The sequence below is a fragment of the Talpa occidentalis genome, unplaced genomic scaffold (genome assembly GCF_014898055.3).
Source record: "Talpa occidentalis isolate TD23 unplaced genomic scaffold, MPIMG_talOcc4v2.1 talOcc4.11, whole genome shotgun sequence".
In the NCBI taxonomy this organism is placed as follows: Eukaryota; Metazoa; Chordata; class Mammalia; order Eulipotyphla; family Talpidae; genus Talpa; species Talpa occidentalis.
Genome location: NW_023601104.1, coordinates 85,184,502 through 85,256,590, shown reverse-complemented (window position 1 = coordinate 85,256,590; position 72,089 = coordinate 85,184,502).

Genomic DNA, 72,089 nt, shown 5'->3' with positions numbered 1-72,089 from the left:
CTATCCTTACTGTTGTAAGGTGATATCTCAATGTAGTTTTAATTTGCATTTCCTTGATTAAAAGGGATGTTGAACATTTTTTCATATGCCTGTTGGCCATTTGCATTTCCTCTTTGGAGAAATATCTTTTAAGTTCTTCTGCCCATTTCTTGACTGGGTTGTTTACTTTGTTTTCGTTGAGTTGTGTGAGTTCTTTGTATATCTTTGTGATCAGTTCCTTATGAGTTGACTGGAGTGCAAAGTTTTTTTCCCAATCAGTGGGGTGTCTCTCTGTTTTGGTTAATGTCTCTTTTGCTGTCCAGGAGCTTTTCAGTTTGTAATCCCAGGTGTTTATCTTTTCCTTGACTTTCTTTGCTTTGGGTGATGAGTCTTTAAAGATGTTATTGCGATGTATGTCTTGTAGTGTTTTACCTATATTTTCTTCTATGTATTTTATGGTTTCAGGTCTTATGTGCAGTTCTTTTATCCATTTTGAGTTGATTTTTGTGCATGGTGAAAGATAGTGGTCTAGTTCCTTTTTTTTTGCATGTGGTGGTCCAGTTTTCCCAGCACCATTTATTAAACAAACTGTCCATACTCCACTGCATATTCTTTGCTCCTTTGCCAAATATCTGAGGGATTGCAGAACAACTCAATGGAAGGATTCTCGGTCCCTGAGTGTCTGCATAGAACAGATCCACCCAATTCCCCAACCAGCTTTGGATTGTAATGTACATGAGAAATAAGCCATCTGTGTTAAACTACTGAGTTGTCTGAATGATTTGTAAGAGCATTTGGTATATTCTAAATACAGCATTTTCATTTATTAAATCATTTAACTGTCATAGCAAGACATTGAGAGTGGAATTAGATTTAAGAAAAATGGAATTCCGGAAGGGACTTTAGTATGCTAATGTTAACTGGAAGCAAATGAAGCTTTCACATTGTAGAGAGACTAATTTCTATTTCCGCATTTCTATATTATGCCACTTATGTCATAACATCAATGCACACAAAAGGCTCAACAAAAACATGTTGAGTGCATGAAGTAGTTCTGTAGAAAGACAAAGTTCCAGGTTTGGTACCACACAGACCTCAGTTTAAACATTGACTCTATTCCTTCTCTGTAGGATGACTTTTTGAAAGCTACTTTGTCTCAGACTTATTTCCCTCACTTGTAACTATAACAATTTTGACCCATAAGACTCTAATATTGAAATATACATATGAAAAAATGTCTAAAAATGCCTGCCATATGGCAACAACCAACAAATGATCATAATTCATGATGGGTGTTAAGATAATTTTGGGTGAAAACACTGGCTAAATATGATGAATTGGGGATTAGTCCCTGCATTCCTTTTGACAGATTTACTGATATATGTTACATTATATCCTGCCCCTATTCACATACTGAAGTCCTAACCCCATTACCACTGACTATGACTTTATTGGAGACAGAATTTTTACAGAAGTAATGATATTAAATTGAAATAAGTAACATGAATCATAATGAAATATGATTAGCATCTATATCAAAAGGAGAAATGTGGAGACAGACACGTATAAAAAGAATGGCGCATGAGCATAAAGATGGCTTCTTCATGACAGAGAACTGAAACACATCCTTCTCCTACAACCTCCTGAAGTACCCAAGCCTGTCTGTGCCTCAATTTCAAATGTCAGGCTTCTGAACTACAAAACAATAAATTTCTCTTGGGTTCACCACCCAGTGTGTGGTACTCAGCTGCAGTAACCTTATAAAAATGCACATTCACTATTTTAATGACTCTGAGAAGCAGCAGCAAAACAGAACTTTTCTCAAAGCAGTTGGGAAGTGAGTTTCTCATGGAACAAACCACCTCTGCCATTACCAGCACCTGTGAAAGACTGAGACTCTGAAGGGCATCATAGGCAGAGGCAGAAGGTCTCTGTGTATCATAAACCTTGGATTTTCTGAGGGGAGGAGGCTACAGATAAAGACAGGTGTCACTGACCTCATGTGCCTTTCTGAGGATAACATCCGAACTATGAAACAGCCCCTATTCCCTCGAGCTTCACTATGGCAGAAAACTTGATATCCTAGAGGCAAATAAGGCATCAAAAATAAAGACATCCTGTTAAGTTCATTTCACTTGATGAGCACATAAGTTCATCCAAGTTTATCATTTGTGGAATTAGGGACAAAGGTTTGAACAGCAGTGCTTAACAAGCTTGAAAAGTTAAAATATTCAAGGGGGCTGTCATTGGCTGTGCTTAATATTCCTGTGTATGGCATTAACACTGAGAAAGTCATGGGCAAATTGCAATTGTATTCTGCATTGGCCAGAGTGGTGGCTTTCTGTGGCTACTGCCACAAAGAGACCATATCGACCATGCTGAAAGACTTCCTTTCCAGATTAACATCCTTTACACTGATTAAAATGATCCTATTTATAGTAAATTGATTTTTTTTAAAGATTTATTTATTTATTTATGCAAGAACCGGGGTACAGGCCAGATGCGTGGGAGGGTGAGAGGATTCACCAGAGACAGAATGGGGAGCAGAACAGGCAGACTGACCGAAATACACTGCTGAGGGGAGCAGCAGGCACGACAAGAGAGGTCTGCTGTGCCATGTGGGACTCTCGGCGACCGGGATCAAACTGGTCTGCAGAGGCTGTGGACAGCTTCACAGTGCTGTGCTCAACCACCTGAGCCACCAGGGGGGGCCCTATAGTAAACTGACTTTTCCTCAAATGAATACCTGTTGAAACAAAATAATATTTAGCATATTTTATTTATTTAACAAACCTAATACTACTTTTGAATGTATGTTACCAAATATATAGTACCATACTGTTGTATAGACCCCAAATTCATATATATTGTGGGTTGTTCTCCAAAGTGTTCATTTGACCCTTCAGTTATCAAATTGTCTTACATTTTTGAACAAGTATATATTAATCAGGGTTTCCAGAGATAGAAAACCAAGCACACACATGCACACACAAACATGCACACATGCACGCACACACGCAGCATTAACACTGGTAAAGCAATGGTAGGGAATGATTTTTTTTAAAGATTTATTTATACATACAAGAGCTGGGGCACATGCCAGAGATGCAGGGGGTGAGAGGATTCACCAGAGACAGAGTGGGGAACAGAACAGGCAGATGGACCAAAAACACCTCTGAGGGGAATAGCAGGAGAGACAGGAGAGGTCTGCTGCACCATGTGAGTTGCTCCCTGGCCGGCCAGGGATTGAACTCATGCTGCAAATGCTGCAGAGGCTTTGGATTGCTTCATAGTGCAGTGCTTAACCCCTTGCACCACCAGGGAGGCCCTTGGCCCAGGGAGGCCTTTATAAATATATAAGGAGCTGGTTCATATAATTATGGAGACTGATGGTCCACGCCTGCAGTGTGGGGCTCCTATAGCCTTGAGACCCAGGAGAGCAGATGGTGAAGATGAAGCCTGAAAGCTGACTGCTAGAGGATTCCTCTTGCTCAGGGAGCTTGGCCTTTAACTGATTACAGGGACCAATCGCATTATGGGGGTCATTCTTCTTACTCAAAATTTACTGACTTAAATGTTAATCTCATTCAAAATCACCCTCCAAGATGACACATAAATGTAACCATCGCAAAGCACTATGGGATTTTCTAATGGAGCAGCTCAGAGATAGTCTAGTTCCCAAATTCTTTAGTCTTTCTTCCTAAAGTTTGAACTTTGTGCTGTAGTTTCAGGAGATTTGTATTCCTCTTAATTTCCAGGATGAAGGGCAGGAGCAGCTTGCACCCACTTAGAAGAACCCCACCATCTCTGCTGAGAGAGTCTGGGGAAGATACCCTAAATCACATATTGGCATTCTATTTTCACATCTTTTTCTGAAAGTCCCTCTCTTCATTGTGACTGGCAGTGGAGTCTGGTTCCAGTGTCTAACCCTTTCACTAAATTTCTCTGTTTGAATTTGCTGAATGTCCCAGTAGGCTCCTGAGGATTAAGATTTTAGTGAGTGTTCATCCATACAAATAATGCCATAGCCTTTAGCTTAGCTCAGCGAAAATATCCCACAGACCCAATACCAGGCATGTCATATAAAAACTTTCTTCTTGTTTTCAAAAATTGTCAATACTTTTCTAAAGCTACACTACTGGGGAGGAAATAGTCTAACCCTTGGTAAGGCATGTAAAATGTTTAGTTACACTGTGTCAGTGAGCACCTGTAATGCTTTTAGCCCTAAGAATCATACACAGACTACAGTGCATAGGTCCATAGTAAATCAAACAAGCTGCCCTATCCTGCTCATATTACTCAAAAAGAAAATATCTGAAAATATGGCAACTCTGTCCTAACAGTTCAGGCTTAATCTGTGGCATTTTCCTGGCCTTCTTTCCTTTTCTTACACCCATACTCCATCAATCATCAAGTCTTCTTGGTTGCACCATCCATGTTCATAAAGAATGAGAATACTTTTCTCATCTCCACTTTTAAAAACAAGTTTAACTAGAAAGTCATAAAACTTGAGCTTCATGGCCCCTTACTTAAATAGGCCCTTTATAGTCCTCTGGGTGTCATAGGGCAGGATGAGGGATACCCAAGAACCCCCAAATCAACCCATTCTAGGTATATTGTGCCATCAGACACATCAAGGCAAAACATACTCTTGTGCATAAGCCCTTTTATGGAAAAGAGCTTTGGGACTCCCTGGTGGTGCAAGGGGTTAAGAGTCAGGACCACAAAGCTATCAGCATCACTACAGCAGGAGTTCGATCCCCAATAGGGAGCTGACCCACATGGCGCAACAGACCTCTCCTGTCTTGCCCGCTGCTCCCCTCAGCAGTGTATTTCAGTGGATCCACCTTTCCTGCTCCCTACTCTGTCTCTGGTGAATCCTCTCACCCTCCCATACCTCTGACCTACACCCACCCAGCTCTTGTATGCATAAATGAAATAAATCTTAAAAAAAAAGAAAAAAAATACTTTAACACAATTAGTGTACAACAAAGAAAAGAAAAAAAATAGTTTCCAAATCCAGAACCTGAAGTTACCCATCTCCTGTGGGTAAATGCCCAGCCAGACATTGCTAACCCAAAGCAGGGCCTTCTTCCTTCCTTCCTCCATTCTCCACTCTGGCTTTTTCCTCTCCCTGCTCAGCTCCACCCTTCTTGGATGAGGCAGGGAACCTGGAACCTCCCTTTTCCTGGGAATCACCCTGTTATATGAAAATTCAGGAAAAAAAAAATAGTCTAATCATAGGCTAGAACACAGAGTGAAATCTGTGCATGCCACAGGTGAACCTCAGGTTGGGAGCAAGGGGCACATGTTGGCAGCAATACCTCTACAACCACCAAGTCTAAAGCATCACTTGTTCCTGGTTGACCTTGACCAGTAACTTATCACTCACACCAAAGTAAGGGTCTGAAGGCATCAATGTTCTTCTATCCACTGGATGAGCATTACACAGGCCTATTCAGTCCCTGAGGACTGGCCCAGTGACATCAATCGTGGGTAAGAGTGGGCAACCCCAGAAAACAAAGATCAGTCCTATTTGCACCAGCTTTGAGAGCAGTGCCTTTCTCTGGGTTTCAAGAAGGAGTGAGAAGTGATCAAAGTTCTGGAACTTCAGAGGTCTTCCCTACAATAAGCACAACCTGGACAAGAACTAAAGACGAAGTCATGAAACTGAAAATTACTTTTCTATACTCTCAAAAATAAAAGACAAATTTTGTTCAAACATGCTTACACCAAAGAACAAGTTTTGATTTTTTTCAATGAATTATCTTTCTATTCTCTCTACAATAAAATTGCTATATAAAGAGGTAATCCAGGAAAATTCTTTATAGATTCTAAGAATTTTATGATGTCCATGTAGCCAGTTTTTTAACATTTATACTGTCTTTACCTTTTCTAAATAAATATTTGTTTCTGTACTTGACTTTATAGCATTCATTTTGAAATTTTGGAATGTCACACAAATATCACATCTATTCCTGTGTGTTGCCGTTATTCCAGTTGTCCATCAATCTCTAGCCTGGATTAACTCAGGAGCTTCTGAGCTTCCCTGGTTTGCCCTGGCCTTTTTCCAGTCAATTCACAAAAGAATAGTCAGAGTGATTATTTTAAACTATAATCCAGGTTGTGATCCTTTTTCTGCTTGAAACCTGCCAGTCACATCCTGTCTCACTTACAGTCAAGACCAAGGTCTTCACACTGGCCCCGTTTAACCCTCTGGCCTTACATGCATGCTCTCCCTTTGCTCACTCAGCTTCAGACGTCTGGTCTTTGTTGCTCTAGAAATGTGATAGACAGACTTCTGCATTGAGAACTTCTAACATGAGTCCCTCTTCCTGGAAGATGTTCCCCAGATCCATCTTGTCTTCCTGACCTCCTTAGACTGCTTAAAGATGTCTGTGTCTCCGTGAGAACTCTGTGGGACATCCTTTCCTTGTCTGCATTATTTTCTGCATACCATTATCATTTTCTAAACACTATAAAGTCAACTTGTTTACTTGGTCATTGCATGTCTCCCCTCATTGCTCTATGAAGTCAGAGATTTTAATCTGATATGCCCACTTACTGTCCCTTCTTCTAATATCTAAACCTAGTCTGGCACATACTTGGCCCTCAATAAATGTTTTATGCATTCATGAATGAATAAATGATTGAGTCAATAATTTATGCAGTGCTCTTACAGCTCTGAATCGAGAGACAGAAATATCATTGTTGTTTTGGTCCTGTGTAAGGAAAAGTTGTTGAAGTTTTGTAACTGGTCGAGTAACATCACGAGCATGTTGTTTACGGAAGGTAGTTATGAAAACATTACTGAAAATGGCATGTTTGGGTAAGAGTACAGATAAGAAAGCCAATTAGATCTAAATCTTGTATTGGTGGGATAACGTGCCTTTAGGCAGTTTTCTTTTTCCAGCAATGAACAGTTAAATGCAAGCATGCCTACATGCTCATTTGTTGCCAACACTTTAACCTTTAAAGAATACTGTGGGGAATACCACCTTAGCAATCACAATAAAGATACAGCTATCCATTCCATCTAGCTAAAAAACAACTCAGCATCTTATTATAAGGAATAGAAAAGAGGATGGTGGAGGCAATAGGTACTTGTTCATCCTAGATATCTAAAGTTTGTGGGTACCCTCTCCCCAAACTAATGATAATAAATTGAACTTCACATACCAAAACATACATGAGCCAGAGAAAAGGGAGAAGGAGGTAGGGGGAAGAAATGGAAAGTCAGTAGGCTGACACCTGTTTTTCCACACAATGATCGTTAAAGCTATCACGTTATGCCAGAAGCTTTATTGTAAATACCTTTTCTGCTACCTTCTGGGTTATAGAAACAGTTTTGAATATGCATCTCATTCAAATTGTTTTCCATCACAGTCGGTGATTATAGTTAGTGTTAATGAGTAGCTTTGATTCGTTCCAGAAAAATAATGAAGAAATACAGGAAATGTTCTCCCTATCTTTTTCATCCATTATTTCTACATATAAACTAATTATATCTGATACCTCAATAAATACTCCCTGATAGGACCAACTATTAGTATTCAAAAACAACAAACACACACACACACTGCAAAGATAATCTAATTAATAAAAGTTTAGGGTAGAAAATAATTTAATAGCTTACAACTAGTCCCAAAAGAATTGTTCACCATGATGCTAGGGATTAATCTTCAAATGGAAATTTCTGGATATCTAAATCATAGCAATTCAATTTCATTTCTTATTTATAAAACGTTAGTGTGTTGTGCTGATTCATTTATTTCTAGGAATACATATCAGTGCTGACAATCGCAAAGGTTCATCTATATGGTAGCCAGGATTCTTTTGAAAATGGTCTTTATTGATCAGTAAAATTCATTGCCTCACTGTTGTTAGCATAACAATTATATGACTCTAATAATTGTTGCTGAGGACAAGTTGGAATCTATTTTCTCTTGATATTTGTACATTTGTTAAAACAAACATATTGATAATTTAGAAATGTGAAGTCTTACTGTGCTAACACTGTGCTTCTAAACTGAGTACTATGTTGATATAATTAGTAACCATACCATTTATTATATCACTTAGTGCCACTGTTCTTTTTTAGTATATAGATAAATATACATTTAATTTAAAATGTATATTCACAGATTAAAAAATGAACAATGTTCTGCAGTGGCTGCAGTGAGCTTCATAGGTTGTGTCTTAACCCCTTGCGCCACCAGGGAGGCCCCAGCCAGCGAGGTGACCCTCATGGTGCAGCAGACCTCTCCTGCCTTGCCCACTGCTCCCCTCAGCAGTGTATTTCAGAAGATCTGCCTGTTTTGCTCCCCACTCTGTCTCTGGTGAATCCTCTCACCCCCCAAAAAACTCTGGCCTGTATCCCAGTTCTTGTATGTATAAATAAATAAATCTTTTTTTTTTTTTAAAGATTTTATTTATTTATTTATACAAGCACTGGGCACCGTCAAAAGCACGGGAGGATGAGAGAATTCACCAGAGCCAGAGCAGGGAACAGAACAGGCAGATCAGCAAAATATACTGCTGAGGGGAGCAGCGGGCACAGCAGGAGAGGTCTGCAGCATGTGGGACCCTCCCCAGAGGCTGGGACCGGGGACCGAACCGGTGCTGCAGAGGCTACTGGCAGCTTCGCAGCCCTGTGCTCAACCGCTGTGCCACCAGGGGAGGCCCAAATAAATAAATCTTTAAAAAAAAAAAAAAACCTTTTAAAAAATGAACAATGTTGCGGGCCTCCCCGGTGGCGCAGCAGTAGAGCGCTGGGTTGCTAGGCTGCCTGCGGCCTCTGCAGCGCTGGTTCGATCCCCGGCTGCTCCCCGGCCACCGGAGGAGGGTCCCACGTGGCGCGCAGACCTCTCCTGCCACCGGCTGCTTCCCTCAGCAGTGTGCTTCGGTTCTTCTGCCTGCTCTGCTCCCCGCTCTGGCTCTGGTGAGTTCTCTCGCCCTCCCGCGCTTCTGACTATACCCAGTGCTTGTATAAATAAACAAATAAATCTTAAAAAAAAAAGCTTAATAAATTAAAAAAAAAAAGAACAATGTTGTATGAAAATATGACCATGCTATTAAGAGATGGAATCAGCTTCACTGCAATTTTATGTACAAATGAACTGAATTGACTTAATGACACTAAAAAAACAAAAACAGTGTCCTCAAATACAAGATGAAAATGTCTTGCATTACATAATTATATGCTATTTGACTGCCCCCCTCAAAAAAGTTTAAAAAATTGAACAAAACATATACAAAACAGCTTTGAGTACTGAAAAGTAGTGTGCTTTTTGTTTGTTTGCTTTGCTTATTTGTTTTTGAACCATGGATGGTGATCTGTAGCAGGGAGACTCTGGTGGGGAATATAAGCACTGTAAGAAGTGTCTTAACAGAATTCCTACTCCAAAGACTGTAGTCTGGTATCAAGATAATTAACGTGATAGTAGCAGAATATGTGTTGCTGGTTGGACAATAAATCCAGCATTTTGAACTAGGAAATCAAAAAAGTTAATTCAGGAAAGTTATGTCCACAGAAGGGAATGGAAAGTTCCTAGAAATGAAAGAACCAAGAGAGGTGATCACACATTCTATCATTGACCCCTGAACTTTGTATACAGGGCCGTAGACTCGGAGCAGCTGAACTAGGCACAAAAGATTGAGTCTGAGATGGGCTTCCATGCAACAAACAGAATTTACATTTCAAGTCTATCTAAGTTAATTGTCTATTAAAGCAGGAGAAGCAACACTAATCAGAAGAAATAACAGATTCTGTACAGACTGCAAATAAAATTTGCCCAATATAAAAGAAGAATCATGAAAGCAGGACACATTTTAAGAGAAAACTGAAACTGAAATGACCTACATGTTAAAATAGCGAAGATTTTTAAGTACTATTATACTTCTCCTCAAATAACTACAGCAAAATATGCTTGAATGGACTTGGAAATATAGGACATTTCAGCAAAGAATTACAGATCTTCCACAATTTACAATAAGATTACCTGCTGATAATCCCATCATAATTTGAAAATAACATTCTAAGTAGAAAATGCGTTTAATAACCTATACTACCAAACCCTAGAGCTTAACCAAGATTACCTTAAACATGCTCACAACACTTAGGTTAGTTTCCACTTGGGAAAATAATCTAATACAGAATCATCACGGCAGAGAATACTGAGGTTAGTCAGAGCCAAAAAAAAAGGGGAAACGGTGGGTGAATTCTTTATTGTGGCTTTCTGAGAAGGAATGACAATAGGCTCAGCAAGCTAAGAGTTTGATTAAATTCAGTAGGTTTAGGGGATTAGGGATTGTCCCTATTTTTTTGATATTAGACACTGAATGATTAGAACAGAGAATAACCTAGGATGAAAGAGTTTTTCAAAGAATATTTTACAAAAGCACTCTGGATTGGTTTGTTTGCATATGAAAGGTGTGCTCACTGACAAGTCTGCTATCTCTAGATTGGCTAACCCTGGTAGAGACAGTCTAATTCTACACATCAAAGCATCAAATGCAGAAACTAGATAGCATAGTTAATGCATCATGTTATATAAAATCCTAAGGCTCCTAATAAAATCCTACAAGGGTTAATGTATGTACTTAAGATTACAGAATCTAAGATTATAGATCACAACTGCAAAATACAAGAATTAATTGTGTGTTGTGTTTAAACAATGAACAATTAGATCATTAAGATAAAATAGCACTACCATTTTAAATGGAATAAAAAAATATTTCTTAAATAAATTATGTGCAAGATACTGAATGTATAATATATTGCAAAGGAAAATTAAAGAAGATGTAAGTAAATGGAGAAATATACAATGTTTGCAAATCACTATTACCATGTTGTTAATATGGTGATTATCCTCAAATTAATGTATAGATTCAAAGCAATCTAAATCATAACGCAGAAGTTTTTCCCCAAGAAATTCACAAGTTAATTTTCTAAAGTTTTTATGTAAGAATATAAGTCTGTAAAGCCAAAACAATGTTTTAAAAGGAAAAGATTAGAAAACACACTACCTAAATTCAAGGTTTATTATGAAGTTATAGTAATTAAGATAGTGTATTAGCACATAGATAAACATATAGCTGAATGGAACAGAATTTTTTACTTGTAAAAAATCAATTGATTTTCAACTAAATGCCAAAGCAATTCAATAGGGCAGTTATGATTTTTTTCAAAAAAATGGTCCTAGGGCAACTGAAAATCAATAAAAATAAAAAACAAATAGAATAAGACAAAGAAGCTCTGTCCTTATCATCACACGTAAAATAGCAACTACTAAAGTATACTCACTAATCAGCAATTACTTGGGAATAGAAGATTAACTACAAAAGAGCTCAAGGAAAGTTTTTAGAGTGAGTGAAGTATTCCATATTTTGATTATGGTAATGTTACTCAATTGTATAAAATTATCACACTTATCACTTTTGCATTTAACATGGGTGAATATTATTACATGAGAATTATATCTCCATAAAGACAGATACAAAATAATTAAGTCTGTCTGAAATTTAAATTAAATAATGCAAACAAAAGTGCTTAAATTAGAAATGTTTTGTAAGTTTTTGATATTATAACCATAATCAACACATTGAGTCTTTTATTAGGAAGAATATGTCATCCATATAAATCGAATGCATCCTATGTCTTGTAGTCGACATATATTATCATATTTACTCTAAATGTCCATTTATTATTATACTATTCCTACTAAAAAAACAAATTTGCAGTGAGTAAGTGATGACAACATGGATAGTAAACTGCAGAACTAAGGTGGAAACATGAGTTGTTTTACTCTAAAGCTTTCTATTTAGTCATGTGCCTTTTGTGTGACAGCTTACAAGTCAGGCTTAAATGACAGACACTTATATAAGTCCAAATATTTCATAAACATTTGGTCATGAAAGGTTTTGCTCAAGCTTAAACTTATGCCATAATCATTTAAAGATAATTTGATGAAGGTTTGTTTCCATATCTTTTGCAATTTTTCATGATTTATATATGATTTATTCAATAATACTTATATAACATTATGCAAAACAAATTTGCCTTCTTGAATTTAGTTCAGAAATAGACTTGATGAGAAAAATCAGTGTGTCTTATTTTAATCTAAAAGCTAAACAATGTTTATGGGGAACATTTTGTCATTTAAAATCGTAACAGATAATATATATTATGTGACTTTAATCAATTTTAAATGTTTTTGTGGTCATTTTATTCCATGTGCTTTACTATTTTTAATTTAGCTGCAGGAAGTTTATAACATATATTAACATTCAGTTTTAATAACTACTTGGTCTCAATTTAATGACACATATGTCCATGTCACCTAATTTTATAGTCATTTAGTATTGTCTGATATATCATCTAATATATTATGCCAATACTTTTGAGGCAAGGAATGTATAAACAAACAGCAATAAAAATTAGTAAAAATAGTCTTTAAAAATGCTTTGTTTGCTTTATTTACTTTTTTTAATTTTTGCATAGCACTGGGGTGTAAGCCAGAGGTGCAGGGGTGAGTGGGGGTGAGTGAATTCACCAGAGACAGAGTGGGGAGCAGAACAGGTGGATCTGTTGAAATACACTGCTAAGGGGAGCAGGGGGCAAGACAGGAGAGGACTGCTGCACCATGTGGGTTAGCTCTTTGGCAGGGGATCAAACTCAGGCATAGTGGTGATAGCACTGACACTTAACCCCTCAGCCACCAGGGAAGCCTTGCTTGTTTGCTTTTAATTATTGTTTTGTTTTTAAAAATCAGTATTCATATTTTAGGTCACTAATCCAAGGTCTCAACTCATAAGGCCTACTATAAATTATAATGGCTATTAGGACTAAAAATGAACATTGGTAAGTTGTTTTGATATTGTACACTAAAATACATACTACAGGGTCTCCCTTGTGGTGCAAGGGATTAAGATCCCGCACTATGAAGCTATCCACAGACACTGCAGCACAAGTTCGATCCCCAGCCAGGGAGGTGACCCACATGGCACAGGAGACCTCTCCTGTCTTTCCCGCTGCTCCCCTCAGCAGTATATTTCAGAACATCTGCCTGTTCTGCTCCCTATTCTGTTTCTAGTGAATCCTCTCACCCCCCACACACCTCTGGCCTGTACCCCAGTTCTTATATACATAAATAAAGAAATTAATCTTTTAAAAAATAATAAAATAAAATACATACTACACAATACACACATAGATAAATAAAATAAATAAATAAAATACATACTACACACATACACACACACAGATAAGCACAAAATGCATACTTTAACAAGGAGAATCTTAGAAACTGAATAAGATACTTGTAAATTTAGATAATACACACTCATTTTAAGTAGTTATTTCTGTTATATATCATTCATATATAAGCAATACATGCATCCGATCTCATTCATAAAGTGTAAAAGGAACAAGAAAACAGCTACTTGATGTGGTCATGCTTGACCTAGTGATACTAGTTTCTGACTAAAACATTCAGAAAAATGCATGACATACTCTTGAAATAAAGGTATAAGTGCCAGGCATTAGGATATAGAATAATTTTATGAGTGGAGAATTAATATATATATATATATATATATATATGATGGTATACAAATATTATTTTAAATTTAATTGATATACATGATTCATTTTCCAAAAGAATTGGCCAGGGCATATTCATTTGTATGGCACTGGTCAATTCATAGAGTAGATACACTGATGAAGAGTGAACACATATACATAAGCAGCTTACTAGGGTAGAATGAAGTAATTCTTGATTCTTTTGCATCTTATATGTATTATTGAGATATTTAATTTAAATATTCTCATGTCATACTTATGGGACTAATAAATATTCAATAAATATTCAATAAATATTTTTTCAGATTTTGAAGCAAGCACTTTAAGAACAAATATGTATACTTTTCTCTAGACATGCACTGAACAGAATTCCACTGGTTTTACCTAGTTTTCCATACATGAACCATCACCATTAATACTTGGTACTCCTGTGAAAAATGACCAGTTTTTACCTCTACACGATAGAAAAATAAATATCGGTACTGACCATATCTAAATGTTCTTCAGGTTAAGTTCACAGAGTTCTTAGGTAGCAGGTAATAGTGAAGTTGTAGTGCATTCTTGTGTAGATAGTCAATGTGTTCTTGAGCCTCTTTGGAGAGATTTCAGGTGAATGAGTTATTTGATCTCTTTTGAGGTTCATCACAGTATATTCCTGACCTGCTCTAAAAAATCTGTTCTCACTACAGAAGCTAATAGTTCATTCCATTATATACATTCTGATGTTTCCAAGATAATCCACAGTTGGTGAATCTTTTCTTGAGAGTTCCCATGGAAGATACACAGCTTTGAATTTGGAATATTGTTGCTGTGGTGTAGATGTTGAGTCAAATGTTGAGATTTTAACACCTAAAAGCAAAGTTATTAGGAAGTAGGGCCTTTGGGAGGTGATTAAGTCATGAGTGTAGAGGCCACGTGAATGGGATTAGTGCCTTTATAAAAGAGACCCTAGAGAAATCCTTTCCCCTTCCACCATGTGAGGACACAAGGAAAAGTCCACGACCTGGAAGCAGTTCCTCACTTAGCCACATTGGCACTGCCATCTTGGACTTCCGGCCTCCAGAATGGTGAGAAATAAATTCTTGTCGTTTATAAGTCACCCAATCTGAGGTACTTTTTATAGTAGCCCAAATGGACAGAAACAGTTGTTATACTCACCCAATTTGAATAGATAGTGGTTGAGAGGTAAACTCTTTATGTTGGAAACTTCTAACACATTGGAGTATTTAAAAAAAAAAAAAAGAAAGAAAATTACCTTGCTATCTCCAGGGTTTGGGCCTAAGGGGCAACAGAAGAATAAAATGCTTTGCTAAAACTCATCCAGAAATTAGCCCTTATTTATTTATTTATTTCCCCAAATCAAAAGGTGTAAGACTGAGAAAGGCCAGGTCTCCTGGACAAATATCCTAATCCTACCCCTGTGCTGGCATCATTACAAGAGATCTGCTGTTAGAGTTCCAGTGAGGCCCGGAAAGGGTGCTGCTGCTATGCACTGCACTCTTAGGAAGCCCAGTAAGACCATGGGAAAACAAAACCATTTCCAAAGATCACAGGCTTTGAATTAAGGGAACCCAAAGAAAAACAGAGTGGTGTGAAAGTTATGAACTGAGGTGGCTCCAAGGGCTTCTTCTGGGTAGTGTGAGCTGGCCTGACTGGCGCATTCCAAACACCTCAGCCCCCATTAACAAGTCCAGTCATTGGGCTTCTAACACAGATGCCTTTTCCAGTTACGTGTTAACCAGTCTTTAACTAGCAAAGTAGGAGGGCAGAGAGAAACATTGAGGGTGAGAAATTCTCAGAAGATGTTAACTTTTAAAACACAATTAATGACACTAATTTTAAGTCAAACTGGTTTTTAATTATTGATGTTGCTATGGGCCTGGCCCTACAGATTTTAGTCATTCTGTAAACACATTCCTCTAGATCTGGCCTCGGAATCCCTGTGGGCTAGAAGCTGCTAGATGGAATTTCTAATTAAAAAAATAGAAAGGGCTCCTAGCAATTTAACTCCAAGTCCCTCGTCAAACATTTAGCCTCACACTCCCCTTATAAGTGCCCCTGTAGTCTCTTATTCATATTGACAGCTTGTACTTGACAGCACCCATGAAAGAATTGACAGCTTTCTTCCAAAAGCAACACCCTCCATACTGCAGTTGCTTCAACACCTTCAAATTTACCTTTCAGACTGAAAGGTTTCATACATGGTGATTAGTACAATTCACAAAGGATCTATTTATAAAAGGATTCCTTGTGCACTTGGGTGATAGTTGTTAAAGTAATTTTCTTTTGCTTTGGGTCAAGGCTGCAGAGAATTTTGACTTCATAGGACCCTCAGGTATTTACACAGGTGTGGAGCCTGTACATATTTTATACACATTTCTTTTCCTTTCTGTGGTTTCTCTTCATCTCTTCTCCCTTTTAGTCTGTCTCTGTCTGCATCTCTCTCTTTTGCTCTAATTCTCCCTTCATTAAAAAAAAATAATTTATTTTAATGCTGCTGGAAGTGCAGGGAAGCACACCCTGGAATCCACACTACAATCTTGAGTACATTTTCTGATTCCAGATTTCTCTTGCCAAAGTGACTAACATTAAAATGACTCAATTATTATTGAAAAGCTGGTCCATCAAGGTTTTCTTTCTGTTTAGAATACCCTACACATTTTGTCTGGAATGTTGATAGCTAATTAAAGAACATTAAAGTGACATCTTCTGATGCCCTCTACAGTCTGTTGAACAATGCAGAGAAATATTTAAGATGAACTCACAACTCTCTACATTGTAGGGTCCTCTTCTTTTTTGATCCTCTGATTTTCTGGTAATGAAAATATTTGTTACATACTTAAGAGAATAACTGTAGGCTACTTGGAGAACTGCCTAAGAAGTGTTTTGATATTTTGATATGTACATTGCATTTGAATTCACTCTAAGACTTTCTGTCACTGACCATCTTGTGATACACAGCCTAATGAATTTTTATTCCTTTTCTATTACCTTATAATATAAAACTTGCTTCAATGAATCAAAACTCATGACAAAAATAAAACACCAACACCTTTTGTTCTTCACCAAGATATTTCCTTCAAATCTAAGGCCAAAGAAAGTGTCCTTTCTGGGGCATGCTTATTAGCTGATGTGATAAAGATAGGGTGGTAAAAAGCTATGTAGTGCCATCGTATGTGCAGGCTTTAAAAATAAGTTAAAAGCTCTGTAATCATTCCTGAGGATTAGTGAAACTTTAAGAAGAGATATTACAGTCATAAAACTAAGGAAGGCCTAACTTTATACTAATAGTTCACTCTTTAAATGGGTCTGATTTTTCCTTAGTTTCTTTTTACTGCTATTAAAATGATTCCTATTACCACCTGTTCTTTCAGCCACAGGTCTTTTAGACATTGAACATATAAAGAAGACTATGCCAATTTGGGGTTGTAGTTCATAGGTTATCTTTTTAATAAAAACTCCCAATTAAAATGAGGATTTTTAGTCCGTTTAACTATTAGTGCAAATTACATTAATGAGGACTGATTCTTTGCAAATTTCAGGTTTGAACTAAGCATTGATTTTGCTCAATAAGCTCATAAATTGCTTAGCTTGACTTAGACTAAGAGGGGAATATAAAGCATAGTCACAAATCAAGAGTGACTTATGCCTGAATAGTATTTAGTCATTGGTAAAAAGGTTCTCAAATGGAAGGTTGGAGTCATGTTTTTTTCATTATCTTTGGAAACAGGTTAGATATGTGGTGTTGCTGATTACCAATGATAAAATGACCTTGATTTCTTTTTAAGTGCAGCTTATGATTTAATGTCTGAAACAAAGTAGAAATGTTTGCTATGTTCCATGTATGTAGTCAAATAAAATTACCTTGCCTTTAAGGGGTATCTAATTTATGGATTAAACCCCTGTATCTATTCTAGATACAGCACCTTCTAACTTTTGTGTTTGTCATTTTCTGTATTTCTGGATTGATTTGAACGGGTTTTAACTTTATGCTTCTCTCATACAAATCTCCTTTCCCAGAATAATCAAAACAGGGAATAGTTTGTTGCTACCTTATGTGACCCTGGCTTTTTCTCACCTGTAGAAGCTAAGAGGTAAAGCAGTTAGCTCCCTACTAGAATTTAATTATTCTGTGGATATTTTGAGGTGCAATTAATAAGCATAAGAAGTTGTTGTGTGAGAGGGGACTTATTTTTTATTAGTCTACTAGTAGCAATATATCTTACTATAACCTATTTCCATATCATTTTCATTATTTGGCAATATGAATAATGTCACTTGATTCTATATTTTTTATTATTAGTTTTAATAATCTCTGCCACCTAGTGTGCTAGAAACAAATTTTAAAATGACATAATATTGAGAGATTGACATTGTAATTGATAATGAACGTTGTGATTATATTGGGAAAACCTGTATTTGCAAGGTTACCTATACTCTGGAGATACACACACTTCAAGCAAGGACTTTGGAGTTTTGGTGAAAACCAACCTATTTGTCCTTGAAAAATTTATTTAAGGACAATTAACACAACCTCACAGGTTCAATATGTAGAAATTTCCCAAATCCAAGAAAGAGGTTTGGCCAAAGTTATAAACCCACTAAACTAATGTACAATTAAAATAGTTCCAAATATTAAATACAAAGGCATAGCCTGGCTTTGAATCAACAGACATATGTTTGGATTCTGGCCCTTGCTCATAATCTTTTTTAAGTCACATTTTTCTTCATGCATAAAATGAGGATAATTGTAACCACCCCATAAAATTGAAGTGAGGAGTAAGTGATATGATGTTTTGAAGCATTTTTAGAATGCCAGACAATTGACACCACTCACATGTACTCACAATGCTAACACACTTTCCTTCTTCATAAATAAAATTTTGAGAAACTACTATGTACATAACTCTTTCTTAAATATATAAAAATACATAAACTAATCATTAAATATGAAATGGAGAATATGAAAAATATGAATTGTAGTTTGTGTTCAGAGAGTGGGGATTTCTCCAATTGGGATTCTACGTAGTGTGAATATATGGAAATAGTAGAATATAGATCAAGACTGATAGCTCACAGACAGTCTTGAATGCTAGATTAAAGAATTTTGATGATATTTTTGTAAGGCGATGGGGAACCATTAAATACCTCTGAGCAAAGGGAAAGACACAGACAAAAGCTATTTCAATGGGCTTCATTGTATGCTCTTGTATGGAGAAAAGCAGATGACATAGAGGCCCTGAACTTATAAAATAGGGGAGGATAAAAAAAGGGTGCAAAAATGAGAACAAGTTCAAAAGTAGAGTCCATTGGGAAATGATGGAGTTCCGAGCTACTCTGAATTGGTCAAATACATGGAAGTGGTAGATAAGCCTGGCTTTGCAAGTAGATTAGGAATTCTGATTCTGACATTATGAAAGGGGAGTCCTACTGTAATATTGAAATGGAAGTTTTCAGTTGTCAATGAGAAGAGCAACATGAGCTAGAAACTAAGTTTGAAAATAGAACTAGAAAAGTGAGTGTTATCAGACTATGAAGTAAATTGCATTATATAATCATGAAGTGGCTACTCATTGACAATAGGCTTGACTCCACAATGGAGTAATGTGTCATTTCTGTGATGCACTTTGAAAAGCATTGGCTACTTGCTTGCAGCATTTTATGCTCCTCCACATTATGTAGCAATATTCCCCTGGGAGAGGTCTGACTCCTGGGCAGTGGATACTAATACTGAAGAGAGTTTATTCCCATTCTCTGCACCCCAGGCCCATGGCCCAGTGGCCCCATGACTCTTACTAGGAAGGGTCTGTGAGGGAAATGAGCATTTGTTGTTATGGACCACTATGGTCTATGTTTTGGGGTTTTTTCCATGTTATTTCCATAGAATAATTTGGTATATTTTGATTGATACAAATAGAAGTGACCAAGAAGCATTTCAGATGAATATATCTCCTCTCTGGAGACAGGCAGGATTTACATTAGAAAAAAAGATACAACTGGGCCTCCCCAGTGGCGCAGCGGTTGAGCGCTGGGTTGCCAAGCTGCCCGCAGCCTCTGCAGCGCCAGTTCGATCCCCAGCCACCAGAGGAGGGTCCCACATGGTGCGCAGACCTCTCCTGCCACCCACTGCTCCCCTCAGCAGTATACTTCGGTCCTTCTGCCTGTTCTGCTCCCTGCTCTGGCTCTGGTGAATTCTCTCACCCTCCCGCGCTTCTAACTATACCCAGTGCTTGTATAAATAAATAAATAAATCTTAAAAAAAAAAGATACAACTGTAGAGCATCACACAATGAAGTCTTAGAGATAATTTAACATAACATAACCCCTTGATTAATAGATATGGAAATTAAGCTATAGAATGGAAGTTTTTGGCAACAGTACTTGAGAGTCTAAAGGTAAGATCACTTCAGAACTAAGTTCAGTTACTTTTCCTTTAAATTGCTGTTACTTTCCCCACTACAGGTCAGCATTGATTACAAATTACACAAAAATGCAGCATCATGGTGCAATGAGTAACACAGATATTATCTTTACCAGCCAGTTCATTATTTTCAACACATCCATTGGCCAACATCAGGCATTTTATAAAGGCTGCCTCCATCGAGTTCTCTGAGAGCTCAGCAAGCTAAGTCTGCCTCTTTCTACTTTATGCCTGAGGAAACTGAAGCAGAGATTTCAAGTAGGATTGGTGTCAGGGAAGACATGAGATTGAAATCTAGATGACCTGTTTCCAGATCAGGGTTGTAACCAAGTTTAACAAAAGCAGTCACACTAAACAAACAGAAGTTGTTCTTATTTCCCTGTCTGTGAAAGAGCATTTACTCTATGTGAGGTTGTAAGTGGGAGAGCTGGAAAGAACATAACAGGAAGAAAATGAAAGGACAAACTACAAAGGTATACCCTGGTAATTATTGGTGATTGGTGGGAAACATTTGACAGTCATCAATTACTTATCAGCTAGTACTTGCAGTGGATCTTCTCCAACTTCTCTGAAATGTAGGTATTTATCCCCATTGCAGATATCTGAAAATGGAAGTTTTCAATTCAATTCAGTTTCTTAGTCCACTATGAAATCTGAGGCTTTTGGCCCACAGAACACACATTAAAATTTGGTTGCACTTCAAAAGGCAAGCATAGAGAAAGGCAATCTGGATTTCAGGTGGAGGTATGTAGAGAAACAACAAAGAAGAGTGGTAAATTGAATCCTTGTGATGAAAAGCTTCCAGTGGTACAGAATGGGGTTTATTCTTAATTTGTAAGGCATGAGGGAAGCTTGGAAGATTTTAGAACTCTATCAATATTAGGCATAAAGAAGATTTATATTGCAGTGATAGACCTCTAATGTATTGAACAAAGAGGAACTACACATAGGAGAATAATCTGATGGTTTTTCTAATATATTAAGCAATAATAATAATATTCAATTTGAAGTACTGGGAGCAAAGGAAGTAGATAAATTTTGCACCTAAAACCTTATTTGAACTACAGCATAGCTAAATCTGGGCCATCATTATGTGAGTTTTATTTATTTATTTTTTTTTTGTTTTTGTTTTTGGTTTTTTTTTGTATCCAATGGTTGAATACAGTCTCTCTGTATTAATAAGGGCAGTGTTCATGAGCTTCCTGTAATCGCATAACTGTGATGTGTAATGGTATGCCAAACACATGGGTACTTAAGTTATTCTTTGCCAGAACCTGCCAAGCACATGGGAAAAGTTGCAAAACACATTTGGCAATGCCATGTGAATGCTTTTGGAACTCTGTGTACATTTCTTAACAAGGCAATAGCTAGCTGCTAGCTGCAGAAGTCAAATCCATGTGTGCTGAAAAGTTTGGTCACCTGTCTCAGATTCCCTTCCACATGAGTTGTTTTTAATGAAGAGCAAGCTTTGCCTAAACGTTCCTTTTCTGTTTATCTACACAGCAACTAGAAGATTATGTGCCCCGCCTTCTTGTGCACTGGTAATAGCTGCACTATTTGTGATTTGGGAAATTTAAGGGTTGGGGGAAAGATAAAATATTCATGAGATTAAAAAAAAAATGTGTCTGAAGGTGACCAGAAACCAATTTTCTACAGTTATACGCTAAGCCTTCCTCTTCTTTCCTAGCATGTTACTGCTTCTTCAATAGAGATTAAATAAATGTCTTTCCCTTATCTTTTTGCATTCAACTAACACGCTTTATATTTGCTACTTCTGTCTGCTTTAAAGCCACACTTTGCTGGAACTCTGTACCTGTCTCAATGGACTGCCCTGCATGCACATGCGGTGGCTACCCCTCTGTACAATAATTTCATTCCCCTTTTAATCATGGAGTTGAAAGGCAAGCAACGGCTGTTGGGGTTTTATTAAGCCAATGCCAAGATGTTTAAATAACAGACCACGTGGAAAGCAGGGAGTGCAGAAAAGACATGTTTGAAGAGAGGGGCATAGATATTTCTTGACTTCAAAGACAAAAGGAAAGAATAAATTAGTCACTCTGTAGCCATCAACTACATATATTTATTACCTTTTAAAAAATGGCAGTGTACAGAAATATAAATGGAAGAGACTGAAAGTCTGACGCTTTCCCTCTCTTTCTGAACTGTGCAAAACTGCATTTACTTTGAGAACACAGTGTACACTGTTTAATCTTTTAGTGTTGGTTAAATTAAACAAGAAAAACATGCTTGCTTTAACAAATTCAAACAATATATAAGTGTATATAGTAAAGAGTGTCTTTCTATGCCTTCTTTGGCCTTACTAGTTCTGTGTTTATTATCCTTCGAGAATTTTTCTGTGCCTATAAATACATATTGTACATGTTCAGCTAAAATTTTGTTTTGGTCTTTTATACAAATTGGGATCAGAGTCTCCATTTTGGTCTGTTGCTTGCTATTTTATTTCACAAGATTCAGTGGATATTTTTGTAAGTCAGAATCTAACTCAATTATTTTAAAGGCCACACAGTTTTCCATTTATGGATATTATGTTCTCTGTCTATCTCTCTGTCTCTCTCCCCCTGTCCTCTGTGCCCCCCCCCAAACTACAATTGCTGTGGCTCACTTGTACATATATTTGTATATGTGCTTATTTGTATACATAGGCAAAAAAATGCCAAGAATTTTATTAGAAAATAGAGTCCTATATAATGTTCAATACTTTAAATATATTTTTACTCCTCATATAACGAACAGTACACTCATTTACACAAACCCACAAGCACATAAATATGCACATGCATATATTTTACCTGTGTTTCCATAATCTCTGTAGATCAAAGAAGATACTTTAGGCACGTAATTGAAAATTTTATAACTAGAGTGCTAAACATTAAGTATAATTGTCACTAATTTAACATCTTTATATGCTCTCTCACTGTCATCCTCTTAGCTCTGAATAGTCACTGAAATATTCAGGTATTCTCTTCTCATTTTATATCTCCACATACAAACATGTTTGTTTTGTGGTCCAGTATCTGCCTCTGTTTGACATTCATCAACATTCTGGTGATGCTATTTTGTTTTTCTCTTTTCTTCTAGCAATTTTTAGTATCAGCCTGTCTCTGCAGTAAAGAACAAAGCTACAGTGGAAATGACAGCTTCCCTAGAAGCCATCTAAGTACCTTCCTACGCTCCAGGTTTGTTTGTTCTTTTTAGAAGATCAGAGAACACAAAACATGGGCTCCATCTGACAAAATGCTGGGTTGAACTCATTTTTAGACAATGCCATGCTGTGCATGACAGTTTTGCTGCCAGAATTGTGATTTGAGACAATGGAAGGGAGAATGGGACAGTATTGCAGCATTTAATATTTTCTTTGCAATGTCCTTAATTTCTTTAGGAATTATCCTGTGGCATGACAGAGATTATTGTCATTGTTGATGAAAAAAATTACAGAATTGAGGTAATATTAATTTTATGAAAAGAAAGTAAGCAATTAATAGTAAATGGTAGTAGGTGTATTTGAGTTTGTAATTATGGAAAGACTTAAAGATAAGTATCATAAGGAAAAAAAAAGAAACTACAGAAACTACATCTCTACTGATTTATGGTAAAATACATCCCGGAGCCACTGGAGCTAAATAGAAAGGAGCTATGTTGGTAGAACTGCTGTGAAAATTAGGGAAGCCAAACTATATAAAACCAATATTATAAAAGAAGCCTTTATTTCTAAAGATGAGACTACTTGGGATTTATATTATGCATTTATTTTCCACACTTATTTAAATAGACAATAACCTCTACTTCTCTACACATAGAACATTCCAGACAATGTAACTGATAATGCAAAAGTGGCATGCACACACCAACACTGTTCATCAAAGGAGATGAACAAATAGAGATGGTAGGTGTACTTATATTGGATAGCAGTCACAGGAGAGAGAAATCAACAATTGAATCTAATAATTGTGTTACTATGCAAGAAATAAACTATTCCAAGCTAAAAACTGCATTCATTTCAGTTGATTGGCACCAGTTGAAAATCAATTTGATGGGATCATTTGGTGCACCATGCTGTTCTGCATTATTTGTATTATTTGGTTTATCCCCTGTAGCACCCACCAAGGCAGGGCAGGCAAAGGAGGAAAAGCATTATTTATGCAGCCTACCTAAATGCCTTTGAGGCAGTTCTTATTTTAAACTACTTAAGCTTTATTAGTCTGGGAATTCGAAAATTCGAGAGTGAAATAGTACATTGTGTGTAGTTTGATATTTAATAGTAACAAAGAGGGAGGTAAAAAGAGCAAGATATTCTTTTTCTTTCCTCATATTTACATAATATCTTCATATCCCCAATGAAGTGGGGTAAGATTGATTGTGTTCATCTCTGATGCATACGTGTTATGAACTAGATGTCTAAGAGAGTTGCCCTCAAAATTGAAATTGTGACAATATAAATGCAATGCTGCCTTTTACTTTTCAACAACTTGAATGGCTCATGAAAGGAACAATTTACCTAAACTACCTGAACACAGGAAGAAAGTCTTTTATTCAGAATTTGCCTACCAGACAAGTCATTAAGAATTTCCAGAAAACACTAGCTATGTTTTCAAGATAGGCAGTTCAACCTCGGCTATGTTTCAGGAAAGCCATTTGGCTAAGGTGAAATTTTGTCTAATGAAATCCCTGCTATAAATATGGCAAATTATTTAGACCTCAGTAGCTTTAAGAATGTTGCCAATGTACTAAGATAGAAATAAACCCTACTTTTGAAAAAAAATGACTGATTTTCTACTGCAGAATGTAAGCATCATGACAGAGTTCCTTAATATATTCTAGATTCAGGACTATTAGATGTTAAATGATGACCTCTTTAATTTTTTTTTTTTTTGGTTACTGCTTACTACAAAGTTACTTATTTCTCTTTCGTCATCTATTCTAGGTTCACTGAACAGTATAGACTTTTAATAAAATTTGAACATCAATTTCATTTTAGTGTTTGTTTTTTTTTTTTTTTTTTCCAGAGCCACTAACTTGCCCACTTGGCACCCTTGTGTGAATCAAGGAGAGCTGTTCCTTGGAGTGACACAGACTGTGTCAAATCCCCAGCCCTAATTTGTCCCCTCATCTGGGCACCAATTTGCAACCACAGCCTGCTCAAATTCATAGGATAACTTCCTGTTATCTAATTGAATATTTTCCACATTATTCCCTATACATTGTTTGAAAGTTTTCTACTGATCTCAAGTCTTAAGCTGCATCCAGACAAATCAGATCCTTTGCCAAATATTTTAGCAAAAATATATTTTAATGAAATGCATTATTTAAAGGTAACTGATTTATATTTCTTCAACTTATATTTATTTCAAATGAATATCCATCCATTGAAATCTTCCTGTCTCAGAGAAAGAAGTATCCCTCCTCCCACTCGGGATCAGCCTCTTTATCACTCTCTTACTGCACAGGTGATTGGCTATTTCAGTCTTTCCTTCTTAGTTTGGCATGTTCAAGCTACCTTACTGTACTGAATTCCTCATTCTGGCTTGCATCTCAAGCCTCCAATATCTAATCCACTTATCTGAATCTGTCACACAATGGATAGAAACACTGGACTTTTAAACTACATTCCTTTCCTTTTGCGTTTCCTTCCATCAGGAGTGGACTGAACCTTTTAAAATATTCCTGAGTCTTACCTTCTTTCAAAGACTACTGATTATGCCACATCCCCAAAAAAACTTTCCCAGAAAGAAGTAAGTGCTCCTTGAGTTGAAGGTTCATAGAGCTTCATCTAAATATTCCTTATGGTAGTCACTGTTACATAGCCTGAAAAAAATGTACATGTGTTTATGTTACACAAAGACAATGTGATCATCTTGTTTAAAAACTCACATGTGCTTGGACTTTGAGTCCCTAACTCAGTAAGTAGAATACTGTGCATGTATTTGGCATTCAGCATGCTTTATAAGTTATCTATGAATAGAATTTCTACTTGTTGGTATATTTCTCTTTTTAGCAACCTAAATTTCTTTAATGATTTATTTCAATAAATCATTATTAGAGACTTTAATAGACTTTATTTCTCAGAATAGTTTTAGGTTCACAGGAAAATTAAATAGAAGGTACAAAGATATCCCACATACCTTCTGCACCCAGCATATTCAAGTCTCCCCACTTATCACCATGCTCCACCAGAATGATACCTTTTTCGTACTGTATGAGCTTATATTGACACATCATTATCCCCAAAGTTTTAAGTTTACATTTGGGTTCTCTCTTGGTATTATACATTCATTGGGTTTGGACAAATATACAATAACATATATCTAATACATTAGTTTACAGAATAGTTTCACTATCCTAAATTCTTGTGTTTTCTGGCTACCCAATTTCTTTTCATAGCCTGATGTATCAGTTTATTTATCATTCACCCACTGAAGAACATCTTGGTTGCTATCACATTTTGGTGATTATGAAAAAGCTGCTATAAATTTTCATGTGCACATTTTTCTGTGGACATATTTTCAACTCATTGAAACAAATATGAAAGAACATAAATGCGGGATCATATGGTAAGACTATGTTTAGTTTTGTAAGAACTGGCCTACTGTCTGCCAAAGTGGCTATGACATGTCCTCTCACTAACATGAATGAGTGTTCCAGTTGCTCCATGTTATCATTGACATTTGGTGTTTCAACTGCTCTAGTAGGTGGCTAGTGGTATTTCATTGCTGTTTTAATTTGCAATTCCCTAATAAAACACATTGTTGAATATTTGTTTTCACATGAATTACATGCCATCCACATATCTTCTTTGATGAGGTGTCTGCTTAGCACTCTGGCCCATTTTGTAAAATCATGTGGTTAGCTTGTTGCTCAGTTTAGTTGGAATCATTTATGCAGTGACTTATGCAATTATTCCCTCCAGTCCGTCCTTTACCTTCTCATCACTTGAGATTGTCTTTCACAGAGACATCTTTAAATCTAATGAAGTACAGGTCATCAATTATTTCTTTCAGAGATCATGCTTTTGGTATTGACACAAGTGGAATGATTTCAGAGTCTGCTTGCAGGAAGACCTTCTCTGACTTGACAAATGAGATATTAAATATCTCTGATGGCAGAGACTCTGAAAGAATTATGCTGATGCAAAGCAGAGAATGGTAACCCTTTCTTATAAAACTATTTGGAAAAAAGAGATGGAGGGCAGTTCAAAGATGGCACACATTTGCATAGGTAGAATCATAGGATGAATACATCTAAGGAGGCTGAAGGCAGTAGTGGCTATCTCTGTGGGTCTTTTTTTTTTTTTTAAAGATTTATTTTATTTATACAAGAACTGGGGTGCAGGCCAGATGCATGGGAGGGTAAGAGGATTCACCAGAGACAGAGCGGGAAACAGAACAGGCAGACCGATGAAAGACACTGCTGAGGGGAGCTTTGGGCATGACAGGAGAGGTCTGCTCACCATGTGGGTTTCTCCAAGTCTGGCAGGGATCAAACCGCCACTGCAGAGGCTGCGGACATCTCTACAGCGCTGCGCTCAACCACCTGCGCCACCAGGGAGGCCCCTCTGTGGGTCTTTATACCTAGTAACTTAGAGTTGGGCCTCCCTGGAGGCACAAGGGGTTAAGATGCAATCTATGAAGCTATCCGCAGCCACTACAGCACCAGCATGTGTTCGATCCCTGGGAAGGGAGCTACCCATATGGCGCAGCAGACCTCTCCTGACTCACTTGCTGTTCCCCTCAGCAGTGTATTTCAGTCAGACTGCCTGTTCTGTTCCCCACTCCATCTCTGGTGAAAACTCTCTCACACACAACCCCTCCCTGCACCTCTTGCCTGTACCCAGTTCTTATATGCATAAATAAGTAAAATATTTATTCACTGAAACTATTGAACTCTTATCATGTGCCTATCATTTTACTTATACTAATGATTCAAGACATATTGGACAAGGACTGTGCCTGCAAGTTGCCAAAAGTCAATCAGGGAGCTGTAACCATGGAAATAGGTAAGTATTTTATATGACTCCAGTGCTCAACAGTAGAGTAGTATAGTATCTTGACAGCAAGAAGTCCCAAAGATGAAGAAGCTAATTCCTTACAGGTGGACAGGAAAGGCTATAAAAAGTAAGCAATGTGGAGTTGACTTTTGAAAGAAGAGATGTCAGCCTGAGAGCTATAATGGGGTGTAGTGAAGTGATGATAGTAAAGGGTGTGCAGAAAATTTTCCAGACAGCAGGATTAGGCACTTTAAGCTCATGTGCAAAAATACTTTGATGAAGGTAGAATCTGGGAAACACTTTTACATTTAGGTATGCAAAATTCTATGAGAACGTGTTTTTTATTATGCTGCTCTGCAAAATGTTGCCACTATAAATCTGCAATATCTGATTATTATATTTTTCTTAATTCACAGATACAGAAGGGAACAGTGTAATGATATTAATAGATATGTCAAATAGCTTTACTGAAGCTCTTTTAAAATGTTTTCAAGAATGCCAAATGAAAATGTACTATTTTCCAGCACAATTAATATTATCCAAAGAATTATGGGAAAATATCTCAACCCTATTTAGTCAAAATATTAAAAAAATATTTGAAATTACAGTTTTTCCCATTCTTGGGATGTTTTGTATTATACAATGCCAAATATTATAGGTTAGCATTGGAGAAAAGATGTTCAAAATATAAATTTGAATGATAGAAATGTGTGTACTACAAGATGGAAAAACACAATAGTATGCAGAAAAGTTGTGTGGTATCTAAAGAAAATTTTATTATTCTTTGATCCATTTCACACAACATTCAACATAAGCTTCATAAAGCTCAAATCTGTATTGTTCCTGAAATACATATAAATATTGACTTGGCTTAATTCTCACTATTAAAAGTAGGGAAAAGCTACTCTTGCCCAGTGAACATCAAACTGCTGTTTTTATAACCAGTTTGTTGAGCAAACATTAAAGAATCTGCACTATATCAAGGATCTTTCTCTTGGTACAGAGGTAGAAGTTTAGTTCTGAATAGACAAATAAAGCTTGTCAATCTTGCAAAGTATCCTATACTATGAATGAATGGTTGTAAGGTTTTGTGCTATTTCTTTTCCTAAATACTTTTTAAAAGTAATCTTCCATATGTAAGAAATTTTACTTAAAATAAAATGTATTCTCCATTCACAATTTGTTCACCCACTAGAAAGGCTTGCCTTTGTTCATTAAGAAAAATATCCACACAAATTAAGTACAGCCCACTTTCCATTTTCAAAGGTATAGTGTGGGATATGAACAGGGCAGGAAGGAACCATGGAAAATAAAAGGGACTCTGGAGGCTCATGTCCAAAGGAGTTTTCAATCACACTTTAAAATTAAGTGTCTCAAATCAGGATTTAATTTACAGTTTAAGATTTAATAACACAGTCATTGCATGTTAATTAAACAGCAATGGATCATTTACCAACCTGTTTAATGAGGTGTAACAACTATTATATAAAACATCCCGACATTATTATTACATTGCTATTAAACTTCAATAAATCTGTTTGAATAATTATTGGTATTTAAGTACTATAAAATCACTAACATAACTAGGCATACCTATTTATATTCAATAAAACAGGAATTTTATCTTAGAGATGATTAAATTTCCAGGACCACATTCTTACTTTGGGATAGCAAAAATTCCTATGACAACTGTGGGAGTCACAGCTCCAGTAAATGAAGAATTGAAGAAATCAGCCCTCACTGAAGAAACTATCCTCATCATTAGTTTCAGAATCCACCCTTTCTTTAGCGGTTAAGATCACCTTTAATTTAATTAATACATTTAATTGGAAGAACAGAGCTTCCATTATTCTTTTGACTAGAGGATCATAAATCCTTATACTACCTCCCTGCTGCACACATGAGATAGATTGCAGAGGTCCTGCCTAAGAATGTGACCGGACCTAAGGTGCTGAACAGCAATAATTTTTATGTTGGGAGGATTTGGTGAGCTAGCAGGGAGCAGAGGGCTTTGCTGACTGAAATAAACTCAGGCAATGGACGCTGTTTGGTGCATGCGTTACTGTTCTCTTTGCAAGATGAGGCAGGTGAGATGATCTTAGAACTGATATACTTTGAATAATGAAGTACAACTGCTGTGCTGTTAGATGCAATCTGAAAGGACCTGTGGATGGAGTGAGCGAAAAAGGTATTTAGCAGGACTATGGGGCTATGTAATGATACGTGGGATAATTTTCAGTGTCATGACTTGGTCCTAATTTCTGGCTAATAATTCATAAATGGAGTATCTTCCACACTTCTCCAGAATGTTGCATTAAGTTCAATGCTTTCATTTAAGCCTAGTTACAGCAGACAATGAAATAATATCTATTAGGCATTTGGGATAAAGGTTTTGCAGATATAATAGAGAAAAAGAAAACCTTAGAGGAATTATAAAGCTGGAATTTATTATAGGTGAGAGTTATGGGAAAGATTGATATTCAGATTTTATAGAGTAAGTTCCTGGTCTGTTTTGGAAAGATATGACCACCATCCACATAGGGCAGGATGCAGTGAGACATTAAATACCCTGCATACTGCATAGGTTGTCTGGGGAAGCTGTGCCTTCTGCCTCAGACAGATCAGCCAAAGACATTTTTAGATAATATAGAGCTTTGGAGTGAAAGCAAATGTGAAGGAGGGAATACTCCCTCAACCACAATAATGTCAGTATTTTTTTTTTTCCATACATGTGGGGAGAGGAGAGGGAGGCAGGGAGTTAGAGAGACATAGGCAGAGGAAAAACAAGGCATGTTAATTAGAGCAATAGACTTATGTAATGTAAGAGGCTTGTGTTTTCTTTGGAAGAAAATGAATACTTACTACATAGAGGTGTTTGCCTAGTTAATTTAGGAGGAAAAGAGCCTTGGTTATGGTTGGTGGATAAAATTAACTGGATTTTGAGCTGTCATTCCTTATTTCACAGGGTCAGAATCCAGCCTTCTCTCAAGAAAAATTAGTGGTCCCCTTGGATTAGAGAAAAATAACAAAAAGCAATCAACAGCAACAACAAATCTTATAACTATCTGGCGAAAGCAAAGACAGTTAAGTGTGCAAATTGTAAAAAGTGCATGAGTAGCAAAACTCCTTTCTCATATTAGTGATTGTATATTTCACAAAAGAGTAGGATGGGGACATCGTACCAGAGAGTAGGCGGGGCAAGCCTTTAAAGAGGAATTGTGAGTGGATTCAAATGTCATTGGCTATGATTGTAATAAATAATATGCTTTGAAGAGCTCCTCTTCTCTGAACACATTTGAATGGCAGGTCGCATTTACAAAGAGAAAGCAGGACATCCAGGGCCAGGCTCAAAAAGATTTCTAGTTCCAAGGTTGTGAAATCCAATGAGATGACTGCAGCGCTTGGTAGTGGCAGCTGGGAGTCTAGCTCTTGAAGAACAATAGGAATGGGAATTGCAGGAAGGAGGCTCCACCAAGCTATACATGAGAATGTATCCAAATTAGAAATTCTCTCCCCTTAGGTGTTTTCGGTTGGAGATTTGGAGTTTGGTAGCATTTTTTTACAAGCAAAAAAAAAAAAGTTCTTTCTCTGATTGCTTCCAGGCTTGACTCATTTGTTCTACAGGCAAAACATTCAAGTGTTCAGAGATTTCAGTTACCCCATCTGGGGCAACATACATGGAAGCAGCCATTTTAGGATTCCAGTTTATGGGTGGAGGGGAACAGGTTTATGAGTAGGGGACAGAGGCACAACTGGTTAATCAGGACCTGAGCAAAGTTGCCTGTGGCATCAGACCTGATGCTTCAATTGTTCTAATGTCAGCATGGGGGCAGGGACCACCCCTGTTGTTATAAAACTTAGTTCCACACAGACCAGGGACAAGTTCAAACCACCACAAAATCATGAGACAAGGAGCAGCGAGCCAGAGAAAGGAAGATAATCAAAAGTGAAAATAACATGCCTTCTCTAAAAATGAATAAATATATTGGTAACTTTAATAGATTATTGATTTTTCAAAAAGAAAAAGACTATCCTGTGAGGCTTAAAATAAAGGTGAATTTAAAAGTCATGTCAGGAATACCATGATTGTGGAGAAGGAGTAATCAATAAGTTGTTAATGCAAGCTAAGTTGTTTCTGGGCTGAAAATATAAGGACAGCCACTGGGGGGGGGGTGGGAGTAAATGTCATTTGAAGTTTGTGGACCTGAAGGGGAAAGAAAGGGGGAGTAGGATGCCTTGTCTATTCAAAAACTGATCAAGGATGGAAGGGATGGGAAAATAGTGAAACATAATGGTCATTATTTCAATCAGTTTACAAGATGTTGCTGTGCTAAGAATAACCCCCAAATCTCAGTAGCTTATGCTGATTGAGGAGAGATCACCACTCATGAAGGGGCACAAGAGTTTTGGGGTGAAAGAACTCACAAGGGCAGTCTGGAAAATAGAAAAGGCAGATTTATTGATTACCCTAGAGAAATAGGGGACGGGACCAAAGTGTCTGTGCAGGGAGGGATGATTAAAGCACTTTTTATACTCTGAACTTTTGGACTGTCTAAGATTTAGGACACAGGTCTGTGTTGACTGCTATCTACTAAAGTGTCAGACTGTGACTTGTCCCTGTAATTTTAGAATTTATATCAGCCTGTCATGGCCACAGGTGGTCCTGTGGCCCTGTATCAATAATGGCTCTCAAGGTATCTTTTCAGTTTCCTTACCTGTTCAAAACTTCCCTGCCCTATCTGCAGGGCAAAGAAAGACTGAGCTTTTAACCATATAAACCCCAACATAAACCAACAAAGCTGTGTTTTTTTTTTTGTTCCTGCTAATATTTACTATGAGTTGATCTTGACTTGGCTCCTTTTAATCTTTACTGTGACTCAGACTAAATGAGGCTTCTGTCTGGGAATCTCTAGTGTGACAATGAAGGAAGAGATCATGGTAAATCAACACTGGACCTTACTGCTTCTTCTCGGAGCTGACAGATGCTAATTTTATTCAAATTTCATTGAGTAAATCAAGTTATGTGGCCAGTGACTGGTGGAACTACAAAGTATAATCTTGCATGCAGGGGTACCATGATGAAAGGCAGCAGTGATTTTAAAAAAGAGTATTATCCTGGTCAGGAGAAAACACACCACTTGCTATTGGGACTGAGTTAAAATATACCAATAAGTACAATAAAAGTAGACAGATGGAAATAATCTGTCCAAAGATGGGCTTAAATTTTTTGTTAAAAATAGTGAAACGATAGATAGGTTGTTTTATAGATCCAACTTTTTGCCCCCAGGACCTTTTATAGACAGGGATATTACTAAAAGAATGTTCATTTAATATTTTTTGAAATAATAAAAAATCACAAGAAACAGAATGTCTGCTAAAGAATTCATAAATATTATGAAATTTTCATGAATATAACTGTAATCAGCAGCTGAAATTAATGAACTAGAGCTGCATGAATCAAAAGTATAAAATTATGAAACAATGTGCAATAAAAATAAGCAAGATGTGGAATGGTAACCACTAGTATGGGAACATTTATAAAACATTTTAAAAGCAATATGGTTGATTATAAATATGCATTCACGGGGCCAACACAATGGATTAAGAAGAGTAGTTACAGTTTTCAGCAAGAGCCTGGGAAATGTGTGTAGGGAATTAGAAGGTTGTAACCACATTTATTAGACTTTGGTTCTTAAAACATATTGTAAAATAAAAAAAATGTTGAAGGAAATAAAGCAATATATTAAGATTTATTTGCCTGGATGGAGGATACATGACTGTTATCGTAGTGTTGAATTTTTGTAGGAGTGAAATCTTCTGCAATTAAGGTCAAGAGAAACAATAAGTGTCTTGGTGGAAGAGGGAGGACAGAACTATTATGCCCCCTTATGCATTGTGACTACATGCTCACATTATCTGTTCTGTGTCCTCTGTTTAGCCTGCACCAAACTTGAGCCACACTTTTGTCCTCCACACAGGACCCTAAGCTTTTAGCATTTCCCCAAGTTTGAGCAACACTGAAATGCAGAAAATCCTCTGACAGCTCTTCTTGATAATCACCTTATCACAGAGAGAAACATTTCCTCTAGTACCATAATATGGGTAATCCTCACCACAGTGTGGTCTAGCTAGGACAAAAAATTCTAAATAATTGGTGATCTCTGTTATGTTTGGATTTATAGTGAAAATGTCTTGGACAAAGTTTATGTGTTCTTATTTGCCCTGTTCAATGACTTTTCTTTTTGGTGGATTCTGATTACTGAGGTTTAGATAGGCTTGATTAGAGAAGTCTAACATTGAACTTAATAGTTTAACCTTGTTTCTAAAAATTACAAAAAAAACCCTCATAAATTAATGCCATAAAATATAAAATTTTATCCATGGGTATTAATTTTAATGACTACTAAAATTCCGCAAAAAATTTGAATTGCAACTCTTGATAATTTATTGTTTTTAAACTAGTATAGTATCTATTGACTGATTGTGGTTTTAATAATCATTCTAAATGAAAATATATCAATTGATGATACTTTCTGATCAAAAAACTATGTGAAGATTTTTATAAAATATAAACTATTAAAATACAATATATTTATATCATTGTATATAAACTATATTTTACATAGTTTCTTACATAGTTATTTTACAAAACCATGTATAGTTTTAGGAAAACTGCCAATGTTCATACCATATATAAGATTTTAAATGTATAAAAATATATTGCAGCATGGTTATTTTTTGCTAAATTATTTTATTTTGTAGCTCATTTATGTATCTGTTATAATGAATGGTAACATAAATGAGATTTTCCACCCTGTTAAAATATGCAGTTTAATAAATAAATTTTTTCTTGATCTCAAGAGAGTTTTAAAATATATGCATAATTTTTATTTACCTCTGTTCTCCAACAAGAAAGTAAGTTCAATCTATATATTTCTATAATAAAAGCAATATTTAAGTAAATCGTAAATATCAAGTACATATACTCTCTCTCATGCTTATAGATATTCATATGTACTGGATTTGCAAATAACACAGAAATAAAAATAACTCAAGTAAATTTTTTAAAAAGTGTTTTCATAGACATTCTTCACAGTTGTGCCTTGAGTTTAAATAAAGAAACTTCTTGTAAGGATGTTTTACTTGGTGGATTTTTCAGGAAAATAAAAACTTACTAATAATGAATGTCTTAGGGCAATAAAGATAATAGAGAATAGATGCAAAAATTCTGTATCAAAAAGTGTTGTAATATGAATACTTTCAATCTTCTCGTTTTTGATAAGTGGCCATGCAAAATCTTTTTGGTCAGTGCTTAGAGTGTTATAAACTATGGGCAAATGGAAATGAATTGCTGGACTTCTATTTCCCCAACTGTAGGACAGACTGTAGGAATGAAAGTGCTTTCTGCATTTTCTTCTGACTCTGCAATTATACAGGTGGAAGGTTAGTATTCAACACCTGCTCTGCTGTGATGCATACACTTAGAAATGCCTGGGTTTATCATCATTTATTAATTACTTAATCAATATACTCTGTAAATGGTGACCATAATTATCCTAGAAGGTCACTGAAATAAAGGAGAGTAAGGTCCCAGGGCAATGAGGCCCAGGTCCACATTCATTTATCTAAAGCTACATGACAAGATGCTATTTTTTATTTCTGCCTTGAATTTCAAATTAACAGTCTGCTGAAAAGATCCTGTTGAAGAATGAATCCATAATAAAAGGATTTGCTTCTTTTCCCTTGGAGTTGCTTCTTTCTGTCATTTCAGTGATGAATGGAATATGTACACCTTTAAAGAACACTGCTGCTCTTAGACTATCTTCTCTCTAGTGTAAGAATCATGTTAATGGCTTGCATTTATCAATGCTCAAGAGTCAATCAGGTGGGCCTCCCTGGTGGCGCAAGGGCTTAAGACGCAACCTATGAAGCTCTCCATAGCCACTACAGCATGAGTTCGATCCCCAGTCAGGGAGCTACCTACATGGTGCAGCAGACATCTCCTGACTCTCCCGCTGCTCCCCTCAGCAGTGTATTTCAGTCAATCTGCCAGTTCTGTTCCCCACTCTGCCTCTGGTAAATCCTCTCAAGCTCCACACCTCTGGCCTGTACCCCACTTCTTGTATGCATGAATAAATAAATCCTTAAAATGAAAGAGTCAGTCAGGTGTTTTAGAAACTACATGTTTCATAGAAAGAGTCAAGAAAGCAAAGTTAAAAACAATGTATACGATGTGCACACACTTTTGAAAATAATTCTATGAAAATTGTTTTTTTACTCTGCTGTCCAACTTTCTGTATACATAATATAGGATTTTTGAAACAGATTAGATTTTGAATGTTGACAAATGTAAGATGGTTGGTAGATAGATAGATAGATAATACAATAGATAGAATAGACCTCCAAATATTGTTTCATTCTTGAAAGTATAAAAAGGGATCATTCATTCATATTATTGCTTGTTTATGCCATTTTATCTTGTTTGCTTTCAGTAAACTGATGAATAATTGACAACAAAATATACGAATTTCAGTGCACAGTTCTAGAGTATTGTCAAATCTTTCCAATCACAAAAATCATGTTATAGAACTACACTACTTTATTTTTTTAAACACTTTTTTTTTAAGATTTATTTATTGATTTATGCAAGCACTGGGTATAGTCAGAAGTGCGGGAGGGTGAGAGAATTCACCAGAACAGTATTGGGGAGCAGAGCAGGCAGAAAGACCGAAGTACACTGCTGAGGGGAGCAGTGGGTGGCAGGAGAGGTCTGCGCGCCATGTGGGACCCTCCTCTGGTGGCCGGGGAGCAGCTGGGGATCGAACCGGTGCTGCAGAGGCTGCGGGCAGCTTTGCAACCCAGTGCTCAACCGCTGCACCACCGGGGAGGCCCAGAACTACACTATTTTAATAGAGGAAACATCTTGTAATGTTTGGTCATTTGAAATGTGACTAGAGCAACATGGGGAAGATAACATTTTGGCTGCATAGAGTTAAACAGTATATATTACACAACTATACGTAATCATACATATTAATACTTCATTCATTGTTATGACTGAATAATATTCCATTGCATGGTATACTACATTTTGTTTATTCATTCATCAATTGATGTCTCAATCCTCACCAGCAATAGTTGTCATTTGTCTTTAACTGTAATCATGCTGATGGGAAGGCAATAGTAATTGTTATTTTGATCTTCATTTCTCTAATGATATTGGACATCTGTTCATATACCTGATGACCATATATTTTATAATACCATTTTTGCTTTTATGAATGAGCAACTTATAGAAGGTCCAAATTACAACACTTCTGATCTACTTAGCAATGTGTTCTAGTTTTCACTGTACATGTCTTTGCATGTTTTTGAAATGTATTCCTGAGATTTAATATTTTGTATGCTACATTCTTGATACTACAAGACTGAGTACTGTAATAAATTGCTTTTTATTTCATTTCTAATATTACTTTGCACAAAAAATATAGATTTTGTGCATTCATCTTTTATCTTGATAACATTCTAAATTTATTCATTAATTCTAGAGGCATTTTGTAGATAAGTTTTCAAAATGCATTATTATATCATCTTCAAATACAGCCAGTTTTACTTCCTCCTTTTCAGTCTGTATAACTTTTACTGTTTTTCTTCTTTTATTTCTTTGACTCAGACCTCCAGTTATAACATCAAATAGAAGTAAAGGGGACATATTCTTCTTGTTCCAAATCTAAAGAGAAAGAATTTAGTCTCTTACCATTAAGTTTATTGTCAGTTCTCTATCTTTTGGAGATATCTTTACTACTGAAGAGACATTTCCTCCTATTCTAGGTTTTCTGAGAATTTTATTATAAGTGTATATTCATTTTGTTAAATGTACTTTTTTCTTTCTGCATCTGAGATGATCATGCAATTTCATTTATAGTATATTCTTGGATTTTCTCCCCCTTTTCTCTCTGGGAATGAATTCTATATTCTAGGTTCTGAGCATGTCTGGGTACTTTTGAAGGGATCCAGAATTTATGATTTATACATAGATGCACATTTGGCTTAGTTGTACATTTTGAGCATTGATCTGGACATCCTTAAATTATTGGGAGCCAGGTTTTTTTTTTAATTTTTGAAACTTTTTATTAAAATATTAAGATTCAATAAAACTTTTAATCACTAAGATGATGCCTTTCTGAGAACTCTATCTGATGATGCCCTAGGTGCTATGGAATCTTTCCACTGTACTGGAAAACAAACTATTCCCAACTCAACATGAGCTCTGAAAATTGTTCTGCCTAATGCTTTTCAATGGTTCTTTTCCAACACTCAGGTAGTTTAATCTCATGCATGTACTGATCAGTATTTGGCCCCAGTCTCAAGGAAATCCCCTCCCCATTCAACTTTCTCCATTTCTGTGCTTTATTTTTCATAATCAAGATTACAAAAACAGTTTACTTGGCCTCACACCATTTAATTTGTCTCCTCTATTCAGCAAGAATATAGTACTCTGTTTAGGTTCTCATTCTGTTTTTGGGCCTTAGAAAAATTTAAGCAGTAACTAGTGGAGAATTGTCAAGTTCCCTTTGATGTTTTCCCTTCTTTCAGAGTTCATAGTCATACACCACCTATTGTTCAATATGAAAATGATTGTTTAGATATTTTGCTGTTTTATAATATTTGAAGGTAGATCTTGTCCCTATTTGGTGCCAAACGTAAAATCATCTTTGTACATTGAACCATATTTTCTGAAAGAGGATATTCAAATTAACTTTACAGTTATTTCCTGAATCTATGACATCCTAGTAAGATTAGTAGTAATATGTATCTCCCAAACCCCAAGTTGATCTTAGAGCATGCTTTACTTTCAGGAATTATGTTATATAAGTTCAGTAGCTTATATAGAGACGATAAATGAGCAAAAATTCCTACCCTCAAAAAAACAGGTTATCAAAGGAAAAATGGGTACTAAATCTCTTGAAAGTTATGGTGACATTGTTGAAGAGGTCATGAACTAAAAATAGAAATCTGGCTGAGCATTCAGGAGAAAAAAATAGAGAAATGGAATAAATATATAAACAAATGTTCAGAGAAAAAAACACTAAAAAGATTAACAGAGACGTATAACCTAGTCAAAGAAACATGTTTACAATTATTACTTCAATAGTTAAAACTTTTTAAATATATCCATTTAAAATATAAAAATAAAACATAACTCTAAGAAAATGCAAATGAATAAACGAAGCAGTTTTTACATGTCATCTGAGTGGAGTTGTGCTTATCTGGATCGAACCTTTAGTATATACCTGTCTGTACAAATTGGAAAGGAGTGTTACTATAAATATTTAAATTGCATCTACTTTCCAAGACAGAATGAGCAATTTGCATCTCAGGATTATGGACATTTCTTATTTAGAAAGTGCATAATGAAAATAAAAGGGTGTATTTTAGAAGGAAAGCAAATTCACATACTAATGCAATGTCTGCTCTTGTCCTATGATGTCTGCATTTCCTGCAGTTACAGTTACTCCCTGCAGCTGAAATATAAATATATTTGTGTCTTTACTCTGCCCATCCTGTACTTCATCTCCAGATTTTCACTATGCTTTAATTACTTATTGGAAAAGATTCAATTCCAGAGGAAGCTGATTTCATAGTTTTAGGAAAATAGAGTGTCATAGAAAGCTATTCTGCACACCAGGACAATTTGAAGTTTTGAAATTTATGTTTCCTACAAAATTGCACCATTTCATGCAGAAAAGTAGCTTAAGTATAGGCATAATGCGATTCATTTAGGAGGTGGTTAACAAATAGTTGTTGATTTGAATATTCTAGCAGAGGAAATATTAGTGAAACTGGCACAGGATCTGGAAAAGAGCGTTAGATTCCAGATGCAATTCTAAGGGAATAGGAATATGAAAAAGTTAACATGTCTGCAATACAGTTTACTTGTCTTCAGTTTGAAAACACTGAACTGAGTCACTCCTAAGATTTCATTTTGTCATTTTAGGGATCCAAGAATCCATACTACTTACATGTATAGACTGTTTTATGTGTCTGAAAGTGTCCCTTTAAGTAGGTACCCCAGGTCTCCTGCCTCATTCACCCCTAGAACCAAAGTCTTTTGTTTGTTTGTTTGTTTATTTTTATGATTTATTTATTTATGCATACAAGAGCTGGGATACAAGCCAGAGATGTGGGGGGTGAGAAGACTCACCAGAGACAGAGTGGGGCGCAGAACAGGCAGATTGACTGAAGTACACTGATAGGGGGAGCAGAGGCGAGTCGGGAAAGGTTTGCTGTGCCATGTGGGTTGCTCCCTGGCCGGGGGATCAAACTCATGCTGCAGTGGCTGCAGACAACTTCATTGGTTGCGTCTTAACCCCTTGTGCTACCAGGGAGGCCCACAATTGAAGTCTTTGAATGCACAATTTTCCCTCTCCCAGCTCTGACTCTGAAATTGCCCATGCTGAAGTGCCAATGTCATTGTGTGTTCAAATTCAGTGGTACTGTTGTTGTTGCTGACTGGCTGCCATTTTCAGCTCTCTTGAGTCTGCTGCTACAATGACTCATGAAAATTTTAGTGAAATACTTATTTTTCTACTTCTTACTTTCCCTAATTTCCTTTATTTCTGAGACAAAACCTTATTTCCCATAGGACTTAATAAACCCTTGCTAGGATGATAAGAAGGCATCTAGAATGACAAAATCATTCTGAGAATCATCTACCATACCTAATTCTTAGACTCTTAAACTTATCCATGAAGATTTGGGTCTGCACTGCTGGTTTCCCTGACATGGTCCATGCTCCTGAATGCTAGGGTGAGTGAGCAAGTTCACTCACAAGTCAGATAGCTTGCTAAAAAGGCACTCAGAGAAAAATAAGACTTTTCACCGGGCAAAATGTAACTTCCAAATAGTTTTCAAAGTGCATGTAGATTTGACAAGATGGCTGATAGCTTCATTAGCAGTAACTGAACTAATTTTATTCTCTGAGTCACATCAGGTATGACCTTTCAGTTTACAGCTTTCTTCTGGCCTTTTCTACCCTAGAAGCTTATATATAATGCAATCTTTAGCAGCTTCAAAGACAGGTAGTCTCATGGGAATGAAAATAGGTAGTAGCAGGTACTTTGTCATTCATGGCGATAGCTGTGTCACAAATCACAAAATAACTAGCATGGCATAAAAATATATAAATGACCAAAACCAGCCTGTACTTGTTAACACATGCATATCCATATTATCATTTCTAAAGACTTATAATAAAAATGTTTTCAAAATAATAATTGTTTTTCTATTGCTGAAATAAAAATCCCTAATCAAAAGTGTCAGTTGTATAATGAATTCTCCAAAAATGAGCTACCGATTTTGATTCATGTATAGACATCTTCTTTTGTGTTTTAATCGAGGGTACATGATGAAAATACTTGTATGTTGAATTGAGATATTTACAATTTCTTAGGTTATGAATTCTTTATTAATAAGTTGATTGATTTTCTCACCTAATAGCCATACTTTGTTTCAGCATTTATTATATTCTTTAAAGCAATTGGCATGGTAAAATTTTCACGTTAATGTTTTAGATGCAGTGGAAATGACTCAATTATTCTTATTCCATATTTAAAACTTACTATCTAAAAATATAATTTTTATCCTTTATGTAGCAAGGATATATAGTGAAACAAGTATGGAGATTTTAGGTTTTAAATTTCACCCTGTGAGATTTTAAGACATTATGCTATTTTTAAAGTAAACTTAAAAAATTGTTTTCTAAATTCTTAATAAATGTTTACAAAAATAAATTTAAAAAAACTTTCTTTGTTCATTAATATATGACTAAGTAAGTGTGGATAAATAGAATAGAAACTGCCCTTTTTTGGGTGGAGTTTGCTTTCATCCTCAAAAATGAGTTCATCAATTGTTGCAATAAAATTCCTCTGGTTGTTGAACACGGTTAGCTTAAGGGCACTTCCAAGCCTTTGTAGAAAAGGAGCATGACGATGGGCTTCTCATAGTGTTCAGCAAATCACACATGTGGCATTGTGAACACTGTATGGAAAAAAACATGTTAACATGACTTGCTCTATGATTCTTGCACGTTATCAGATAAACATTATGTAATTAAAACACTACTAGGACAAAAGTATTTTTGGTAATTGGATTATTCCTGGAAAAAAAGGGAAATTCAGAGTCATCACATTAATAACATTATATATGTGCATGATATATATGTGAATATAATAGGGAAGCAAAATATATCTTTTGGCAAAAGGTTTATTTCATGGGAGGCACCCTGAAGGCAGGGTGAAGATTGACCTTTTAGGAAAAATATTTACACATGGAAAGGAAAAGCTCTGTCCCCTTAAGGTGGTCTCCCTGACTGTACTGGGAAACCAAATCTAATCCTTCTCAATGGAGAAGGCAGAATTTAAATCTGTCCTAACTTTGTTTGCTCTGCCTTCCTTGATAACCTCCCTAATTATCCTTTCCTTTCCTCCCTATAATGTCCTCTCTGATAGTTGAACTCTATTTAATGGCATCTGAAGCCAGCTACCTGAAGCAGTCACTCAGCCTTACTGAGAAAGTGAGTATACATGGGTCTCTCCCATGTATACAGGAGATATACATGCTATTATTAAACTCTTTGGGTTTTGTTACTTTTCAATGCTTATGTGATTATTTGCCAGTCTCACAGAATCCAGAGGGGTATGGGATTATTTGTTTTGCACTTCAACAATATATATGCTTAGATAGATAATTCATAATAAAAAATAAAAGTAATATGTTTTGGTATGAGATTCATGGTTGAGTGATCCATTTTGCCTGTCTACAAAGAATAAATTACCTAAAAAAATGGAGGTTGTGTTATGTACACCATGTCCATTTGTACTTAGGCTAAAGTTGTATAAGGTAGAATGCAGGTATTTTAAAATCCGATGCTACATAGATTTAAAATGGGCAAATTCTGTTGAATTGGGATTCAGAATTTTCTGAGTTATTAAAAAAAATCTCTTTGGTTCTTTTAAAATTCAAAACATACTTATCCCCTGAGCTCTTATGTTTTACATTTGCAAAATGATATTTTTGAAGACAACTTAATCTTCTAATTCCTCATTTATTTATATTGAAATATTAAGAGGTTATTTTGTAAAATCTATTTTAATTTAAAGACCCTTTTAAGGATTCTAGTTTAAGATTCTGTGAAGAATCATTTTAAAGCCATTTTTCTAAGAGCAGTGTGTTGTGTTTTTGCCCAGCATAAGTAACCTCAAGCATTAAAATATCCACATTTAATTGGAAGAACTCAAATACAAATTTTTAAGTCAGTTTTAAAGTTGGAAAAATAGTTCTCCAACCTGAAAACATCAGTGGTTTGGTGAAGAAACATACCAGGATTTTCAGTCAGGCAGAGTATTCCAATATTCTAGCATCACCAATCAACAGTATTCACAGTTGTTAAAAAGAATCTATCTATATCTGATTACATGAAGCACTTCCACATTTACCAGGTCACTTATTAAGATGCTATTCTTCAATCTCCAAATAATATTTGTTATTTTCTTTTGTTTTATCCCCACTCTGTCTTGAAGACCTATCTGAAATATGTAAATTTCCTCATCTCATACTAGCGTTCTCTTCAATCAAACTTCTATGGTAATAACATTCAGTAAAATTTAAATTAACTATAGAATTTTCTCCCCTCTCATTCTCATATAGTAGTATTTTTCTCTCCCCATAAGTAGTGTAAGTTCTTTAGGAAAAGGGAATTTTATATATTTATATTCTTTGTCTCATAGCCAAACTGCTTTCTTTTTCTTTTGATGGGATCATACCATACTTGAAAATTACCACTAAATCAATACATAAGGATAAAATAGCTGATAGACTTAAGGAAAACTTGATGGCATAAATAAGGTTGTATGATAAACCTTGATAGTTAGCTTTTCTCTTTGTAATGCAAGGGTTGATTAAAAATTTGATGCTGAAACATACACTTCAAGTAGTGTTAGCTCAAATAAACACTCTGTCAGCAACCCTACTAGATAAAGAGCAAGATTACTTCTATCCACTGAAGCTCTTTTGTTTTCAGAAGCTGGTTGATTTTGATAACTATTTGGGACCACTTATGTTTTCTCTTTTTCTCTCTTTTCTCCCTCTCCCCAAACTTTATGTTTTAAATTCAAAAGAGTGAGTTTGGAAAGACACCTCTTGATCCCAATAAAAGTAGGACATCAGTCCTTTGACCTCTTTCTCCCCCAACCCCTCAAAGCCGAGCTGTGCTGTGTAATTTCCAGATCTTTTCGGTAGTAAGATCCTTTTTTGTGGGTTTCCACACTGTTATTGTGAATGACCTCTTGCAATAATAATAACCACAAGGACTATTCCAGCCAGTTTTGGTTATCAAAAAACAGAGACCAGCACAAGACAATGGTTCAGAGTTTCTACCCAACACTTGAGAAGTCACGAACAAATAATGTGAACCTGATAGTCTGTACAAAGCTGCAGAACAAGACCCTGCTGATTTCCTTAGGAAAAAAAAAGGGCCCTAGTTTTCATCATCCTCTGCACATGTGTCCTGGAGAAAAATCACTTTATCTTCACTGAAACTTCAGTTTCTTTAACTTTACAGTGAGGAAATGGATGTAGGTTTGTATTTAGCTTTCCTACTAAGTACCCAAGAAAAGATTTGTAGGTCACTTTGTAGATAGGAGAAGAAGCTACATAGTGGAAATCAGGTCCTCCATTTCTGTTTAGATAAGAACACTTGCATCTTTCACTTGCAACATTGCATTTTCCAATGTGGAACCTTTAGAGAAAAAACATGCATTTCAAAGCTAAAAAGATGTTTGTTTGCAATTATCTGTAAAAGTCCTTCTGATTCAACATGAGTGAATCTAGGTTTTTGTCTTTTGTTCCATGGAACTTACTTTTAGATATGATCCCATGATTTTAGTCTCTGCTGTCCTTCCTAGTTTTTGTGATTCTTTTTTAACTCTTGTAATTTTGCACAATGGAATCATGGCAGAGAAAGTTCACATAAGTCCTACAAGAATTTTGTCCTTTTATTCTATTTTAAGATATAGAATATTTTTTATTCTTAAATTGTTCAAATCTAGTTTTAAACTTTTAATTGCTTTATTGGTAAACTCTTTTAATTAGACCTTGCTTCTCAGTTAGGAAATTTACCAGTCTCTCTTTATTCCATTGAACAATTTTGCTTTCCATGAGGGCACTTAGGGATCAAACAGTAAGTTTCCAAGTTAAAATGGAATCAATATTCCATATCTATTTCTCTGTTATGAACTTCCATTGCTTCCAATGCTGTGGGTCTAAATTTGAGACACAAAAGCACATTTGTACATCACATTCTTAAAATGAGTTCTAAATATTTTATCAAAAATCTAAGGTACTAAGCTAGTCCATATTTCATGAATTTATCTGCTACAACCAAAAGAAACAAGATTGATCCTTTGAGTCTTTTTGTAGCTAAATAGCCATTTTGCAACTCACAGAGTTTTCTGGCTACTAAAAAATGCATATGACATTTTTCAGGGTTGTTGTACACTTCAATCAACAATGTATTCACTGGAGCCTCCCTAGTGGTGCAAAGGGTTAAGAGTCAGCACTATGAAGCTATCCGCAGCCAGTGTAGCAGGCGTTCGATCCCAGGCCAGGGAGGTGATCCACATGGTGCAGCAGAACTTTCTTCCTTAGCCTGCTGCTCCTGCTAGTGTATTTCAGTCAGTCTCTTTGTTCTGCTCCCCACTCTGTCTCTGGTGATTCCTCTCACCCCCTACCCCGCACCTCTGGCCTGTACCCCAGTTCTTATATGCATAAATCAATAAATCTTTAAAAAAAAGCCAATGATGAAGACAAATGTTAAAAGGTAATATAGAAATCTTTCCATATCTCTTATTTTCTTTTCATCAGAACCTGCCACATATGATGATATATTGATATAGAAGCCATGTGTAAGACACATACACACACACGCTCACATACACTCTTACAAACATGCACAGCCCCCCCCCACACACACACACAAATATCTATCAGCATTATTCTTTTCTTTGCAAACTAAGTTTGTAGCAATAAAACCAGTGACATTAAGCATGGAAAATATTAATGGCACTGACAATTATATCACAATAAATTAAGCTTATAGCCTTGAAAATAGCTTTTTATTAAACATAAGGAACATCAATATGACTGTGTGTTCGAAAGGATCCATAAATCCAGTCAAGGGTGTTAAGATGCTGTGGGGACAAGGAAAAGAAAAGCTGACTAAAATTACTTTGACCTAAAAAAATGTACAAGATAACACATTAGGTGGATTTTTGTGTCTATAATGAGTCAAGTGAAGCTTATCTTGAATTATCCATAGATTTTGACAATCCATGAATAATATAAAATATTGCTGTTATTCAAAGTGTTAGAGCAGAACAAAAAGGCAGTGACAGTAACTCACTGGAGAAGACTTATTTGAGCAACATCAATGTTTGGGGTAGCATTCTGTAATTGGACATACTCTAGACTGATTTTGAGAATAATTTTTGGTAGAATCTTTCTTACTAATTATTATTCTAAATGTAGATAAGTCTAGAGAAGTTCTTGTCAATAAAAAGGAATATAACTTAGTTCTGGAAGACAATGAAAATCAACTGGAAGACATTTAATGAATGTTAAAAGGACATTCAATATAATATCAAGGAATTACTTTTAATGGGATTTTATAAAAATAAAAGGTAGGTAGGTAGTGAGGTTACCCAGAAAGCAATCCCAAACTAGCAAATTGCCTTTTACTAGAAATTTTGCAATATTTGAGTAATTTGTACAGAAAATTTTTGGCCTATGAGTTTCTTTCAGGCAGGAGTCAAACCAAGTCCTTTAATTTCATCTTCTCAGCTTCAGTATTTGTAAACGTGTAATTTGATTCTCCCTGAATCTCTAAGATCCTTTCTACCTCCAGGGCTATATATTGTAATGTAATTTGTTATTTTATTTTACCAAGTGAATGAAGTATTGTTGACTAGTCCATGTTAGACTGATAGTACTATGAATTCAAATTGCTTACAAGAGTATTCTGGTATGGGATCTAGTATGGATTTTCCTTTCCAAAAATGTATTTACAGTCAGAGTTTTGGGAAGTTCAATAAAGGGTGAGATATAATAGTTCCCACCAAGAAAACACTTGGACCCATAAAATTTTCTACACACACATATGCCCATGTATATATACTTACACATCTAGTTTAGGAGAAAATAATAAACGTTCTTTGCAAATAATAAACATTCTTCTGTATTCTAATACCTCAATATAAACTATAGGTCAAGGCTGAGGCAAATAGTCCCCAAATGAAATAATAATTGCAATAACACTATTATAAATAACTAAGAATAGTACCAACAAAATTAATAATTATAAAATTATAATATAATTTAATAAGAAAATGCACATATCACATTAATTATGTGCAAAGAGATATTTTATATATATACACTCATTTTGATATTCAGGACAATTAGATTATAGACACTATATCCTATGTAGAAAGAATAATATTAAAATATAGACATTATACCATTTACTGCAATTTACACTATGATAGGAACTGTTAAACATTTTAAATGCTTCATACACTATTCATCTCCACAACAACTCTCATTGGTTAATACTGTATTTTTTTACTTTATGGATAAGGGAATTGAGACTCAAATAATTTAAATTACTCATCCAATGCAATGTTTAGATAATAAAAAAAGGAAATATTTACACAAGATTTATTTAACTCCAAATTAGTGTTTTTAACCATTATACTTAGTATTTCCCAGGTTATTCCTTTTCAAAAGGTACAGTAATTCAGCATCTGGCCACAGGAAAAGAAGAAATCAAGTGGTTAGGAAGAATATTTTATAGTGTAAATCACTGCTCAAACATCTTAAGTTGTTAATGAAAACATTGCACTTTCTGAGGTAATGTTTAATTTGATCCAAGGGTGTGCCTTTAGTTAAAAAGATTTTTGGTTGAACCATGTGAAGATGCTGATATAAACCTACTTCTGATGCACAAAAATATCAAATTCATAATTTAACTTGATACATGGGCCCACTAGCAATGTCTGAGCAATAATTTGTAACTCAATTAAATATTAGTTTTTGATAGATTGACAAAGAAGGAGCCCCCTGGCAGCTAATTTGTAATATACACTTTGATTACACTAGAATTTAGATCTCCTTGCCATTATTGAATTTAATGATTCATGAATTTAAAGCCAGTCTTTGCCTATTCACTTACCATTTTTACATGAATGATTCCAAATTACCAAATGCCAGAGGGCTACAGAATTTAATAATTTTGATTTCTTGTGTTGCCAGACTGTACACACTAAATATTCCTTTTTTCACTAAGACAAGAAAGTCCAAAATAGCAAAAAGTAGAAGAAATGGCACATATATCCTGTGCAGTACCAATCAGTTGTTTATACTATAAGCTCTGATGAGGAAAGCCCTTATAATAGATAGACTCAGGGCCTCCCTAGTGGCCTAGGGGTTAAGTCTCAGCTCTGTCACCATTAGGATCTGAGTTTGATCCCTGGCCAGGGAACATACCCATAAGGAGCAGTAGACCTCTCCTATTTTGCCTACTGTTCCCTTCAGCAGTATATTTTAGTAAATCTGCCTGTTCTGCTCCCCACTGTGTCTCTGGTGAATACTCTCACCCTCCCATACCTCTGGCCTGCACACAGTTCATCTATGCAAATATAAATAAATAAAATCTTTAAATCTGTTTATCTATCTATCTATAGAGAGAGAGAGAGACTCAGTCTCCAATGCTGTTTTTTTTTTAAATATTTATTCATTCATGCATACAAGAGCTGGGGTACAGGCCAGAGATGTGGGGGGGTGGAGGGTGAAAGGATCCACCAGAGACAGAGTGGGGAACAGAACAGGCAGATTGACTGAAATACACTGCTGAGGGGAGCAGCGGGTGAGTCAGGAGAGGTCTTCTCCCTGGCTGGCCGGGGATTGAACTCATGCTGCAGAGACTGCGGATTGCTTAATACTGTGGTGCTTAACCCCTTGCACCACCAGGGGACCCCCCCACCCCCACCCCATTCTGTTTATTAAACTGTTTTCTCAGCAACAAATCCTGCCTTCTATAAGCAGCTCCGTGGTGTTGGGGCTGAGATTCCACAGTCACTTCTTTCTTGTAGACTGCCTGCTTTTTAGGTTTTTCCAATAGTGACAATATGTGGGGACTTAAATGCAGTAGGATGGAGAAGATAAGTGGAATGGGCTGGTTTAATTGTTGATTCTGTAAATTCATCATAGTAAGACATTTTTACTTAGTGGTACCAATTGGGACCCATATGAAATTGGCTTGAGTTTTCAATTTCTTCCACTCATACCAGAATCAGTTTCATGAACCCTTTCAAAGGAAATGGTGCCAGCTCTGCTCTCTGTCTTCTCAGAGATGTTTCCAGTGTTATAGAGTCCTCCTCTTAACTTCTAAGTGCTAATGACACCAAAATTATCCTCCTTTTTTAGCGGATTTGGTATCTCTACTACTCCATACTCCCTCAAAATTCCTTTACTTTTCAGTGCCTATTATATCGATCTGCTATGTGGCAATCAGACTGTTGAAATAGCCAGTAGGTTTCTGTTTTCCTGCCTGATATATTCCTAATGTTCTAGTTTACACAAGTTGTGTTTTTAGCATGACATAGTTTGTCCCAATACTTGAGAATGGTACCCAGGAGCTGAACACATGTGTGCTGACAGACATCTAATGAGTGAATGGCAACTTGCTAGAGATATATGTCCTTTGGACCATAATTTCCTCAGTGCAGATGCATGGGGCCTGAGAACCACTGAATCTTGCTTTGGAGACCATTCCTCCATTCCTCTGTGTCTTTTTGAAATTTATGACCATTGTTTTCAGAGTCATCTTTGATCATTTTAAACACCAGGGAATTCTGGCAGATCTACTTTAAACAGACTTTAGAGTCTTCATATGTTTTCAATCAGCAAATTGGACAATAGAAGGTAGGCATTGTCCTACTTTTCACTAAGGAAGCATATGCCCCAGATTTGTAAAATGCATCTGTAATGAGAGAAAAAGATGGGACCTGGGGAGAATTAATTTGAGTCATACCAACCCATTTCAATGGTCACTATTTCCTTAAAATGTTTTATGTGTTTGAAGTTCTTATCTCTTTTAAACTGTGATTATAAATTCTTGTAAGAAAGGGGAAATTTATCTTCTCATGCTTTGGCTTCGGGTTCCTTTCTTCTATATAATAGTGGGTTTTCCAGATAAAATGCAGAACTTCCAGATAAATTTAGACTTCAGAAAAGTTATATGTATATATACACATATGTATGTATATATGTGTATGTGTGTATAACTATATAAAATATGAAATATTTGCATGTTCCATGAAATATTTGGGACATGCTTATAAAAAATTTTGTGTATCTGAAATTCAAATTTAACTGGATTTTCTATATTTTGACTTGCTAAATCCAGCAACCCTATATAGTTGGTTCTCAAAAAACAGTTGACAGTCTTAAAATCTAACTCTTCTTGCCTTTAATGGACGATCGAGAAGGAGCTGGAGTAAGAATCAAAATTTTCTAATTCCCTCTCCAGAGAGCACTTCTCCACATCAGACCTGCCAGTCACACAGATAAAGAAGGTCGCTGTATCCCTGGATTAGCTGTTGGATCCACAACTTACTCTAGCTGATTTTGGGGTAAGTTACATACCTGTTATCTTTCAGTTTTCTCACCAATGCAATGTAGATTTAAGCAACATTATGAAGATAGGCAAGAGAGACTAAGTTGGCAATAATTATTATTTTACAGAAAATGAAATTATATGTGTTACAAGTTCATTCTGTGGGTCTGATGCAATCAAAAGAGACTTCTAACGGAAATGGTGCATCCACAAATCATTTTCTTAATAATTTCAGGAGCTCATGGACTCTGAAATCAAATTCTATTAACATATATAGACAGAATGAATCTTGTTACCAATTTTGCATGTATTTTAGAACTCTTTAATATTTAAAACGCACCTCTAATATGAGGCAGCCTCATAAAAAAAGATCTGTTCTTTTACCAAAGTAGAGCTGTCTTTTCTTCACCTCAGGATCCCTGATAATCCTTCTTTTGAAGGACTGAGGCAGTAAACTTGAACTGAGAGTTGATGGCATATTGCCGACTGAAATGCTTTCTGGAGGGCTTCAAATTCACTTACAGCATTTTGCTAGTTGGGCACACACTTAATTTTCTTGGCACTAGATTCAATGATCTGTAGCCTTGAACTTAAGTAGTGAATTTTTCAGGGATACTTTATCATGTGCTTTTACATGGCAGAACACAAACTATAAAAGGGAAACTCTTTAAAAAGTGCTTTAGATTTTAATTACATAACCCAGGGTGATTTTATATTAAGTATAATCCAAGTATATTTTGTTTTATCAAATAATTGTAATTTATTCTCTAAAATTAAAACAATAGCTGTTTCATTTTATTATCATTTCTGTCCATTAGTACTACTGGGGTTAAATGAAAAAGTGGGATATAGAGCAAACATAGATTCTATATTTATTTGCATCCAATGCTGCACATTTGATTGTTGCACTAAATTGCACAAATTAAAATATACATTTTTGTCCTTAAGATATTCAAAGCCATTAACTAAAGGCCAGATCTATTATAAAAGGATCGTCAAGTCAAGCAATGTCCTGTGTGATAGAGGGTATTCCAGACAGATATGCTATGTAAGAGGAACTTTCTCTAGCTATTGAGAAAAAAGCTAAAGTGTACAACTGCCTTACTGAGGCACAGATTTAACCTAAACCATATTAGAGGGCTTTTATTCTCACATACCATTACAAGACACCATTATTGGGCATGGTGAGGTTAAGTAGTTTGTCTAAGGTCACAAACTGGTAAATTGCAGTGCAGAATTGGGACACAGGCAAACTCTGTAGTATGATACTGTTACTACTGCTGCTGCTGAAACTGGCAATACTGAACAAACTTAGTGAGATATTTTGCAATATAGTTTCTTCCCCTCAACTTTGCTGATATAATTGATCAATGAAACTACCTTATGTTTAATGTGATGAGTTAATATGTCTACATTGTGAAAGGATGCTTGCCATTTAGTTATTAACATCACCTCACACTTTTGCCTTTTTTTTTTTTGGTGAGAATATTTAAGTTCTACTCTCTTAACAGATTCCAATTTTGCAATACACTGCATATAAATATAATTGCACTTAGACTTTAGGTCTTCAAACCTAAATGTCTTATAAATTGAAGTTTGTGTTACATTAACTTCTCCCAATTTCTCCTGTCCCCTAGCCAATGACAAACAATATTCTTTCTCTTTGTATAAATTCCTTTTTTTTTTTTTAAATTTCCACAAATAACTGGTACGATGCAGTGTTTGTCTTTCTCTGGCTAACTTATTTCACTTAGGATAATGCCCTCCAAGTTCATCCTAGAAAATGACAGGATTTCCTTCTTTTTAAAGCTGAATAATATTTTATTTTATTTAAAACACATTTTCTTAATCCATTCACCAGTCAATTGGCACTTAGGTTGTTACCACACCAAGGTGAATGTTAATAATGCTACATTGAATATAGAATACATTTTTGTCTTTAATACCAATTTCATTTCCTTTGAATATACACCCAGAGGTGAGATGCTGTATCAAATGGTAGTTTTAGTTTTAATTTCTAGAGGAACTTCCATGCTATTTTTCATTATGCCTTTATCTCTTTACATTTCTACAAACAGTGAAAGAATTCTTTTTCCACATCCTTACCACTTGTTATCTCATGTGAATACAAAACTTTAAATCTCATGTGATTTTGATTTCATTTCCTTGATAGTAACCTTGAAGACCTTCTAATGTGCTTATAGGCCATTAGCATGACTTCTTTGGAAAAATGTATATTGAAATCCTTTGTGCATTTTTTAATTGGGTTATTTTGATTTATTTTTTTTCTAATGAACTCTATGAGTTCTTGGTATATTTAAATATAGACCCCTTTCAGATATGTGCTTTTGCAAATATTTTTCTACCATCCTGCAAGTTGCTCTTTGTTTGTTGATGGTCTCATTTGATTACAAAAAGGTTTTTAATTTGAAGTAGTCCTGATTACTGTGACTTTTTTTTTTTTTTTTTGTTCTTCCCTTTGGTAACAAATCTGAAAAGTCATTGCAGGGTCTAATGTCAAGAAGCTTCCCTGCATTTTCTTCTAGAATTTCAATGTAGTTTTAATTTCTACATTGAAGTTTTTGATACAATTTAAATTGATGTAATATAGAGGTTTGTGATTGATGTAATATAGAGGTTTAGTATCATCTATTTGTATTTGGTTATCCACTTTTCCCAGAACTATTTATTGAGGAGACTCTCCTCTCTCTCATCATTCATCCCAGCAAGAGCTGTTTTGTGGTTGTCCAGATTGCTATCTTTATTTTTAGTAGCTTGAAGTATTTGAGGACATGTCAAGATCCATTAGTGTCCCAGAAGGTAGGATTGTGGTCAGCATCTAGATGTAGACTAACTAGATGCCAGATTTTCACACTATACATGAGAAAATGCACAAACACCTTCCAGGTAAACGTAGAGAGTAGTATATTTGGCTGATCCCTATATGTTGAACCTGGTTTTATAGACATCAGTGGGGTGCTCATGGGACTTATTTTTTTCTCTTTGCTTATAGTTTTGTGAGATTTGTGAAAGCAACTCAGTTAGGTATCAACTAGGTAATTGGGGAGCTGGTCCTTTGAATTGCAATAATAAAATTGGAATACTAGATGTGTTGGCCAATTCTTTCCAGGAAGATAATGGTAACTTGGGTTTATTGCTGGGAGTCAGTCAAAAGCAGAAAGTTGAGGATTGCCCACTGGCCTTCTTGGTCCCATGAAGGATAGCAATCAGCATCTAGGTGCATATTAATTAGAAGCTGGACCTTAATTAGAAGCAGTAGCTTATAAAGTATGCATAAAAACAATTTCCAGGGAGTACCTGGAAGATTAATGCCTTTGTTGTACCCTCCACACTGAACCCTGAGGAGGGTTGTACCCTCCACACTGAACCCTGAGGAGGGTTCAACCAGTCCTTGTGTACCTATTAAGAACTGCTTTTTTGATTTTGATTTCCATATCCCTATAGAATTAATTCATCAGTGCAAGCATCACTGGTTTTCAGCGTTAGGTATTTTGGGGACCCATCCCTTGGAGTGTTAGATATGCTGTCTAAATATCTTCTTCCTTAGTAAGAAGCTGGGGACTAGAGTTTCCCTCTTGATTGTATGTTCTGTGGCAATCAAAGAGTTCATGGGGAAAGTGTGTCTCAGTCTTTCTTATTCCTTTCACTGTGGGTATTTTCTCCATCACCAATGTGTGGAGGTCACTTAGAAAATTCCAAAATTTTCTAATAGGGATTTTTTTATGTGAAACTGTATAATTGGTACATCTTTGGGAGAGGGGGGATTCTAGGAGCTTCCTGTATTAGCATGTTGGTAAGACAAAAAATAAACAAAACTCTATCATATGCTTTTAAAGATGACTTTAATTTTTATCTTTAGAATAATATGACACAATGGGTATCTATGTTGTCTTAAGAGTAAGGAATCTTAGAAAAACTAAAGTAACTTGTTCAAACAAAGGCTAACAGTATATGAAACTGGCATTTGAAATAGATACTCTAGCAATTCTAAGGGATACTTTTTTCTTTGCATTTTACATCTCTGAAACCAGGATTCATTTTATGATCACTTTTAGTCAGTCCAAGGGGGTATACTGTCATTGCCTGCTGGTGATTAAACTTAGCCATTCTCAATGTCATTCCTTCCACTGAGTTATATACATTGTTAAAACTGCAGATGTTGACTGTAACTGCCATCTAAAATGTCTTCCAAGGCTTTGCATTGTTCTACAGTTCAACGATGAAACTAAGTTAAAATTTAGGCAATTATTTTTCCAGTGGCACAAAAAGTAATGATGCATTTTATAATTGAGTATAGATTTGACAAAATTAGGTAAGTAGGCTTCTATTCAAAACCCCCAAGATAGGGGCCTCCCCGGTGGTGCAGAGGTTGAGCGCTGGGTTGCGAAGCTGCCCGCAGCCTCTGCGGTGCCGGTTCGATCCCCGGCTGCTCCCTGGCCACCGGAGGAGGGTCCCACATGGCGCGCAGACCTCTCCTGCCGCCCGCTGCTCCCCTCAGCAGTGTACTTCGGTCCTTCTGCCTGCTCTGCTCCCCGCTCTGGCTCTGGTGAATTCTCTCACCCTCCCGCGCTTCTGACTGTACCCAGTGCTTGTAGAAATAAATAAATAAATAAATCTTAAAAAAAAAAAAAAAAAAACAAAACCCCCAAGATAAATACAATAATATATTTTGAATCTTTTTTCATCAAGAAGATATTATACAATGTTATGCAAATGACATAAAAGTATACATATTAATTACATTATTTAAATCAAAGATACTTAAACCCCAAAATATTACATAAATAATTTGCTGTGTAGAATATGGAGATGCTTGATAGATGAATAAGATATTTTCTTATTCAAGACAGTTTTTCCTTGACTCTTTAGTAATATTTTCAATAAATTGAAATTGGTTCATCCTCTGAGTAGATATGTCAACATACAAAGACCACATCTTAATATATTTCAGCTATTTTTTATGTAAGCATAATAAAATTCAGAAATCAAAGATGCCTATTGCAAAGAGTGTGCTCCTTGTTTTCATACACTAGCATACCAAGATGCATGCCCCTCTTTTTAAGAAGAATAACTTTACTTTAAAAATGAAACAAAGTAGTTAAGATGTACTATTTTAAGGAACATATTCTCAGGAACCAAAAAATACACATATCACACCCAAAAATGATTTTAGATCTAGTTTATAATTGCAAATCAAATGTTGTTTTCCTCTGCTCTCTCTGCCTATCAATTTTTGTTGACAACTTCTCTCATTTTCACATTGCTTTGATGGTATCTGTCTGCTATTGATAATTAATCTAGACAATGACATTCCTGAATACGATGCCACATCTCTGGACACTGAAGTGTGTCCAACATGCCATTAAAATCCCATTAAAGCTTTATTTATCAGCCTCAAATTAAAAATAAACATTGGCTGTACATAAGAGAGAATAATGATCCTACTGACCTTGGAATGTTTGTTCTATAAAACCTAAGGACTGAAGTAATGGTCAACAAAGACTTTAACATTTGATGAAGGAAATATAACTAGAAGTCTTGGAAAAAGAGCCAGAATATATGCAATCCCATATTTTCTATAAAATATATAATTTTGGATGTTCCTTAAGTGAGATGTACTTTGAGAAGAGTAATTTTCTCACTTTTTGTCTTTTTTAAAGAAATCATGTGTATAAGTGATAATACATTTTTATATACAAAATAACCTTTACATACTTTTGTTTTCCTATCTTAACTTTGGATATTATCCAAACATCCAAACTTAAAGCTAGGTTGGTGGAAAACTAAAAGCTAGGCTGATTCTAGAGTGGGTAGATGTTCTTTGGTGAAAACATAGAGATTTCTAGTTTTCTTTTTTTTAAGATTTATTTATTTATGCATACAAGAGCTGGGATACAGGCCAGAGATGGGAGGGTGAGAGGATTCACCAGAGACAGAGTGGGGAACAGAACTGGCAGATTGACTGAAGTGCACTGCTGAGAGGAGCAGCGGGCGAGTCAGGAGAGGTCTGCTGCGCCATGTGGGCTTCTTTCTGACCGGCTGGGGATCGAACTCATGCTGCAGAGTCTGCGGATTGCTTCATAGTGCGGTGCTTAACCCCTTGAGCCCCCAGGGAGGCCCAAGATTTCTATTTTTTAAAAGCTTAAGAAATTTTGCAACAGAACTATGGTTCTGTCTAATATTAGGATATTATCTTCATCTCAATTTTTTTTAAATTCACTGTTGTGAGCCATTGAGTATCTGTTTCCAGGCCATCTATTTTATCACGCATAATCTTCCTTAAGGAAGAAATAGCAAGATGTCATTAATTTAATGAAGAAACCAAGTTTGAAGAGTATTCTGAGCATAGCCCCATGACTATTACTGAAATATATTTTCCCTATGCTTCAGGCTACATTACTGATTCCTTAGGAAGAAAAGGATAAGGATCCTTTTGTGGATAAAGACCCTGAATGTTTTTATTAAGCTTGTAAATACAATTCAACCCAAGCTTTCATCCTGCATGATTTATGAGATCATGTTATAATATAGAAGGAAAGATAGAATCTTCCTAGTTTGGTCTTGGAATATTAGACCTCTTTGATGACTTTGGTGCTCAGCTGGTTCAGAGAAAAGGCTCAAGAAATTATTATACAGGATAGCCAATAAAACACACAATAGGGGTACCTGCTGTGACAATCAATGATGTAATCTACCAGAGAACTGCTATGTGGAACATCAGGAGACATGGTGTCCAAAAGAAATGCACTGAGGCATGAGAGTAGTGCCAGACAAAGCAACACAATATGTCTCAAAAACATTTCCTGAGAATTCAAAGAAATGTTTGGAAGAAGGAGGACTTTGTTGGAGACCAGAAACCCTGGTCATCAGATGAACATTGCAAAATTATGACTCTAATCCTTATATCCAGGGATTGGTGACATTTGGGCTGCCAAGTGATTGCTTGCCTTTCCTCTTCACAGCCCCTAAAGCCAGTATCATATCTTCAAATATTATGTTTATAGTTCAATGAAGATTTTCTTGGAACACTATCAAGAAGAGTTGGATCAGAGGCAGAGTGCACGACATCAAATGTATGTTGTGCAGTTAGGGTTTATAATCCTTTCCTTTAGTAGGTGATAGATATTAAAGTCAGAATCAAAGTGGCACTTAATCTGTGACATTCCTGATAAAATACCCAATGTGCTAACCTGCAGTCTATAATTTCCATGTAATCTAGAGGCATACAAACACACAAAATGTGCATAAGGTACACATTTCTCTACTTTGTCTGAAAAATATAACTTAACTAAACAATCAAAATTATTAGGATAGTATTAGGCTTTAAGAAGTTATGTAAGAAATAAGAATAGTAGTAAAATATGGAATGCTTTAATTAGACATTAGAGGTATATAAAAATCACTTTCTACATAAGTATATGCTTATAATACCTGACAGTCAAGTATTTCAGTCACTTCATTTTCTTATTCATCCATCTCTCCAAAATATTCATTTTGCTGAAGGAAGATAGTAGACACATGCAAATGTTTCAATGCATTTTTATAAAATGCTCCCTACATAATTCAGTTTATTCTCAAAATCTGTTGAACTAATTTAAAATGGCAGAAGAAACATCTTAATGCCTCTGTGATTCCCAGTTGTACAATTAAATTACTCAAAAATGGAATAAAGTAATAATAAAGGAAACATATATAATTAAGAAGGTTAAATTTTGCATTGCCCTAAATATTGGCCACAGGGTATCGGAAAGACCTTCAAGTTAGGGTCTACCTGGTGGTGCAAGGGGTTAAGATGCAACCTATGAAACTATCTGCAACCACTGCAGCATGAGTTCGATCCCTGGCCAGGGAGCTACCCATATGGCAAAGCAGACCTCTCTTGACTCACCCCCTGCTCCCCTCAGCAGTGTATTTCCATCCTTCTGCCTGTTTTACATTATAATTATTCAGAAAGAAATCAGAGAAATGTGCCGTCTCAGAAGAAAAGGAATTTGTGCCAGGAAATGGTGCTATTCGTATATCAACTGCCATCAAAAAAGAATAGTAAAATAATTTAAATGAAGAAATAAAAAAATATATGTGTGTATATGTGTCTATGTATATTTATGTGTATCTACACACAATGTATATATCACACATTTACTATTTGGGAACAATTATAATTGCAATTATTTTCCATTTCATGATAGACTGAATTGGCTATACTTTCTGCTAACCTCTTTGTTAGGGTCAGATGTAATCCTTTTTAATAGTTGCAGTTCTGTCTCCACATATGTAAACAGAGGCACTTGTTTTCCTACCATAATAGTAGGGTGAATCCGATGTTTTACTTAATTGTTACTGTTCAAGGGATGATCACATGCAGAACGCAATGCAACTCTCCAGCAGCACTGGGAAGCACACTCTTTGGGAAAATGACAACAGAGACATTGCGTAGCACACGCGGGTCTAGAGCTCCTCTCAGCCCACAGTGCACATGCTTAGCCCAGAAAAGCTGGACAGAAGGCAGCATGGAAGCACTTCAGTAATGCGCTCTCCCTGTGGCTAACACTCTTATCACCCATAAAGAAGGCCCAGGATGGCCAGGGTCTATGCAAAAACAGCATTTTCGGATCCAATAAAGCACCAAGTTAAAAGGAAACCCCCACCCCCAACCCCAACCCCAACCCCAGCCCGGTCCATCTGCCTGTTCTTCCCTGAATTAGCTCAAGTCTGCTGAGCTTGCTCTTTTCTCAGTTCCAGGAAACACAAAAGCAATGAGCCCCTGGGGACATCTTATTTGTCTCTTCACTAATGACTAGCTTGTAGAACAATTTTTCATGATGTTAAAAACAAAATGTGTTTTCTATGAATAACAGAGAACAAAAAACAAAGAGCGTTATCTTAACCAGTGCATCACACTTGGGGGGAACAAATAGGTGAGCCAATCCGCATATCTGGCTGGCAGCAGTTTGAAGGCTTGGAAGACCTGATTTGGAGTGTTTGCCAGCTGCCATGGAGGAAGGCACTACCATTTCTAGTTTCAAGTGGCCAAAACGAGGTCATTGAATGTGGCGCTGCAAAGAGTTTGAGCAACCTGCAAGTGGCAGCTTCACCACACCATTGAGTGAGCCAGTCATAAGGCATCAGAGCAGGCACAGATTTGATAGTTGAAGGGACACTGTTAATATTTAAACTGGGACAACAGATGTAAGTAGGGACAGTCTCAAATAAGTGGGGACATATAAATGACGTCATTCTGCTATGACAGAAGCACCTAGAAGACATTCGAGGAACTTTCCTGTTGTATAACTCACTCGTTTGACTTGGCTGCAGCTGAAAGTCAGCATAAATGTTTGATGAAGATTTTTTTTTTCTTCACAGATTTTGAATCTTGAGTAGAGTTTCACAGGATGAAAGCAGTCTTGACCTTTTTTTCCTCCAAATTTCCCTGGAAGGGTCATTCTTTACATTTGATTCTCCGGAGTATAATGATTTTTTCAATCTTAGGTTGTTCAATTTTATTTGGTTCAAGCTGTGACAAATCTTGTAAGTTTCCAGTACTAATAAACAGTCCCTCATTGCATTTTTTTCCTTGCATAAGCTAGAGTTAATTTCTGTCATTAGTTACCCAAACACAGTGGTGGCGTTGGGAGGAAATAAAATGGAAGGAAGCAGGTCTACAACTTCTCACACATGCTGATGCACATCTACCAGACAGACCTGCCCAACTTCCCAACAGTCCTAGCCTTGAGGTGTGGGTGGAAAGTCCTTCAGTGAAAATTTAGTTGATTATTTGTTTACACAAATAACTCTCTCAACAGGTGAAACCAACAACTCTCTTTGCTGGAAACAACTTTAAGTCGTAAATATTTGGAGTGTATTTCCACCAACAGAACTAGGTGTTGGGAGAAATGAGCATCAAACCTGGCTTCTGGTCTATGCTTTCTTCCGTGATTTCTTACATACACTTTATCACATTTTTTTAAAGATGTCTGAATTGTGTTTATTGGTAATAATGTTGATCATTTATTAAGCACATATACCTCATTGGGTGAAAAATTAACCCTGGTTAGAGTAGGTTGTATATTGTTTAGAAATCCACTTCTTTAATACATGAAAAAAGAAGAAAAAAATCTGTACCCATTTTTCTCAATGTTATTCTACATGTAATTGAATATAAATACTTTCAGGACAGGAAATAATCTTTCTTAGACATTTATTTATTTAACCAGCCATCTTTTAAAAATAATTCCTATGAATGTGGCTAAATCTATGGACAAATCTTAAGTGTAGATTATAGTAGGAAATATTTACCCTTCCCCAGTTGTACAGGAAAGTGATGATCTTTCATTTCTCATTTTTAACTTTCTTCTGGAAACTTTCCATTGGAGATCTCTGTGGATTAGCCAGAGGAGAACAAACTATCATTGCAAACATGTTTTCTTCCCATATACATTTTCAGATGGTGTGAAATATTGGAGGAGAAAGAACATTTCTCACCCTCTGCTCCCATGGGGAGGATTTTCCCCCAAAACCTGAGCTATTCTTCTTATGTCTGGAGGAGAGATTTACCTGGTTTTGAGTAGCAGATATTGCTGTGCATTCTGGAGTAGGTGGAATAATCCAATAAACATACTGGGTGAAATTGCTAAAAAAAAAGAAAGAAAGGAAAGAAAAGATAAAGAAAAAGAAAAAATGTAGTGTATGCAGCATGTAGATTCTCAATGACTCAGACATGAAAGTCATAATGTTAGTTAAATTAAAAAATAAATAAAATTTTAAAAAGAAATTATTTGTTTCTCTTCTTTCTGCTTGTACAGGTGAGAAGCAGGAACCACAATAGCTGTGAATTATGTCCTGCAACAAATTCAAAATTTTTACAAGTGGGTTTCTGCAAGGCATTAAGAGGGAGTAAGATGTGAGAAATTTGGAAAACCATTTTTGCTCTCAAATAAGTTATATCTCTTACTTGTCTTCCAATATTACAAGTGTTATTTTCTCTGTCTGTTGATTCCTTTGTCATATATCTAAAGTTCAGGATTCCAGTAGGGAATTTGATTATATTTTTCACATTCTAAGAATGCTCATTTTCAATTGCAGTGGAGTTGTTGGGCAAAGTTTAAAGTATGCAACATATAGTGTTGGGTTTTAGAAGCAATTGATATTTCTATGGCGATCATATTAGAAGCTATGCGAACCAGTAGGTTTGACTTCGGTCATGCTTGGGTTGCTGTGTATAGGAAAAAAAAATCAGTAGGAAAAAAACTAACTTCTAAGCTCACAACATTCTGCTGATCTTTTCAGAGACACAAATCACAGTGAAAAATAGTGAAAATGACATCATACATTACACCAAGGGAGAAGGTAGAAAGCAAGATATCAGCAATATTATCTCATAAAGAGAATACATGGAAGTGAATTAGTTGGATTCCTTATATTATTTTTAATATATTTCCTCTATGTTAAAGTTAAAATTGTCAATGAAATCAGCATAGCTGATAAAAATGAGGGAGACAATAATTGAAGAAACACAGGAATCTGATGACCTGTTACTTAAGTCCATACAAATCAAAAATAATCCATAGCAATTTGCTGTTTAGTTGTTTCCTCTGTGATCATTAGTTTCTAGAGATTACATGTGCAAAACACACTTCAGATCTAAGAAGCATTTAAAATATATGGCCACAGTTCAGATTAGCAATGAAATCTTAAAACCATTATATTCTTATCTCACATTCATGAACTTAGTTTTAGGGTCATTAGCAAACAGATTTCACCACATGACTGGAGATAGTGGGACAGGAATTTTTGATGCCCCAAAATCATTCTATTATTTTGAATTATTTTAGTATATAAAAAGGCAGATTTTTCCTGTTTTCTTCTTAATAATAGTAACATTCCATTATATTTTTATAAATGTAGTTAACATACCTTTAAATTCTTCATAAGAATTTTAAAGATAGAGTAATATGAAAATTATAATGATTTTTACTAAGTATTCACATAGGTGATCTCAGTTTTTACTCATATTAAGATATCCAATGTTGGTATAATTATAAGTAATTTGCTAGTAAAATACTGAGCCTCAGAGTAGTTAAATGATTTTCATAATTTCATCCAACTTGCAGGGGCCATCGCCAGAAACAATTCAATCGTAATGTTATCCAAATAAAATTGCTGTTCACTTCTTAATTTGCCTCTGTCTACATGTGTGTGTTCTGAACTGGATAAAATACGTAAATTAGGATCCTACTTTTTTTCATTTTTATGATAGAGTGCTTACATCCACAAGTACTCATTCATGATCACCATTTTTAAAAGCAAATTGAAATCCCCTTATATGACTGAGCTATCATTTATTTATTTATATCTATTTTTTAAAATATTTTTCTCTTATAAATAGTAATGCCTTGCACATCTTTGCACTTTAACTGTTGTTCAGCTCTCCAAATTGAAGTAAATGACTAGAACAACTAGTTAAAAAACACTTTCAATATTTATTATAAAGTGGGCAATTATGGAAGTTACTGAACTGTCATCTATCACATGACACAAAATACATAAAATGATGAGAAAAAATGAGCTGGGAAGAAAGGAAGAGACTACCCACAGGCTAAATGACTAGAGACCATGACACTAGGGGGATCAATGACAACTTATGTTCCTGGCTGTCCAATCAATATCCAGTCATTGCCAATCATTGCACTCAAAAAAGTAGGTTTTGTGGTCTGTGGATAGAGATCAAGAAAAAAAATTAGAGACCCTTTATGGGACAGGAATTTGGGGCAAACACGATTCTTTAAAATCATGCCACAGAGTGACATCCTCAAGCCCCACACTTCCAAACTGTCTGCACATACTGTTCATACCTCTGTGTTATACCAGACAGGAGAGCACCTTGTTGAGAATTCCTCAATATAGCTGATCCTCAGAAGGATCCTGAAGGCAGGATTCACGCTAAATATGTGGGCCAAATAGCCAAGTAAAAATTTAAAGTTGCTTTAGGATGTATCAATCAATTTTGGGTCATTATCCCCAAGCTACATCAAATTCACAATCTCTCTGCAGGAAGGATCTTGTAGCAGGATTCAGTGGAATGTTTAAAGAAAATAACTTACGGACCATGAGCTCAAAATTAATTAATATTTCATCAAAGTTGCCACTGTAGAGAAACATTGGTGATGAACAATCCCTTCTTCATCAAGTCTGATCTATTGGAAATATGAAATACAGCATATAAAGCAAGTGTGTTTAGTATGCTTTGAAAAAGAAATACAAATGTAATTGAGAAAGAAAATGCTATACAAAATTTACAGGCAGAATTTTAAAAAAAGTATCTACTTCTGGAAGTGATTCTACAATTAGAATGCTTAGAAATGAAAACGGTAGGAATTAAAATTAAGATTTCAATGGAGAGGCTAAACTACTAATTTGAAAAAAGCTGTAGAGAGAATCAATGAATTAGAAATAGATATAATAAAATATCTCTCAAATGCAGTATCAGTGAAGAGAATGAAAATTTGATTGGGATTCTCAAATTACCTAAGATAGAGTAAAAGTTGAAAACTCTTATATTTGGAGCACCAGAAAAAGTTGATATAGACATAGTATAGTAAAACTCTGGTGACTAGACTCAGGGGTGGTTTGAAACAAAGTGGCATATATCAATTAATTCCTTCAGAAATTTGGAATTGGAAATAGGAGTTTCCACCACGAGTATCTCTTGTTTCCAAGAGCATAGGAATAAAAATTTGAAAAGTGTTAAGAAGCATTTTCTACCTTATACTTAATAAATTGCATTTGTATATTACTAACTCATCTAACTCATCAACTCAAGTAGAAAGCTAATGTAGGGCCTCCCTGGTGGCACAGGGGTTAAAGACAGCACTATCAAGCTATCACCAGCTACTGCAGTATGAGTTTGATCCCCGGCTAGCCAGGGAGCAACCCACATGGCGCAGCAGACCTCTCGGGCTTGCCCACTGTTCCCCTCGGCAGTGTATTCCAGTCAGTCTGCCTGTTCTGCTCCCCAATCCATCTCTGGTGAATCCTCTCACCCCCTGTACCTCTGGCTTAAACCCCAGTTCTTGTATGCATAGATAAATAAATCTCTAAAATAATAAAAAAGAATGCCAAGGTAACAGCCAACCTCATAACACTTTAGAGTGAAATAACAAGATAGTGTATATAAGTTACTTGTTAGGCCTTTGATACCTATCAGTTATTTTCAATACTGTTGTTTAATTCACTTGTTCTTTATTATTCCTTTGATGTTAGAAAGAATATCATAGGAAGTACCAGTATGAACAATAACAGAATGTTCTTTCTCAGTTCATCAGAACAATCTCGATGTTTGGATTCTGAAAATGATGCATTTAGATTGATATTTCTTTTTTCTTTTTTTGTTATGGGTCATAGATATGCCTCAAATAAGGCAGCTACAGAGTGACGTTTAGGTGATTTAAATCTCTGAGTCACATACTGTACAGGAAGGGGACTTGCAACACCTAAATAAAAACTGGGTGCTCCAAAAAAAGAAGCTTCGTCTCTGTGATTCACCCATTATCCAAGAAACAGGGTCACTTTCTGATGTGCATGAGCCAATTATGACACCAGGTTTTGAAAGAAGAAAAAAATTATTGCAATTGATTAGCAATAGGCGAAAGATAGCAAAGAAGCAAGAGAAAAACAAATCTTCCCAGGTGGGTGAAGGGGTTCACAGTGTTTTGGAAAATGGGGATTGAGAATGAAGGAGTCAGTGCAAAGGAGCAGGTTAAGGGTAAAGAAGTGTGAACTAGGCTGATGTTGACTGGCTAGTTTCAGTGCAGTCTACTCATGGAGAAGTATGAACAGGCTTTCTTTTTAATTTCTTTTTTTTTTTTTCCTGTACCTGGAGTTTAAATTTCTGCTGGTGGGCCACTCCCCTCCTTTGTGTCAGCCTGTTTGGAGCACAGCTCAGGGTTAGTCCATCTGCAAGTGCAAAGGTTGAGTCCTTTGCAGATAAGCCTTTAGGCTCTGCTGTTTGTCAAAACCTCAAAGGAAAGTTTAGGTACTTTTCTTTTTTTCTCTTTTGTGTTTTAGGGTCTAAGAACAAGTTAACTCTTTAGCCTCAGTTTCACATCCATATTAGGAGTTATTTATAATCTGATCAGTCCAAATATGGCAGCATCCCTGGGCATTGCACCCAACCATCACCCCGAAGTCACTAAATAGGTACTTTCACTGTCTTGGACCCGGCCCCCATCTTCTGAAATCTAGGCAGCTAGTGATAGCACTCACCACACTCTTGCTGCTCTTTGTCTTCACTGTTCAATTCTAACTGGCTAAAAACTCTACATTTTCTGTAGAGCTCAGCTGCTTTCTAAATAAAGGATGATGGAACAAAAAATAAACATGATATTGGAATCTTGAGTAACATGGTATGCGTTTATCAATATTGGCTATTATAAGAGGACAAGTCAGAAAGTCAGTAAACACAAAATAGTGTCTCACTGAAGATTATAAGTATTATAAAAAACAAACACACTTCACATTAAAAATATTTTGCAAACATTCATGGTGACAAGTGTCAAAGTTTGCCTTTATTGACACATGAAAAAGTTATTGTAGATTGTTATGACACATTATTTCTTGGTGCCTTTCTTTTCTTAATGACTTTCCTAAGAAAACACGTTATAAATCGCTACTAGCACAAAACACATTTTCAGCAATAGATAAAAGCAGATTCTTGGCTGCAAGAAGCAAATATTTCAACACCTGCTTTGGGCAGAATACATTGAATTTTATGCCCTCTATTGTGATTTGAGTAATGCTATCCCTTTTGTGCTTCTTTGGGGAAATAAAATGCTAATATCTTACTTTTTCAGACATCAATAATAGTTTAATGAGTGAGACATAATTACAAAACTTGCTAACAAGGTCCAAACTAAAAACATCTTAATAAAATAGCAAAGTCAGCAACTCCATGCTTAAAAAGTTTTCCAACTTTACCCTAACATAAATCATTAACTCGCTTTAGAATCCAAATCAATAAAGAAAAGGCAATGTTTTTGTTTTTGTTTTCCCCCCACTTGTTGGCTTACAATAGGCATAAAGTGTAGTTTTATATAAAAATAATGCTAATAATTAAAATAACATATTTGAAAGCTATATTTAATTAATTCAACAAATAATGAACAAATAATACTAAATACTAGCTATTAAGCTAATTTCTAAAACTCTGAAGATAAATAATCCATTACTGCAGGAACCTGGTAGAGTTTGGGAACTTCAAAAATGTCTGCTTTGTTTGAAGGTGGGCTTGAGGGAGACAAGATAGGTGATTTATCCTAAAAGCTACAGGGAGTTAAGAAAGGCTGTAAGGAAGGAACTTGATGCGTTCTAATTTGTGACCCATTCCAGCAACAACAGGAGTACATTGGTGGTGGAGTAGGGGTGTGGTGGATGATGCATTAATTTTGGCCACAAGTAAATAATAGCATCCTAATTGTAGCACACATAACATGTCAACAGAACTAGGATTTTTCAGTTTACATAATCCAGTTTCTCAACCATGCTTTATAAATTTAATATATTGAATAATTTATGGACAATAAATTGGTTATCAAATAAATATAGTGTGAAAGATACATATCAATAATATATTCATAAAAATATATCCCTTTTAGTCCAAGGAGAGAGTATCATTTTTGCCAAAACCTATTATTATGAACAAGAAAAATTAATATTCATTGAACCACAACTACCAAAGAACATTATTATTTCCGTAGACTTTAATTCTGACTGGGAAATCTATAAAGTGGAAGGTAGACACTCTTAATTCTCTTATATGATGAAGTATCAGGAATGTACAGAGGTAGGTAACTTCCCAAGGCTTCATGGCAGAGATGGCGTGAACACCCCATTGCTCTGGCTTCCAGGACTGTGGTAGTAATCAGGATGAAATATAATCCTTCTTTTAATTCATGTATTTTGAATTCTCTGTCCACTGCTACCACAAACTCTGCACTGAAATCATTAATAGCAGGCAAGACTTCTTTCAACCAAATGATTCGATGCTGGCTTGTATAGAAGTTCTAGGTAACAGACACAGATGGAGCTGCAGGTGTCCTGTTCACACATTTGTAGCTTAATGACCATGCAGGGCTGATGAGCAGCCAGTGTGGCAATGGTCGCTCCAGGGCAAGGGGACAGAAATGAGGACAGTCTGCTGGTAGGGGAGAGTAGAGGTTGGAAATTCTAATACCATCCATATTAATGCCAGGCACAATGTGAGCCCAGTGCCAGGGAAGCTGGTGAAGTGGGCTCCCTTGAGAGGCTAATAGCCACATCCGATCACGAAAGGGCAGATGTTAACTCTGAATCAGATGCAATATGAGAAGAAGTGCTGACAAGGGTGCAGCTGAAGAGAGAGAGAGACACATGTGGTGGGAATTGACAGACACAAGTATCATCTTGGAGAAAAGCATGGTACCAGGAATGGGGACGGGGCTTCTCACTAATTCCTTAGAATTCACCATGTTAGCTTTTATTCCAAGCTAGGGGCAAATAGAACATGTTTAAACACATGCAGCAATCCCAATGACTAAACAAAATTCCTAAGCAAGTGGTTTCTTCCACAGGCAATATAAAATCATCATGGTGTGCATAAGTTTCTTCATAAAGATCTTTACTGAGTGAAATAAAGAATAAACAAAAAGTCCCAAATGCCGCCATTTCTTTCTCTTTTTTGTTTCCACCTATTTACTGGTCAACTTATGTAGAGTGCTTCTTGCCATCTCTATGGATCATCTGCATTTTGTTGCTAAGGAATGTTAATGAGGCTAGCAGGAATTTCTCTGGGTGGGTGTAGAAGTAGAAATTGTTCATCTGTGAATGCAGAACTTGTCCTGCAGTGCTTCAATCAGTTTACCTATTAGCATAAAAGATCTCGATTTGAAAGGCAAAGCAGTGTGCAATAGTGTGTCTGAAAGCTGAAAAGTTGTATTTAACCTTGATATTCTCCATCACCTCCAGTGGAGTGAAGAATCTTCCACCGCAGCTCACATCACTACTCAGTAATGTTGTTGTAACTAGTACAAATCCTTCTCCCAGGCAAAGAGATGTCTTCGGATACGTAACATGTAGTTGGAGTTGCTAGCTAATGTCTACCGGAGGCAAGTCAATTTTAGAAGTAGAAGTGAAATGACCATTTCACTTACTCACAATCCAACAGCCACAAGCTAAATTACCCTCCATACTGGAGAGAACTCTACTGAGACTAAGAATAAAAAGTTATGAAGGCAAATCTCGCAGCGATGTTTAGCATTAGAATAGTTGTTCTTACTTTGTACGATTGAATATATATCACATTTACTTTAAATAAGAAGAGAACTGTGAGGCAGAAAGTAAATATCTGAACATATATTAGATAATGGGATGCCAAGGGTAAACAGGACATTAAATTAAGAGCAGTGAAGGTACAGACATGGGTCTTTCATGCACAATATATTTGTAGATAAATAAGAAAAAATATACTGAAGCAAGTGAAATTTCAGAACTGTTGAGCTTAGTTTAGCCCTTAATATGCCTTGTTAATGCTTGTTCTACGTAAATCTCCCAAGAGTCTCTGATTTCATCTGATTGATCACCTCATTTGAAGATTATCTGTATCTCCACATAGCTAGTAACTGGAATCTTAAAAGTCAACAAATAATCATTGAGTTAGAAAGTGAATGGAATATGAAAATAGGTCTTTCTAATTACCTTACATATTTGATAGTATTTTTAACCCTTTTAAGTTCCGATCCTTAAGTTAATACACATGATTCAAGATCCCTCTTAAAATTCTCTTTCTCTCTCTCTCTCTCTCCTCTCTCTGTAATGCTTATTTACGTCACTGTTTATATTTTGGGAATATAGAACTCCCCTCCCCCAAACTTCAAGTGTTACCATAGTGTACCCACCATAAGTTTGGCTTTATCTGTTCTTTTGTTTAGTTTCCTTGTATCCCACTTATAACTAATACCATCAATTATGTGTCTTTTTCCTTCTGACTTGTTAAAATTTTCAGTTCATTTTAAACATTTTTGGGATAATTTTAGTCCAAAATTTATCTTGTAAAATTATTTATTTTGGGTTATCCTAATGTAAATTATCACTGTATAATTATACATTTTATTTAGTTATTCTGTGATGCATATGTTTCATTTTCTGTGTGTGTATATATCAGTATTTCTATACAGTGCCCCAGCAATAAGGATTGTATTATATCATAGTATAGGTTCAATAATCATTGAAGGGATCATTCAACTGTCTTTGAAAGAATGGGGGAATTAAAGGAAAAAAACTGAAGCAGCCAGTCCTAGACTCTTTTTCACAACTACTTCAGAAAATAAGAAAAAATGATGATTGGATATTTTACTTCAAAGTATATTTGAAGAAATGTATGATAATATATTTGAAGATTTAAGAAATTTATGATAATATAACTATAGATTTTCTCACCAAAGCACTTGAAATGGTGGTTCTGTACAGTAAGAGAGAAATCTATCTAAAACCAATACCGTAAGCAATTAGGTAAACAAAACAATAGGGCCTTCCTGGTGGCTAAGGGGTTAAGTCCCAGCCCTATCACCATGACTGCCTGAGTTAGATCCCCACCCAGGGAGCTGACCCACATGGCACAGCAGATTTCTCCTGTCTCACCCACTGCTGCCCTCAGCAGTGTATTTCAGTAGATCTGCCTGTTCTGCTCCCCACTCTGTCTCCGGTGAGTCCTCCCACACCCCTCCGCATCTCTGGCCTGCACCCCAGCTCTTGTATGTATGAATAAATAAATCTTTAAAAATAATAATAAAGCATATTAGCTATAATGTTTATCAAACAAGTGAAATTAACTCCTGTAAAACACAGAACAACAGGCACTAAATGGAGTCATTCATGCCAAGTTCCACCTAGAATTAATATCCAATCTAACTGTGCCTTCAGCCTCCACTCACCCCATGCTCCCAATATGGAAATTTAAAGTAATCAATCTGGAGTCTCCTGGTCAAAGCTAGTTCAAAGCTAGTGAGGTAATCAGTGTAAGACCCCTGTTTCCCCCTAGGGGAAGATAGTTTTGCCTGAAATAATATATCTCTTTTTTGACAATAGTCGTGTCTCCGCTCTTTTTTTTTCCTCTCTCTTTTTTAAAGATTTATTTATTTATGCATAAAAGAACTGGGGTACAGGCCAGAGGTGGGGGGTGTGTGAGAAAATTCATCAGAGACAGAGTGGGGAGCAGAACAGGCGGACTGAAGTACACTGCTGAGGGGAGCAGCAGACGAGATAGAAGAGGTTTGCTGCGCCTTATGTGGGTAGTAGCTACCTGGCTGGGATCTAACTCAGCTGTGGTGGTAGCAGTGCTGAGGCTTAACCCCTAGGACACCAGGGGGCCCAGTGCCACTCCTTTTCTGACTATAAAAATATTTCATTTGTACAAATTCTTGTAGCTTCTAATTGCCAGATAGGATGTTACTGGATTCGTGAATCTTTTAACCAAGTCAGTTAAATCTCTAAATTAATTCATATGATTTTTTTTTTTAACATTCCCTGGCACAATTGTAAAGTTACCAAAAGGTTGGGTTATTGTCTCTTCACTTTGTGAACTGACTGTAAATTTTTCTGCCTGTCCTCGTTGACCCCAGCAGGCAGGAAAGCAAACCCACCCTCGTAGATTGTAAGTGTGAACAGGCTCCAACTGTAGCTTGTTCAGGAATTCTGTAGCCTGAAAGTAAATCCAGTATTTTCTTACTCACTGGTGACCAAGAAGCCAGATAAAGATAATATTTTTTTATTCATCTTTAGACTTTGTTTTGCCTTGCCGTTTGTTACTTTGAGGTAACACTATCATTTTCTCCTCAAATTACAGTAACTTAGGAGTAATAGCTCCTAGCGCTTCTATCAGGTTTTGTTTTGATGCACTTAGAGAAAGGCCTTTTATCTGAGTATTTCATAGCCTTTATGGAGCAAATCAACTTTGCTCCTTCCCACTGTCACTTTTATCCAGGCTTTATTTTACTCATCCCTTCACCAAACTCATAAAATGCCATTTTGTCAATAGTTGTGCACTTCAATTTTCAAAAAGATAAATACGAGGTTTACCTATTTACCAATTCAGTGTTGACCTTTGAACTTTAAACATAAAAACAAGTGCATTCTTAATTCTGTGCGAAGGAGTTCAAAATATTACAAACAAATCTCAAATACAAACTTTACTCTGTCTGAAGCTTCAGATGTCATTCTTACTCCCTTGCTTTCCTCCATAAAATGTATGCTTAGCTTGAAAAGCACTTATAAAATGAATATCTTTTGGCTTTAGAAAGAATTAAAATCAGCAGAGCATATCAAA